The sequence below is a fragment of the Sinohyriopsis cumingii genome, chromosome 9 (assembly GCF_028554795.1).
Source record: "Sinohyriopsis cumingii isolate HCF-2022 chromosome 9, ASM2855479v2, whole genome shotgun sequence".
NCBI classification, from domain to species: domain Eukaryota; kingdom Metazoa; phylum Mollusca; class Bivalvia; order Unionida; family Unionidae; genus Sinohyriopsis; species Sinohyriopsis cumingii.
In genome coordinates this window covers 66,354,431-66,426,519 of record NC_142969.1, presented here as the reverse complement: position 1 = coordinate 66,426,519, position 72,089 = coordinate 66,354,431, and the positions used below count along the sequence as shown (strand labels likewise).

The following is a 72,089-nucleotide window of genomic DNA, read 5'->3' as shown; positions in this document are numbered from 1 at the left end:
ACTTGTATAATTTTGCCAGACCTTGCCTTGCATGTAATACAATGATTCCATTAGTACGTTTTGCCTTTTTCTTACCTCCCCCCAACAATAAAAAAGCGTCTGAAGAGATATTTAACTGATAGCCATAATACATATATGTAAGTATTTTATTTGGTCCATGTTTTTTGCAAGGTAGAATTTATAGAAAAATTCATTAAAAAGATTTATTTTCTTTTTCTCTCTTCCGCGAGCCCTTCTACATTCTGTATCTTAACCGATCTGTTTTTTTTTTCTATTCTGATTGCAGCTACTAAACGACTTTGTCAAACCTAATCTCTCTGATCGTCATCTTCATTGTGACAATGGAGCTTGTGTCCTCTCTTCTGGCTGTGATTGTGCCATTCTCTGTGCTGAGGTTTGCGTTATTCATGATTTAGCTCATCTTTCTTCCATATCGTCTTATTCCATCGTGCGTCGCGCACTTTCCTTACTTTATCCATTTTAAAATTTCATAATGATTTCATAATTTAATAATTTCTTTATTCAAGCCATGACATCAGTGTTTTGATTTTCATGTCAAGGAAGAATAAATAATTAATTGAGTAACATCAGAATGTACTTTATTTGTTTAATTTATCTATTACTAATTTTAGTATAATTTTAGGCAACCTCAATATTTCTTTAAAATTTTGATCTCAAAAGTTTCGAAAGATCAACAGTTAACGTGCCTATACTAGTAAAAAAAAGATCGCAATTAATTCGTTCTTTTCAAATTTTAGGCTAACGTTGTTAGTCTACATAGATTTATTGTTCATCGTTTTTATTTTAAACATTGATCGTAAAAAGGGCAAGATGAGAGAAAATATTTGTCTGTTGATATTAAAAGGAACGTGCCAATAGAACTGACATGATTTTAAACATTTTGTACTAAAGTATCAAAGTCGAAACACATGAAGTTACACATATTATTCAAGTATCAAAGTATCAACGAATGACGTTAGGTATAGCATTGAACTATTAAAGTCTAAATGCATGTAGTTACACTTAGTATTGAAGTGTCAGAGTTGAAACAGGTGTAGCTACGCTTAGAATTGAAGATTCAAGGTAAAAACGCATGTAGTTACACTTAGTAGTGAAGTGTCAAAGTCCAAACACATGAAGTCACACACAGTATCGAGGTCTCAAAATGTAATGATGCTACTTTCTTTTTTAACTTTTCAATTTTTCCAAATTGTATTGCATCTTCAGCCTTGATTTCAAAGCATTCAATTCGTGATCTTGATCTAATAATATGATCCACATCAGTATGGTTATATATTATTTGTATAGAATATTTTGTTTCCATTTTATAACCACCGCTCCGGTGGCCTAGTGGTTACAGCGTCCGCCTCGGATGCCGGAGGTTGTGGGTTCGATCCCTGGCCGAGTCATACCAAAGACTTACAAAAATGGTCCTAACAGCTGCCTCGCTTGGCGTTCAGCATTAAGAGGTTAGTGTTAGGACTGGTCGGCCTGGTGTCAGGATACTGTGACTGTGTGGGGGGACATCGTGCTACATTTCTGCAGCATGATGCACCAATGCTAGAAACTGCCACACTGCAGACATCGTAGCGATATGACTGAAAAATTGTTAAAGCTACGTTAAAAATCCAAATCAAACACCCACCCCCCCAATTTTATAACATGTATATAGCTAGCTGCCTTGAATTATTAATGTTTAATATCAGATTTATTATAACTTATCATTGTCTATTATTAGCGTCTAGTGTGCCCAATCTGAAGTGTATCGACTTCAGTGTCATGGTCAGACGTTTGTCTTTACAACAATAATGGTAATATGAAATCAAACATTTCAACCTCACTTAGTACATAAGTAAGTATGTGCAGGTTTTTACCCGAGATTCTCATATGACGTCATGCAGGGGAGGTAACTGAAAAACCTTACTAACTAAAATGGACTACAGCAGTCAAGCACTGTCTATATTCGCAACATAGTCACCTTCCACTTTGCTTCTGTTCATCTTCAACGTTGGCCATATACTGAATTGTTTAGGCACATAAACCCTCTGAAACGTTTTTAGATATTGCATGTATGGTAAGCAGTAATTAGCCTACAATTAAACATACGGGTTATATACGACATAGCTCATGCACATCACTGTAAGGACTCGAAGGATTTCAAGAAGTTTATACTTGCTTAGAATCAGCGATACTAGAGTTCAATCCTTTAAAAACAGGAACATGATGATGAAACGTGGACTTGTAAAAAATTGTGTTAACGTATGGTGATTATTTGTTATTAATGTTTGGTTTTCTCTTTAGCAACGCGACTAATGCTAACGCAACTGAGTTATATGTTATCATGAATACGAAGGCGAGATAATTTTGGTAAATTTAATATCCGGAAAATTGATCATGTCTGGAAATAGAACAAAAATCAACTGTATCTCGCTTTGCTTTCTGTGTTCTCAGTTAAGTAATAAATAATTCTTCCAGACTACATTGAAATGTAGTAAAGCATCTCTTTCTAAGATGGGGTTTATAATAAAAAGATCTTTTGATGTACATATAGGCAAATAATAACCTGTCCTGTTTGGTCTAACTTTGGGCCACGACTCAGTTAAACAGGTATAAAGCAAGTTGACACTTCATGAATACATTAGGAAAGTATGAACAAGGGACTAACTTCAGGACCTTTGATAGTGTTTGCCCTTGTCTGGAAATCGCTTGGTCTTCCAGAAATTCCAACAATGTATTTTGTCAAAAGTCTTAATCTTTAGACCATTATCTTGCTATAGTTGGTTCCTCCGCTAAGACAAACCCAGCTTGCGCTCGATTATATGGCGAATCTGATGAACATTTTCAACATAATCGTATTCTGTTGTTTAGAGTTATGCCGAACATCTAGTGCTTGCTCATATCTTAGTGTTTATATGGATCAAATAAGCCATAATAAAATATTGATTTTGCTAGCAGTTAGGACTGGAGAAGGCAGCTTTGGAGTCAATGTTTGAGGTTGAACCGTCTGCGTACATTTAATGCATTAGAATCAGACATGAGGCTTTAGTCAATTTATTTATGTCAAAAGGCTCAAATAAGATGCCACCTCGGGAATAAAAATGAATTTTGTGTATTAAACTGAAACATACTAAATTTTCTCTAAATAAATGACTCCAATATAATGTTTAGTGGGTGTATTGCTCATCGGCTATTACACAGATTAAAATGTATAGCCTTAGGTTGCTGTTTAAGGGAAATTCAGATTGAAACCTTTACTCATAGCTTGTTGTTTAAAAGGAAAACCAGATTAAAACCTTTACTCGTAGTTTGCTGTTTAAATGGAAAAACAGATTAAAACGTTTACTCGTAGTTTGCTGTTTAAATGGAAATACAGATTAAAACGTTTAGTTATTGCCTGCTGCTTAAAAGGAAACACAGATTAACCTTTACCCGTAGCTTGCTGTTTAAAGGAAAATAGATTTAAATCGTAACCCAAGGTTTGCTGTTTTAATGGAAATATAGATTGAAACCTTTACTCATAGCTTGCTGTTTAAAAGCAAATACAGACTAAAATGTTTAACCATAGCTTGCTGTTTAATAAAAGCAAATACAGGCTAAAATGTTTAACCATAGCTTGCTGTTTAATAAAAGCAAATACAGGCTAAAATGTTTAACCATGGCTTGCTGTTTAATAAAAGCAAATACAGGCTAAAATGTTTAACCATGGCTTGCTGTTTAATAAAAGCAAATACAGGCTAAAATGTTTAACCATTGCTTGCTGTTTAATAAAAGCAAATACAGGCTAAAATGTTTAACCATAGCTTGCTGTTTCAAAGCAAATACAGACTAAAATGTTTACTCATAGCTTGCTGTTTGAAAGCAAATACAGACTAAAATGTTTACCAATAGCTTGCTGTTTCAAAGCAAATGCAAATTAAATTGTTTACCGATAGGTTGCTGTTTAAAAGCAAACACAGGCTTAAATGTTTACCCATAGATTGCTGTTCAAAAGCAAATACAGAATAAAATGTTTACCCATAGATTGCTGTTCAAAAGCAAATACAGAATAAAACGTTTACCCATAGATTGCTGTTTAAAAGCAAATACAGAATAAAATGTTTACCCATAGATTGCTGTTCAAAAGCAAATACAGACTAGATGTTTACCCATAGCTTGCTGTTTAAAAGCAAATACAGACTAAAATGTTTCACCATAGCTTGCTGTTTAATAAAAGCAAATGCAGGCTAAAATGTTTACTCATAGCTTGCTGTTTAAACAAAGCAAATATAGGTTAAAATGTTTACTCATAGCTTTCTGTTTGAAAGCAAATACGGACTAAAATGTTTACCAATAACTTGCTGTTTAAAAGCAAATACAAGCTAAATTGTTTACCCATAGGTTGCTGTTTAAAAGCAAATACAAACTAAATTGTTTAACCACAGCTTGCTGTTTAATAAAAGCAAATACACGCTAAAATGTTTACTCATAGCTTGCTGTTTAAAAGCAAATGCAGACTAAAATATTTACCAATAGCTTGCTGCTTGAAAGCAAATACAGACTAAAATGTTTACCAATAACTTGCTGTTTAAAAGCAAATACAAACTAAATTGTTTACCCATAGGTTGCTGTTTAAAAGCAAACACAGGCTTAAATGTTTACCCATAGATTGCTGTTCAAAAGGAAATACAGACTAGATGTTTACCCATAGCTTGCTGTTTAAAAGCAAATACAGACTAAAATGTTTTACCCATAGCTTGCTCTTAAAATAAGTAACAGAAAAGAGAGAAAGACAACAAACTTTGCAAAATGTAACAAATAATTTATTTCCCTAGAATACAAAGTGAAAATGAGAAAAAATTAAATCCCAAAACAATCCAAGAATTACAGACACAAGTCCTAGTAATATAAAGTCCCTAAATAAACTTGGTAGAAGTCCTGAAGAAATCCAAACACTTAAGGCGATAACGTGTTTGTTATAGCTTGTAGAGTGTTGATATGTCAACAATCTTTTGTTGAATAACAGTAATATATTTCCAGGTTTTAATTCAGTATGAATTCCAGCGAATGTCTTTATCTAAGAATTTTATCAGATCACATTTGCATTTCAAGAGAAAAAAATCACTTGAACTCAGTAGGTTGAAGAAAATAAAGTTCAGCCCAACGGGTCACAACATAATACAACTTGAAAGTGCTTGGTATTTATATATATATATATTTATATATTTGACCTCCGGCCACATTTAGTATTTTCAACAAAAAAGAATGAATACCTAATGGACAATAACTTTCTAGAATGATCTTGATGTTTACAAAACAATAACCTTGATTATATATAATTCACTTAGCAATTTCCGAACCTTTGACCCAAATAAGCATATTTGCTTCTTCTCTTAATAATAATCCTGATATTAAGCCCATGCACAGAGAGGATAAGTTAGCTATGCATTAGTTGTTTACACTAAATAAAACTAAAAAAGTCAATCAGGTCAAGCAAAAATGAACTCAACTTTGGACAAGGTCAAATTCAGAATACTGGACATTACATTACAATAGCGGCCGAGTGGTCTAAAGCGCTCTCCGTTACGGATCACTGCCATCTCACCTCTGTCTACGTGGGTTCGAGTCTTGGATTCGGCCAATGTTGGTATGTGAGAAAGCTTGCCAGTAGCTTCTCGTGTGTCGGTGGTTCTTTTTGGGGTTTTCCCGGGTTCTTCCTCCACCATTAATACTGGCCGCCATGTATAGCCTATCGTGTACTGAAAATGGCGTTAAACCTCACAACAACAACAACAACAACAATATTACAATAGCATGCAATGAAATTTAAAAAAAATTAAAACTAATAAACAAACAATGAAATTAAATATACATAATATGTCTCATACAGAAGTAGGTTTAAAAGTAAACATAATATAAAACATATATATATATATATATATATATATATATATATATATATATATATATATATATATATATATATATATATATATATATATATATAATGTGGATTACTTTGCAGAGAGCTTACTTGAATGTCATTTTCTTGTGAGTGGGGTAAGCGATTGTAGACCGCTTCTTTGGTGGAAAGTTACACGGATCAAAGCTCATTCTGGACAACGCCTTATGTTCTACCTACTTTGCAGTGGATATAGGTAACGAATGGTTCACCTGAGGGACCTCGACTTCGTTACCGATGACGAGTGTCCAGTCCACGTATCGTCAGGAAAGTTAATAGGCAGATTATGCATCATAGATTGGATTCTTGCAGTAGTGCCATCTATCTGCAGGTTTGCCAGGAGGGCTTGTATCTCATCTCCGTTCAAAAGCTTGACATTCATGGACCATGATAATGTTTATAGAGGAAGGAAAGTTTATGATTTTAATACTATGTCACAGTTTTATAATAAACAACCCAACAACCTTACATTCCCTGATGACAAGATCAGCATATTTTCTGGGGTTTTTCATTGCTCTTTAAATTTGTTCAGTAGATTCATACACCAGTTTTATTTCTTTTTGTTATATTAATTTTATAGCGTTTTACAAATTGGAAGAAGTTAATATAGTGTTATTTTATATTATTCCTTTCTACTGCCAATTCTTAATTATCTGATTTGGGGATTATCTGGATAATAGACGCCTTATTCCTTTTCTCAGACGAATCAGTGTGTTGTTCTCTTGTGATGATGAATCAAATTGTCTTCCGTCATGTAAGGTAATTATGTGACACATATTAAGACACATTTTTCCCACCTTTTTACCCAAATTCACAATTATTTTCCACACCTCTCAAACTCACCAGAAATGCCACCATTCAAAATCTCAAAATATAACTCATCATCCATTTATTTGAACCTGAACCCTTTTGAAAACAGTATAAATTTTATATGTTTGTATTGCCATCTTAAACAAAAAACAAATGTACATTATCGTCTCTACTTATCTCCAACTTATTCAATTTTAGCTAGTTTCTAAGTAGATCAGTATAGAAACAATTTACAATTACAATAGTGACTTCCGTGTCCTTTTATAACATTGCGAATACAGCATATTGGGTAATCTTTCATAGTAATCATCTTTTTGTAGCACCGAAAACGTGCAATTCTTCGACTGTATTCATTCACATTTTGTATACATGAATTAAAAAAAAAAGGTTTTTGTTGCAGTTTCGTTAAATAGTATCAAAATGATTTTTTTAGATTCATTCGTGGTGAATCAAGTATGACGTTTGCTAAGGTATTATTAACTGCCAAATCACCAACAATTCGTACTTTTGTGACACAGACGTGAAAGCGGGTAATTCCAATCTTGTACTTGCTGATAGTGAGATGGGTCATTGAATCTGAAATAATCGTATTGTACTGGAAATAAATAGTTTCCAAGCCTTAATCCTTGTTGCCACCTTCCACAACTCCCGTAGGGATCTGCATTAGCTCATCTGGTTGAGAATCAGACTTGTAATCCAAGGATCGCATGTATGATACCTCACAGGTTAGCTCGAATCGGCTGCCGCTGTATCCTTGGGAAAGGCACTCAATTGCCATTCCACGAGACGATATAGGGAATACTGTGATAAAAGTGAGTTTAAAACCAACAAAAGAAATATGTAACTTCTAAAGCAACTGCTAACGTAACACTAAGTCTCAAATCCCTAGGAATAACAAAGGGACAATATCATCAGTGTTCTATTAGTATTGAAAATTAAGTGGTATTTCTTTTACAAAAATCTGTACACTGTATACCTTCCAGAATAGTGTTTTATTTGTCACACTCACCCACGATTAGTTTCTCAAATATCATTTGTTTTACGTTTTCTATTCTGTTTGTTATTACAAATACTAGTAACCAAAATTTATTGTGTCTTGAAAAAGGATGTAGTCATTAATCTTGTAAAGATCTTTACAGCCGTAAAAGTCAGTTTTATTTTTCATCATCATTCTTACGTTCCTAATTTTGTATAATGCAATCTGTATACTGCATTAAGGAGTTTAACATTCTCTGGTGTTTTCTTTTGCTCTTCAGGAGTTACGTATTATTGCTGAACTCTGCAGTTATTCTATAAGTTTATCATCCTTGTGTCTCTGTTAGATCCACTATGACCAAACATTTGAAACATATACTGACTTTCTTCCGATACTTGTCCATCGGATGCTATTCAGTAGAGTTTAATGGAGTATGATAACATTAATACGTGGTAGATATTGCTTTAATTGTAATATTAGGAGTAAACCTTCTAGCAAATCATTGATTTATTGTGCTTCATAGCTACTACTACCAGAATCCAATATTGTTTGCGAATGTAAATTTTCCCTTTCTCTTTTGCATTTAATTTAATACCATCTGTATACTGCTGACTTGCTAAATGAAATGTAATGACACTCTATATCTAGGTAATTGTTTCTTTTAGCCAGCTTTCATTTGTATCTACAAATTTCCTCTTTTAATAAAGCCGAATGTACATTTTTCCTTTCTCTTTTGCATATAATTTAATGCAATCTGGATACTGCATTTAATTTAATACCATCTGGATTCTGCATTTAATTAAATACCATCTGGATACTGCATTTAATTAAATACCATCTGGATACTGCATTTAATTTAATACCATCTGGATACTGCATTTAATTTAATACCATCTGGATACTGCATTTAATTAAATACCATCTGGATACTGCATTTAATTTAATACCATCTGGATACTCCAGACTAGCTAAATAAAATGTAATGAACTCTATATCTAGGCAATTGTTTTTTTTTATATACCCATCTCTTATTTGTATTTACAGGTTTCCTCTTGCAATAAAGCCATCATACTATTAAATGCAAACAAACAATTATTCTCATTTTTGTGTTTAAATCAGTTTTACGTGCATTTGGTATGTTGTAAAATTTTGTCCCGAATCCTTTAAACACTGTCTCGATAATTTCTTATTTTGTCCGATTGTCTAATACAAACCTGACACACCCCGATGTTCTTAATAAGATATCGACATCTTCTTGTGCAGCACACGTTGTATGCTCTGTTCCATCTGTGGCTGATATCAATTGCTCTATTCCATCTATAGCTGATATTGATTGCTAAATTCCATCTGTAACTGATGCTGATTGCTAAATTCCATCTGTCGCTGATATCGATTGTTCTATTCCATCTGTGGCTGATACCGATTGTTCTATTCCATCTGTACTAATACTGATTGCTCTGTTCCATCTGTAGCTGATGCTGATTGCTAAATTACATCTGTAGCTGATATCGATTGTTCTATTCCATCTGAACTAATACTGATTGCTCTATTCCATCTGCAGATTCGTCTCAGAAATTTAAATCAGTAATATGCAAATTATTAATTTGTTCCCAGACTGCGTATCATTTTATTTGTGTTGTATTTTATCCCGTGAATTACTTAGTTTTTAAACCATTCTTCTTCCTCAGCTGTGACAAAATATTAGCAGATATCTTGTCATTAAAATCTATAATACTAGTGATAAAATCATTCATTTGCTTTTTAATCCCAATATAGTTTTTAATTTCATTATTTGAGTCTTTATGAAATTTTTCACGTTCAGAATGCAAATTATTACAGTCGTCCAGGGATTTTGTTTATTTTTTCAATGATTTCTCCTAAACGTCTATCGCTGAATTTGTCAGCTATTCAGTTCGTTACATATATTGTTTTCAACCTGCTCTTTGTCTTTCGGCTTGTTACGTTTGCATTCTATTTGATAAACTAACAGCTGTTTTGTATTATAAATCTGGTTTGGTTCTGCCACTGAAGAACTGTTGTATTTACCTTTACTATCATCATATTCAATGCTGCTATTTCGCTTGCTACTTGTCCCATCGACCTTTTGATATTTTTCAAATGGTAAGGCTATTAACTATTATCCATTTCAATACAGCACATTTATTGCAAAGGGTCTGTTAGCTGCATCAATTTGTTTACATTATTTACTAAATTAATAATAATAACGGACTTACCTGTTGTTACATCTTTCTCTTCCTCTAATCGAAAGGTTAAAACGTTATAAAGACTTAGAGCTGTCCTCACATTGTAATTGTAAAAAAGTAAAACATCGAATAAATCCTGAACTATTCAACATTTCTTCGCATGTCCTGTTGCTTTCCGTCACGGATCACTGCCATCTCACCTCTGTCTGCGTAGGTTCGAGTCTCGGGCTTGGCCTATGTGGATACGTGAGAAAGCTTGCCGGTAGCTTCTCGTGGGTCGGTGATTCTTTCTGAGGTTTTCCCGGATTCTTCCTCCACCATTAATACTGGCCGCCATGTATAGCCTATCTTGTGCTGAAAAATGGCGTTAAACCCTATAACAACAACAACTATACTATACTATACTATACTCTACTGTACTATACTGTACTATAATATACTATACTATACTATGCTATGCCATGCCATGCCATACCATACCATACCATACTACACTAAGCTATGTTATGCTATGCTATACTGTGCTATAATATGCTATTTTATGATATATTATATTATATTATGACATGCTATGCCATTCTATGCCATACTATACTATACTATACCATACTATACTATACTATACTATACTATACTATACTATACTATACTATACTATACTAAAACTAAAATAACTTAAGTATTTGTATAGTTACTTGTAGATAATTTCATTCTATCACACAAATTTTAATATTTTTTTCGGCATGAGCTCTTGTAATAAAGTAACCACAGCAGTCAGAGATACTGGCTGATTATTAACAACCATCCCATATCTCCTCCTCCCGCAGACTATGTTGTATTACCGTAATGTCATATCAATGATAAACAGAATCGCATACAAGTTTGGCGTTATTGCATCAATAAACTCATACAAGTGCTGAAATCTCGAAAGTATTTTTTTTAGAATGAACCCCAAGTCATGAAGTTTCATTATCAAACTTGTTCAAGACATTGTTGAAATATACACGATGCCATGTTGATTTAAGATCCATTTTGTTTGTTAAGCAGTAGAGTCGTAATGTATTATATATAGAAACTTACGTACTGGTCATGTGTTATATTACTGTGATGTTGTTACTAACCAAGCATTGTTTATAACCTTATTTTCTCACATTACAAGCTTACTGAATTACACAAATAAAAATACTGACATTTGATCATCAATCCAAAGACATGGAGTAATATTAATCAACTTCATCAAAACATTGCTAAATTTTAAATTAAATCAATTTTGGATTCAGATCGATTCCTACTTGTTAACGTTATTATGCTCAAAAGCCATTAAAGTAAACAAAGCTTTCCAGGCACATCCAAGTGTGGCGTAAATGCACACATATACAATGTTTTCAATCGAGATATACTGTGTGTTTGAAGAAATAATTATTTTCACAAGCGATATGTGTTGAAAAATATCTCAGTATTTACTTCCGATCTTGAATTTTGTATTAAACACATACAAACTGCTTTCTATATAAAATCTCTGGCCAATTTCGATTTTAATTTGTTAAATTAGTTTGTGTTATCGTGTTCACATGTGTTAATCGACGCTGCACCACCAATATAGAAACAAGAGAACAGGTCGTCATATGTATAAACTATGACGACTTTAAGACAAATATATATATATATATATATATATATATATATATATATATATATATATATATATATATATATATATATATATATATATATATATATATATAAAATGTACTAATCAAAGCTACTAAAATTGATGCAACATCGGGTAAAGCGATAATGGTACAAGAACAGAATATAACAATATAAAAGAAAGAGAATATGCAGTGAAACCCAAACGCGCATGAATACGGAATAAACAACTATGTACAAAAAGCAAATATCAGTTGGATACATAATTCTATTCAGCGTCTAGAAATTTAACGACAATTAAAGGAGGCTGAATTAACTGTCATCATCTTTCACATTGCAGAAGCGGCAGAACATTTGAATACTCAATATATTCCAGCAATTTCCTAATGGTCTCTCTAACAATGCAATGATACAGAATAAAATTAATTTTCTTTTATGAGTTTTGGAAAGTAAACATTAAATTAATAAAATTTCAATGACAATTCTCCACACTTTTGACTGTATACCATTTCTTCCTTTTATTGTACAGTTACTAATATCTTTAATAAGTTACAAATCAAAGCATCAAGGAAGCATTTCAGCTGCGACTGTCAGAAAAGAGCTACGATCCCCAGGACCCTGGCTCAATTGTTCTGTCAGCGTCCCAACGATTCTTTCTGACGAAAATTTAATTTCAATCTTTAATTCGTTCTCAAAGTGTCAGTGATCTAAACGATCAGAAATTATGAACAATTATGTTGTTTCAATGGCTTATTCAGCTTGATGGGTGTTTGAAGTTTTCATCAAATTTCACATTAGGGTCGAATACAATAACCTGTGAGATTATTAACAATGAGTTCTTTCTTTTCTAAAAGTATGGCACTATTCTTTTGAAAATTGCTACTTAAAATGTAAAAGCACTTCAAATGTGGAGCACATGATAAGTTTATTCCAAAATAATCATTATTCCTTCCTGTGTTTGTTTTCATTTTCCAAAGAAAGTGTTTCCGTTATGTAGATGAGGAAAAAGTCATATTTAATAGCCCATTAACTATATTGTGATATTTGTTATAATAACCTGGCTGGTGTACTTTTCGTTTTGGTTTTATTTTTTCGAGGGTAGTTTCAAAATGTGATACTAACAATATGTGGACACATTTAAGATTATGTGGCAGTACATTATCTTGCTATAATTTATTCGCGTGACGAAAATTACCTCATAGAAAATGATTAGTAATGACTGCAAAATGAATGAAATTAAACACTAAAACGAAAATCAATTTTGGGTAGTTCAAAACTAGTTAGTAATGTTCTGTGGAACTGACAATACAAATGTATGAAGTTCCAATTGAATTCCAGTAGTAGGCCAAATACATTCTGATATTGAATATGCTGTCACGGAATTGTATAAATCATTTTATTTATTAAATACATGTACTCGGAGTTCGTTTTATGTGTACAACGATACCCGAGGGTGATTTATTTATATTATACAAAGATTTCGAAATAGTGATTTCGGTTCATCCTATGCCGTACGTGGGAAGTACTTCGATAGGAAGAACCGAATACTTCCAGTGCACCGAAGATGTATTGCGGCATCGTCTGTGTATAAATACCTCACCATTGGTCAAAATCTTTTCATTACGGAACGTCTTGTCAGTGACCGGTCTGATTCACTCTGTTGTTCAATTGAACAAGAGTAATGTCAAGAAGAAGCAAGGGAGGAAACTTCGTTTATAGCCCCAACCACGAGGCGAGAGTGAATCTACTGGTACTTCATAGAAAGTTTAACCCATAAAACAAATCTACAACAACATGGCAACAAAATAGGAACGGATATGGCTGTGGATTAAATCAAGGATAATGGAACTCTTGACTTGGAATTTCTAAAGAAATAAAACCGATAAAACATACCATAAATCAAATCATACCACGTAATGGCAACGGATCAGGAACAGATACGGACTTCGATTTCAGGATTATGGATAAAATACATATAGAACTTCAAATAAGGTACTTCTTATGAAATATTACCCATAAAACGCGACTCTTCACGGAGCCTAACCAAGAACACGATTAGTAAACCCATGGAATATACCAGAACGGAGGTGGAAATGTACATAAGTGATAGAAACAGGACATAAATTATGCTAAAAGAAGCGAAGAAAAAAGGTATCTGAAACAGGAAATACAGTACCAAATGACTCAAGTGCTGAAACAACAGTATAACCCACAAAAACGAACATGCACACTTTAACAGCGAAAGAGAAAAGTAACCAAAGGAAAACATTTCATGCATACAGAATTACTGCAATATGCATTTTGCCTTTTCTCTCATTCTTTTTCTCTATCTTCTAAACTTTTAATAATCTAACTGCAGACATGCAATCACCAAACAAACACACATGCTATTATACACATTATTTTTTTTAATCCTATTTGTGGGTTTCTTATCTTTGACTTTCGGACATTAGGTAACAGGTATCTTTCGTTTTATCTCGAAAGGAGTAGCCTTGAACGTGTCTAGACGTTTTGTTGTAAATGCGTTGTACAATGACTGTGCTTAAATCTCAGACTAGAGGAGTGATATGTCAACATTTTCCATTTAACAGCTTTACATTGAATGATGGTACTTTTTTATAGAGAGGGATATATTTATACAGGAAAAGAGATGTAACCCATGTCACATTAGATATGAATTGTTATGAATCGATCATACTGTTCCAATGCGCCGATCGAGTGCCATCGTTGCCTCAGTTGGTGTTTGTTCTGACAGCTTAACGATGTCAAATATCCGTTTTTTTCCATTTGGCTATTTGCTATTTTGGGAGGAAACACGAAAATACCACTGTAGACAAAAGACATTAGCAGCATAATGAACCGATTTTTAAAGTACCGCATCGAACGGAACGAAATACTGGGCTTTTACGATGTCGTCGAATACAGCATCGTACAAAACACGTTTTGTTGCTGAGAGTCATTCCTTTCAAGGTGGATTTTGCCATAAATTCTTATGATAAAGGAGGACTCACGTATCACGCTCACCTAGAAGGTTTGTACGTCTTCATTATCTTTCTGCCAGTAAATCATACACCGACAGTAATATTGCTATTAAATGAGATATTGGACAAAATATTACTTTCTCTAAAAGAAACGTGAGCGTGAAACATTTTCGGAAACGATTATCAAGTGATTTGTAACTCATGCATCATGTGTATTGACATGGTTTGAGAGTTATTTTGTAACATGCGATCACTAGAGGATTACATACCTCAAAAGATGAGAATTAAGGCAAGGAAAACAATTTCTCCAAAATATGACAATCCACCAACAATGTCGCAAATTCGCAATATTGAAGGCAGGAAACATGTGTTGATATAAACAGGAAATAAAATTCTTGTTTGCTGCGGAACTCATTTCATGCTCCTGTTGAATACATTTATTAATGCCCCATCAAGACGATTGCCGAACGAAGAGTCGAAAATTCTTCAGAAGGATTATGTTGAAGGATATGGTTTGTAAAGATTTTGCTTTTCTTCATACCAAGACAGAAACTATGGACATTTCCACCCGAAACAAGAAAATAGACTCATTTCTCTTCAGTTTATTATGACCATGAACACGTAAAGGTGGTCTTGCATCCGAATTTGATAATACTCTGTAAACAAAATACTTGCCATAAAGAACACAAGCTACATCAGTTGCTGATGACATTGCACTCGGGCCAAAATTCGCTCATTTACTGAGCTTGAGGCGGTACTGAACAAGGACCTGGAGGATATGACAGACTTTTTCAAGAAATGGCGTTTACAACCAAGCGCTACAAAGACTATTTTCAGCGTAATCCACCTTAATAATGCAAATGTGAACCGCGAGACTTTTCATCCTTCTCAATAGGCAGCATATAAAACATCACCCAAACCCAAGTAGCTTGGTGAGACTTTGAAAGGATCACTAACATTCTACAACTTTCTACAACCGCCCGAATAAAACTGAAGCAAAGCGTAGCACTCGAAACAACCTACTACGCAAACTGGCTGACTGAACCTGGTGTGCTAGTTCTCAGACACTCAAAACATCAGTACTGGCCCTCTGTTATTCAACAGTCGAGTATTGCGCTCCTGTCTGGGGTCGATCATCCCTCACCAAGTTAATTGATGTCCTGCTCAACACAACAATGCGCATCATCTCTGGAACATTACGTCCTACTCCTTTACCATGGCTGCCGGTACTCAGCAACATTTCTCCTCTACATCTGCGTCGCCAGGAAGCAACCACAAAGTGTTGGCTAAGGTCTATCCCATTGAGAAATTTCCACTGTACATGGACATCACCTCACATTCAGTAGTCCGCTTGACTTGAATAACCTCAATCTGGTTAGGTTCTTTGCTGGTGGATATGACAGCTATTTCGGCAATGATATTGAGTGGTCTTCAACATATGTTGTAAATCATTCCCTCGTAGCTGAGCCATTTGTCTGCCCTGAACCACTTTCGGACAAGACAAAGTCATTGTTCATTCAACCGTGTCCGATGGAGCCAGGCCACTGACTCTTTTTGTTGCTGTGGAGGTCTACAGACGATGTCAAACATTGTGAACAACTGTCCACTGACAAAGTTCACTGCTGGACCGCAGGTTCTGCACCTTGCTGTTGATGCAGTTAAATAGATGCACACGATATATAGAGCACAATAGTGTCCGGCTTTGCTAATCACCTTGAGGAGATATAATAGAAAATTGTTATGGTTGTCAAATCGACCATCCAAGTCACATGCATTACAGCCAATGTTTGATGATTAGTCAAGACGATATGTTGGAAGAATATTTGGAAGAAGCACAGACACGCATCTCAGAAGAGACTATCTAAAACGAGTTGCGGAAGGACATATACGAGACCATTGACTTCCATAGAAAACATTGAGCCTCTCCCTCTCTTGTAAATGAATACGGAAACTTCCAGTTCATCGACTTACTGACAGAACGTTTTAAATAAAAGAAGGACAAATACCTGGGAACTTCATTATCACTTAGACGACAGTTGATACACAACTCCCTGGAAGAAGTTGCGTGTGCTAAAGATGAAATTCCTAGTCAAAAACCTAAACATATTTGAGCTAATGTCATTAACACCATCGACGGTCATCTCAAAAGAAACAGTTGAGTAGCCGTCCTTTTCCCAAGTACCACAGTGTGGAATGTTTTGATTTCCATGGATAACACCTCTCAAAGAAGATATCATGTACTTAAGGAGATGAAATTCTGTATGCACACAACTTAATCAAAAAGATCGCATTCCAAACTATGCTAATATTTTTGTGTGTATTTTGTTTGGGTTCCAGTTAGAAGAAATAATGATTTAGCTTGAAAGTGATTTCTCTAGAAACGATGAAAAAGAAGAAATGTTACTTTCTGATCGTTATGGCTCTCTGTTTCCTTTAGCAGAGAAACACAGTTTCCATCGATGGAAACATGACACTGTTCTATGTTACTGGTTATCTACTCTTACTCTTCAGAGTGTTAAACCTTGTAAGTACGTTGCTGCTTAGTATTTATTTATATTTATCTGTTGCAAAAGAAGAGGGATGGAATGATCGTAATGCACCCTTTCATTTTTTTATGTTATATTTGAGTTAGCGAGAATTATTGAAAAAAACTGATGATGAAAATTTGTGTTCGGTATTTTTTAAACCCATAATTTGTTTGCCATACTCTCTCTTTCCATCTTAGAATTTGTTAAAAGGATGCCTTTTCCACGTCATACTCAATGTGAGTGATATTTCCTTCACGTTAGCGCTTAAATTATATAATGCGATGCATTCGTCGGTCTTGTCATACTTCATGTACCCTGTACAGAGTTAGGACTAAAGAACAACGACAAACCCATTACTCCCACGTGGCAAAGTTAACAGAGTGGAGCACCAACTAGGTAGGGTAGAAGAAATGGAGTGCTGTCTATATCGATAAGTGCTTGCAGAGGGAGTTGATCGCAGTCAGATAAAAAAGTAATTGAGAAATAATAGAGAAAATCGTAGGAAGAGGAACAGAATTGAAACATGGGAGATGGAGGCACAATATAGTGTGTGAAAGCAGTGAGCGGAATACGCTATAATAATTTATGTCTTGTAGAAAGGTTATGAAAATCAATTTTATATAATAATAATAATGAGGACTTTGTATAGCGCCTAATTTTTAGAAGCTCTAAGCGCTTTACAACATTAGACAACACCTATAAGATAAAAAATATATAATGATATGATTACAAAAAACAAACACTATGAAATTAGAAAGCATTAAAAAACATGCTGAGAATATTTAGGTAGGAAACATTATTAGGACTTTAAGTTTGTTCTTGCAGTCGAAATAAGTGAGTTTTGAGAGCCCTCTTGAATGTGATCACTGTGTCTTTGTGTCTAAGTTCAGTGGGCGATTCATTCCACGTTGCTGGGCCCTGGTATGCAAAATAACGCTGTCCATATGACTTTGTTTTCATACTTGGATTAATGAGTATACGACTGTCAGAAGAGGAGCGTAAGTATCTTGCTGGTGTGTACACATGGGTGAGGTCGGATAGGTATGTTGGACTAGAGTCCGACAGTGAAAGGTAGCACAGAGAGCAAATTTTGTGCTTGATTCTGGATCGCATGGATAGCCAGTGTAGGGTACAGAGCAGCGGAAAGGTGTGCTCTGATCGTGGACCTCTAAGTTTGATTAGAGCATCTGTGTTTTGAACGTTTTGAAGTTTCTGGAGCAGATATTGAGATGAACCAGACAGAATTGAGTTTAAATAGTCCAGTCTTGAAAGTACTAATGAACACACAAGTGTTTTAGTGGCATCAACTGAAAGATATTTGCGAATTGAGCTGATGCGTCTCAGCTCAAGATATGCAGCCTTGCATATGTTCATGATATGTTGGTGCAATGTGAAAGTACTCTCCAGAGTTACACCTAAGTTTCGTACTGATTGTGTGAATTTAATGTTGGTGTTGCTGATATTTATTGTTTGAGGTAAAGGATGTGAATGAGAAAGTCTTTGTGTTGTGATCAGAATGGCCTCAGTTTTATCATCATTCATCTGCAGCTTGTTACATGTCATCCATGATTTCACATCAGAAATGCACCTCTCTACACCTTGGAAGGGTGGCTAGATTTGTATATTTGGGTGTCATTAGCGTACAATTAGTGAGACACTATGTATATATTACCTTTTTATTTTGTTCTTATTGTGCTGAAGCATATATAAAATTGTTTCCAGTGATCATATTTTTCAATTTTTTTCAACCTATTACGGAGTTAAATAAATAATTCAACATTATACAATTTTTCCTTTAATTCTCTTCATGTTTGATCAGAAAACAATTTTATGATCATGTCCTTCTATGGTCCTCCATTCGTCTAATTTAGAGTTGACTTGAAAGTAACTTCTGTAACTGGTTATGAAAACTTTATTTCACTTTTGTAAATAAATGGAACGTAGAGCACACTTATGAAGTTCGTAAAAGCATTTCAATAATATATTTCCAGAGAAAGTAACTTCTGAAGGAAAATAGGAAAACCTTGAACCGCTGCATTTGAAAGAAAATTTCCACAAAGAGCTAATACAATTTTGGAGAAAAAACTGAAAAAATAATAAATGATATGTCAACTTAGAGGCGTGACTTACAATGTTCTAACTAGGACAATAAATTCATTGCTAAACAGAGTTGTTCACAAAAGATTTTGTGCAATTGATTAAAAATAGAAGCGAGACCTTGAAGGAATCAGTGATGGGAACTCTTAACATATCCTTCAAAGTGTTAAACTAAGTAAATCAATTTACAATTGATAATATTGTCATGAATATATTTAATACAAATGTATATTAATAAATGGGAATAAAAACGAACCATATGGCTGACACTATTTCACACAGAGCATTAAATTCAGCTCTTACAGTAGGCTCCAATATGATTTTGCAAAGAACATTTTAGTTTAAAATAGTTTCCCATCATTATCATCGGTATGGAAGAAACACGAATATTGGCTATTCCATATGATTTGAGTCAGTTCGAAATTGGCTATCCAATAGCACAATAGATACTACCGGATAAGAAAAGTTACTAATCAAGAGTAGTAAATTAACTATTGATCTTTCTTAAATGAGGAGGAGAATTGAGTTTATGAGTGATTTAATTAACGATATTACATTGTTGATGTGTAAGAAAATATATAATAAAATCATACAATCTTTATAACTATAACTATGATGGTATAGCAAGAGATTCGGTGGATGGATATTATGGTTAATTGTTTAGGGGTTACGCCACAGTGTTCGATATGAGAGTGCAACTTTACCATGGTTTATCGGAAAAGCTTCAACGACAAGCTGAGATACAATCAAGTTTGAAAATCCGGTAAAATTATAATCTCTGCTATAACTAAATTCAATAATATTGATGAACAAACATTACGTTACCATGAAATTTCTAATGATGAATATAACATTATAGTGAACAAGATAAATAGTTTGAGACGTTAAACCATTACACGACTCTAGATGCCAAAGGAAATATGTGCGTGTTAGTGATCTAAAAAATTAGTTTCAACGCTATGATAGATTTAGAAGAGATCCCCAATATTAACCGATGCACCAAGTATACTCTTTGTGTAAAGACGTATTGACAACCGAATACGAAACATTTTGAAGGATAATAACTTGAAATAAATTCAAGAAGAAACAAAAAAATAATCATAATTATTGACTATAGTAAAAGAAGGCAAAAAGCTTTTATGAGAAAATGTATTGATGAATTAGATTCAAATGGTAATGACATCATAAATTAACTTAAGCACAAAATGGAAGAAAATACTAATTAATTATTCATAATGAAATAAAGTTGGAGTATGCGCATTTGGTTATAGCGCCCCGTTTAAAGGAATTCTTTGATCTGTGTGATTACTTGCGTGATTATTGGAGTTCGGCGCAATGGAAATATCCTTAGCCCGAAATAATTAGCCAATTGCTAGGAGCAAACGTCACGGAGTGAAGTGTTAGTGAGTTTCCATGATGCCATGTTTCACTAGTAGTGAATTCAGGCCAAAACCGAATGAATGTCCCTGTCGTAAGATAGTCCATATTAAAATCTAGTGGTGTATATTGGTGGTGTGACTGCATTGGCAGTATTTACGGTAGGAAACCAGTAAATTACACAAAGTAATAAATAAAAAGGGACTCGGCAGACACCCTTTATGTCGCCATGGGGGCAAATGTAGTGCAGTTATATTAGTGAAATGTGCCTGGAAAGCACACATTGACTGGTCTAAGGTGGCGAAGTTAAAATAGTTCCCAGTGTTAGGGGATACTCGTATATTTTCTAAGGCGTGAACGGCTGGCGGTACGGAAACCTGATGAAGATAAACCATGCAGATGTGCGGTTGATATATATTTGGCAGATTGTTTTATCTGTGGTGTTGCATAAATTAGAGTAAACTTTAGGAATAGAATGGACACATCGGGCTTTCTAATTTACAATCGAAGTTGTATGGAAGCCTTTGGAAAGTTGGGGTAAACTTATGACTTCTAGCGAGAACCGCGCCAGGGTTTGACAAGCGCTCGATCAAGTAAAGACCACCGTCTTGAAACAATACTAAAACGGTTAGATAAATTTGATAATGAACTACATCGAAGAACGTTTTTGTACCCTTGCGATAGACCAAAATGTAGTACTTTGGTTGATACAAGATTGGAAAGTAATAATAGGAAACCAATAAAAGGTTTATAATATGTATTCTCTGTTTCACAATATCACGTAAATAGCTAATAATCATGGGCTTAACTATGCTTCAAGACATTTTGTTATTTACACGTTACATAAGATGCGAATACAAGGCTTTATGCAATAACATAAATAAATCATTATTATATTTTATAATTTTTACAAGGGAAACATTGATAATGAGTGTCATTCATTTAAAACAACATTAGTGATAAATAATTAAACGTTTCTTTTTCTACGAAACAATAATAAAAATGTATTATAAGATTGAACCGGCGTTTATCACATGATATAATATAACAGAATAAAGAATAAAAATCATATAACCTAGAACTACAAATGTTTCACCAGTAGCACGCAGCTTTTCGTTTTGATTTTTGAAGACATCAGAAAAATTACTATTATTAAATTGCGGAAGTAGTGATTACTGTAGCATTCACAGAATGAAATCTTCTGTTTATGATATTTGATCTTTATGGACCGTAAACAGACAAAATGAAATATACCATATATCTGCTTGGGAATTGCACAAAATAAAATTTAAATTTAATAAATGCACGTGATAATATTACATGAAAAATTGAGACTGCAGAGTTTGGTTAGACTGTATTTAGTTTGGATAATGTTTTGACGTATATGCTTCTACTAATCCAGATGAGAGTGCCACATTGGAAAGACCCATCAAACGTAAACTTAGTGACTTTGATCAACCTTCTGATCAACTACAGGTGTAATAGGTGCTAGTTTTATATTGTTGTAACTGTGATCGAAGTTTATATACGTATCTGGCTGGTTACTTTGATGTTAGTTATAACTATCTGTGAGCGAAATTTCCATCAGCTGGTAACTTAGATGTCATATGCGACAGCAATCAGATGTACCTTTCGAATTGTATTATTTGTTAAACCGTGAGTTATTAACATATTTGATGTTTTTAAATTGTTCTTTACCTTATTCTTCCATTTTCTTATTCATCTTCATTCTAATTTTATAATAGGCTCATCTTACCACCAAGTTACATTTCCATATAAACTGTTGCATACCTTTCATATTAAAGTCTAAACTATTACTTGCAACTCACAGTCATCCATCCTTTTATGTTATAAACGTTTATTACGGAAGAGATATTTTCTGTATCTTATATCAAATCATAATTATTTCAATTGTTGGTACCACATAATTGAATTGTTAAATAACATCTCTCTCTCTCTCTCTCTCTCTCTCTCTCTCTCTCTCTCTCTATATATATATATGAATGAAATTATGTAAAAGTATTCTAACCTATTAAGCAAAATTAAAACTTAATGCTCTCAGAAGAGAAATAGTGCCATCTTTTTTGGAAATAGGGCTTAAAGAAATCAATCGTTTTTAAAAATATTTTGAAAGTATGATTTGATTTCATTCGAATCATATTGGACCGTCTGAAATTTTGTCATCTCCGCGTTTGGTGGTGACACAAAAAGTAGATTTAGGCATTCCTGCTATTGATTTATAATTAATTCTTTATTCTTTATCTGCTTGTATTAAGGTGAAAGTACACAGTGAGTAACGAGCCGTTGATGCTAATCCTAAAGTGAAGTATGCAACATATTGCACGTTGCTGTGCTCAGTCCAGTCTCTAAAAAGTGTTGGATAACTTCTGACGAGAACTCCACGGTAAGTTCATCTTTCAAGATATTTTAGACTAATTTATGATTTATTCATATTTGGACACAGTGGAAAGTTCAATGCTAAGAAACAAAGGTAGAGACAATATAGGAAAATTAATTGTGATCTGAGTTCATATGTTCGCCAGTCGCTGTTTTCCTTTGCTTTTATCTAAACTCTTGTTAAACTTCTCGCCGCGTTTCCGAACAGAATGTTGACCATTGCATTATTTATTATATGTTACTAGTGTGGTGATAGTAGTATTATTAATAGTACTACTACTACTACTACTATGGATGCTACCACAATTACTTATACTTAATTTCGATTTCTCTGGTTTTGTCTAAAATATTTTATAAGCGGTATTTTTCAAGTGACTTTCAATACCTGCTTCAGATATTTGCCTGGTGAGGTAGGGAATAGGACCAATATATGTAAAAGATAAGGTGCCTTTAATGTAGCTAAGCAGATTCCAATTGATTAGTTTCGTTTATTTTTACTAGGTCTTTTTCCATTTTTTCTTTGATTAACTATGATTCGACCTTTGATAGTTGCACACAAATACTGTCGTCTAGTAAGAAGGAGGATGATTCCCAGTAATATTAAACTAACATCAATACTCTTTTATTATTTTTAAACCACTCTTCGATACCTTTTTCTTTTTACATTCTTCCCCAATCTTAAAATATAAAATATATGCGTTCTATGCGTGATTGAATTTAATATGTGTATTTATGTGTTTTTGAATAAAATATGTGCGTTTTATGCGTGATTGAATCTAATATGCGTATTAATGTGTTTTTGAATAAAATATGTGCGTTTTATGTGTGATTGAATCTAATATGTGTATTTATGTGTTTTTGAATAAAAGAGGTGCGTTTTATATGTGATTGAATCTAATATGTGTATTTATGTGTTTATGCATACCTTACGATTACATGGGAATGTTAAAAACTGTTGTAATTGTTGTTTCTACTAATATGTTGCATTTAAGATTTAATCTTCTATTATTGAGTACCACCTGTAAGATCCTGTGATTGAATCAGAACCAAATATATGTTTTTCTGAAAACAAAGTTATTATTATTATTATTATTATTATTCGAGCCTTAGAATTAATTAGATGGATTATTTTTAATTAACATGGTCGTAGACCCTATGTAAGGCAGAAATCTTTATTTTGGTTCGATACATCATTCTTTGTATGTGTTTCCTTGTTGCTTGCGTTTTACTTTCTCTACTATTAACTTGATGATTTTTATTCTGTTGTACTGCTATTTTTTATTGTTTGTTTGTTATGATGATTGTTTTGTTCGTTTGCTTAAAGTTGTATAGCTAGTTAAAACCATGTAACCTCACGAAATTCCACTTTTTCCTTCCTTGCAATAGGGGAGCGTGCTTGCTATTTGTATAAATGCCATGTTTGCAATAATGAAGATGTCATTTCTATCAAAAGCTCGATTTAAACTATTTTGGCAGTGACATCTGTGGGTCTCTATTGATAGCATCTGACCTCTGCCATGCGTCCATATCCTTCACGTAGTTCCAGATAACTCCCATTCGGAAACCCGAAAATACACCGAAGATTTCGATCACTGACACAAAACGTCATAACGTATTGCCCGGTGCGTATATAAAACATACACAAAACATACGCATAAGCACTATTCTTAAAGCACCAGGGCCCTGATGATGATTTTCATTGTACTATCATCATTCTGTTTTGTTGACCGAGAAAAAACAAACAAAACAACAACTCTGTGATAAAAGACTTTCAAGCCATATACCTTCCCTTGAGTAATTTTCCCATTACCTTTTGTACTTAATACTCATAAACCGTATATTGCTACTAACGACTTTACCACACGATAAAGTAATTACGAATTTGCAGGATTATTTTAATATGCAAATAACGTTTCAAATTTAAATTGAGTGATATCAGTAAAACTGGTATTATGCCCTAGGTTGAGGGTGTGCATATCATGTTTACATCAGTATCATTGCTAATAACCCTTGTTTTTTGTAGACATTTGCTCTCTTGGATGTTTGTTTACAAGTCAACATAGTTATCCGATCAAAACTAACTTTTCTAAGTCCTATTTGTAGAAATATATTTTGTTTTTGGCTAAAAATGAAATTATTGTTGAGCTCTAATGTATCAATGAAAGATTCAAATTTAAGCCTGCGTCGTCCAATATTCGTTTCGTTCTATGCGTATACAAACTGCAAAAACTAATTTAAAAGGATGGATCATACCAGCGTCACAATATATTAGTTTCGCCTTGGACCAGTATCAAAGTAATCGACTCGATATAGTTTATAAAAATACAACAGGATAATGTGAAGGTAAAACAAAGTCACTACTGTTGCTATCGCATTGTATAGACTCGTTCTCCAGACGTTCGCAAAGTAGCAAATGCAAAATGTGTGATTTATCCTAGATAATTTTACAGAGTTGAAAAAAAGATCTTACTAATCTTTAAGTGGAACAGAAGTCCAGCAGTGATTCGTTCACTGCTAGCTGTAACACACCAAATTTTAGTCGCATTAATTTTGCTGGAGAATTCTATATACATGTTATTGACGTGTCGCAACGAGCATATTTCGTAACCATTGCGATATTGGTAGAGAGAGAAAAACAAAGAGAGAGATATATATGTTAAACTAGTGGACATCTTTGACATAACATTTCCAATTATTATCCCAGAAAGTCCCCATATGCTAGTCCTATGGAAATCTTTATCATAGCAATTGACCCCAGTGTATCAGTCATGTTTTATTCCAATGAAAAATGAAAACACGATACAAACAAACAATTTTACATAGGATTTTTCCCATTCCGACCCCTGAGTGTCACACTATATTACACTGACATTTAACCATTTAAACTCATATAGAAAACGGTTGAGACAGTCGAGGTTATGGTAATACAATGTCTAAACTGAGTAATTAAGATAGCTTGCTCAATGGTACAAAAGTGACCAGGTCAAAACATAAAGTCCACTCCTACCTCCTAGATTTAAAGAGACATAGCAGTCTTCGATCCAAGTTTGATATAGAATAAATTTTGTCTTCATAAATAAAACTGATAAGATGAATTTAAGACCAAACTACTTACAACAAATGCTTTTTAAACTGTACCTTAACTAGGTCACTGGCTCAATGCCCTGTTTACCAAAAGCTAAAATCACATACGGCATGTTTTAGGATGTAAATGTGTTATACTTAATGTTTTTGTTGATTATTTTGAAAGAATGCTTAGCGGAAATTAGAGAATATTTGCTAGTGTGTATGCACTATGATACATAAGAAGTTCATGCGATAAAAGTCAACATTCATTTGATAAAAATTGTAGTACATTTCGTTATTCTGCAATGGCAAGAAAACAATCATGCACTCATAGAAATGTGAGAACTTCATATTATGAATTGTTTCGATATCCATTTATTTCTGGTAGACATTTTGCTTTCCCTATGAGACTGTGAACGAACTGATGCAAATCAACGCAAGACAGTCTTGTAATGCGTATGTGTTTGTGTGCGTGTGTTCGTGTGTTATTCTACTTTTGTGGATTTCAGTACGGAGAACATTGGAACTAATTGCAATTGCTTACGGAGACATCGAGGCAGCCGATTCGATGTGACCTGAGTGGGTAATAAATTACAAGATTGGAGTAAACATACGACGCTCTACAAATGAGCAACCGCAGGACACTCTGTAACTTCTCTCTTAGGCGACAGTTACAAAGACATGTTTTGACACGAACCTTAAAACTTTGAAATTTAAGACAAAATGTATTTTAGAAATTAGAAACACCACAATACATAAACAAAAACTATATTTATTTGTTCTTATATTCAGCATAATTGTACGTATGTACAAAGTGTGATTGTAAAAAACGAAATCTTTTGCCATTCGGTACGTTATTTTATGATGGGATATAAGTTTTGAATGTTTGTCTCTTATAACATTTTTGTGCCACTTGATATAATTATAACAGAATTTCGGTCTTTAACGTCAGGAAAAAGAAATCAATGGTGTTGCCCACAGATTCCTGAAAGCACATAAACAAATAACATGAGAAAAAGATGGCAACACCATGAAGATTATATATTTCTGAATTGGTATAATATGTAACGTTCATTCGTCTTCCTCTCTCCCGAAACGAAAAGGGGTGTGGGGCTCCTTTTGAACCTTGTCCGTGCTGCGTCCGAAACGAAGGAGAGTGCCTCGTTTTTCCTCCATCAAATCTGAGTCGTCCAGGCGCTTACCAAAACGGAAGGGCATTCTAGCTTCTATAGGGAAATAGCTATCATCATAACTCTTTTTGCCAAATCGCATAATAGAGCCACGCTTTCCAAACCTGAATAAGGTACCAGAGCGTTTTCCAAAACGGAAGGGGGATCTCCTTTTTCCAAACCGGAAGAGAGAGCTTCTTTTCTGAAATTCATTGTCATCATCGTCTGGTTCATCATAACCGTTGAGAATGTACGGGGCGTCTTGTCTCTCGGCTGGGAGATCATAGTTACTGAGGGGGACATTGATAGGCTCGTATAGTCCTCCAGCATCTGTAAAAACAACGTTATCCAGAGTTGACCATGAGTGCAAATATCACTTCATGCTGATCAAATTTAACATAACAAAGTCACAATCTTTCTCTTTATATAATCACTGAATAGGATTACGGAAATGACTAGGTCACATACTGTGAATGACGACCATACCATCTGTACTCTGTTTATTGCGTTGAAGTCATATGGGGATGAGCAGATCAACAAACATGCATCTCGTTCACGAAGTAGTTCGTCGCAATACAACTGCGTCTATCTTTTAAACTATATCAGTACTATACGGTTTGCAAAATTTTGAAATATTTTTGGTTGTGCAATTAATTTTCTTAAAAAGTCATGCCACAAGACCATTTATCCATAATTTTAAGATACAGGAAACACAGGGCTAGTATTCCGTTTCCGGTAGGTGATAGTTTGGTTTATAAGATACATAGCCTTAATATCTTAAATTACCATTTAATTTGTCAAACTTAATTTTGTAAAATCTTTGGAATAAATGTCAACAATTAACAACAATAAATATTTAGTTGCAAAACAAAATTGGGTTCAATATAGAGTTTTCTCATTGTTAAAGCATAAACTACTAAAAAAGAACTCAGTCACATACTGTAATGAAGCAGATATCGGTTTTGATTGGTTAATGACAGTCAACTATACATTTCATTTGGATTAAGTTTCTCTCAGTACTTTTACAATATCTTTGACAAGACAGAAGTCGATGAGACGCCAGCACTATTATTCAATATGTACAGGTAAAATTTATAAACTTGTTAATATTTCGCATGCTTCATTCATTGTACTTAAAGATTAAATTCCCAATGGATTCAAAATACACTTAATAGAATGCAACACATTCAGATACTTGCTTTTGTTCCATACAATTACCCAATATTCTCCAAAAGAAGATTCCAGACAAAAATGTAAAATGAACAAGATAGTACATATATATCGCAGCTTCAGAAATATAAATGAGCTGGAAACTTACTATGGTGATTTGTTTCTAGCAAGGAAGTACGCTCTTGTAATTTATGTTTGATTCTGTACGTTTAATAAATATTTGTGGTTCTAGTCTGACGACAAAATATTTCTGCGAAGTATACTAAAAGGGCTGTGTGTAAAGCTAGAACAGCAAAAATATGAAAACGTAAAGTGTCAAAACGTTTTTCAATGTTCAGTTGTTGAGTAGTTGTGACTTCAAACGTTTGTTATCAAGAATTCTTTATTATATACATATTTAAGCTCATATAGCGAAGTATCTTATTTTGTTACTGTTGACATGCACCAAAAGAAAATATGAATTTGAAAATAATTCATAGAAAATGCGCTACATGACCGAATTTTCTGAGGGTGGTGGTGGTCCATGTTTCTAGACGCCCGGGTTAAAAAATAAACACACACACACACACACACACACACACACACAACGTGCAGTCAAGTGTCTCTTGAAATTGAGCATCGTTTTATTCTTGCGCACGTTTACTGTGTATTATGAAATAAATGATTATCTATCAATTTATTTCCCCACAATTTGCGAAGAAACATATAAAATGCAAATGTAATTTAAATAGTGTTAGCTGTTTAATAAGGCATTGCTTAATACATTGTTTAATGGATTATACTAACCTTGTGTCGTTACTTGTTAGTTTTGTTATTTCCGTTTTCGACAATGTTGTGCTCTACTTGAATCTAATTCATCTTCGAGAATGTCCACTTCAGACAATTATTTTAGCAATGCATCATATAAAGCGCTTCGTCCATGATTAGACAATCAAGCTCGCTGTGAGATCACCATATGTTTTAAGGTGTGTACGAGACCTTGATGAAATGGATTCAGCGGGCTCCATCATAGTCTGAACTAGGAACAAATCACTATCAAATCTCACTAATTTACTTACTCATGTGCATCTCAGTGCATATGATCGCATTCAATATTTTCCCCAAATGTATTATTTTCATAAAAAGTCAGTGCATATGCTTATGATTGCTTTACTGGACACATCCACTGGATCTCCACCTAATGCTTCATTAGCTGTTTCAAATTGATTCTACCTTTCTTTGTTCTTTGAATGTGTTACACCTGTAAAAATATGGTGTTCCGCTTGATTAACAAACTGTTTTTCAGTTTTCTCGGGTCCTTAAAATTAGATTGTATACAAAATTCCATCAACATTTTGTAAGGAGTATCTGGAAGCATCCTTGCTTGTCTGCATGCTCCGCATTATTTCCTCTCTTTTGTAGAAAATTCTGTGACGTTTAGAATTAATGACAGTTAATACTTTTGGGATTTTGTTTCTCGTTTTTAATCTATCATAATTTTTGTTGAAACGATATATATATATATATATATATATATATATATATATATATATATATATATATATATATATATATATATATGTACCTTTATTGTAGTCAAGGTGGTACATTAGCCAGATTCATTTTTGTTGTAGTAAAGTGCAAAAATTAGCCGTGCTGAGTAGTTGCTGTAGTAAAATCTATATGGTAGCCAAATTCAGTAGATGATGTTTCAAAATGATTACAATAGCAACTTTCAGTAGCTCCCGTAGTCAATTTGATACATTAGCCACATTCAATAGCTCCGTAGTAAAGTCGATACATTAGCCACTTTCAATAGTTTCTGTAGTTTCATTGATACATTATCAACGTTAGTTGCTGTAGTAACGGTGACACATTAACGAATATTAATAGTTTCAATTATGTAGAAAGTATTGTTTATTTTATGGAGTATTTTGACAAATGGTATTTTCAGCATTTAAATAAACTCTCTTTTTATTTGCTTGGACAATTTTTATTCTGTTTCTTACGATTAGTTTCTTTACATAGGGATCGATGGGAACAAAGATACATACAGATTTTCATAATTGCCACCAGAACATATATATACACCATTTTATTCCCAAGGTATCCGTTCCTTTCAATTTTTATTGAATTTTTTTTTTTGTGATCATGTATACGTTTTACTTTTATTTGTTAAATCGTCGATATTGTTTCCTAAGCTGTTTTTTCATTCTGCGACATTGGCATTTGTATGTCATTGATTTTGTAAAGTCATTGAAATTCCGTTTGCTTTCTCTTTATTTACTGCTGTGATCTGATTTACTGTTGTGCTCTGCTTCGATGGTTTAAACGTTCTTGTTTTTGCTTGTTATTGGCCCATATTCGCTATGTATGATGTTGGACCCAATGTCGACTTTGTTCACGAATCCTTTTAAGGTCACTAAAAATTACGATACTGTCGATGATTTCAGGTAAATAGCCAATATCCCACACACCGTTTCATCAACTGCTTAATTATCCTGCTTCAATATACACAGGCTCAACTTATAAATGAAATTATTTTTGAAATTATTGACATGGGAAAACTATTATCAATAAGATTTTAAGTTATATATTAAATATTTTTCTATATTTTCAGGATAGAGTTCAGATGTAAAATTTTAGGAAGGTTTGAATGTTCAGGAAGTCTATCTGGATCAGTATGAACTATAAGCATGTTTTTATTTAAGTCATTCTATATTTCAGCCATTAGGTTATGGAATATTTTTATTAAATGTGAATCTTTTTCCAACGAAATACCTTAAACTATCTTCCTAATTTGCACTGTCTAGCAATTTCATTAGATGTTCTAACCCTTATTTCACATTCAACGTTCTTTTCATTTAAATATATTTCGTATAAAACCTATGCTTCTTTTCGTTTCGAAAAACAATCAGCAAATATATATTCATAACATTTTATATAAGTAAATGTTACCTTTGTAGATAATAGATCTTCAAGATGTATGTTTGATTCAGTTCCCATTGTGACATTGTTAACATTTGTTAACTATTATTTAATTTTGGATTTTGAACTCATTTTTAGTGCCTGAAAATGCGACTATCTAAAAACAACTATCAGTCTAAACTGCCAGTTTGTCTATTTTGTGTAGAAAAGGTATATTTTTTCTATTAAAACGATTGTATAATGTAATCAATGATATATTTGTCTTGGAACAATATAGTCTATATTGGTATTCTTTCTCATTAATTCGTTTGCAGTGGCATAAGGTTTCGTGTTTAATTTATATGTATAGATCAATTTATTTAGCATTTCAAAAATAGCGAAATAAGGAGAAACTATTGAAACTTGAGACAGGATACGTAATACGTCAATACACAAAACAAAACCCTATTTAATATTTCGACTTTTTTTTTAGTAAATCAGTTAAACTATATGTTCCTACTGCGACACTACTTATCATTAAGTAAGTGTAGATTGTATGTATAAAAGACTTCGTAGTTTCTGGCACATAAGTTATTCAACTTGTGTTAATAAAAATTAAATTAACCATCAAAATCATTGTAAATTATTAGATTGATTTTTTCATTCGGGAGGGTGATGAAGGGGTAGCCAAGATTATGTGTATTGCTAACCCAAGAACGGGACATGATCAAGTGTTTTCGCAAATATAAAAACTATTTACTCGATTCCTATGAATGTGTATATGCTTAATGCTTGATTCATCAGGCATTTTGGTCTGCCAATTTCCTATGAAGGTCTATATGTTTAATGCTTGATTCATCAGGCATTTTGGTCTGCCCATTTCTTATGAAGGTCTATATGTTTAATGCTTGATTCATCAGGCATTTTGGTCTGCCCATTTCCTTCAATAATTTGATTACATTTTAATTAATGTAATTTACTTTAAAATCAGATATTTCTTATGTTTTATCCAGTAGGTTTGGATCTGTTTTTGAGAGTAAAGAAATATAAATTCATAACCAGAAATAATATTTCTATGAAAGATTTGTCTATTTATGTTTTAATAGTGGCATGTTTACTATCATCTATTTATTTGTTTGTCTGTCTGTCTGCCTTTCAGTATAAGTGTACATACTGGACATTAATATATATATAGATTTAAAGCGATCCACTACGTTGCTCCTTTAATTGTTCAATACTTTCCGGATCTGGTAGATAGTTTGCTTTAGTCAACAAATTATCGTTTTTGTTTTATTACTCACCCGCTTTGGTTTCTTCCATTGAGATGCACTCAGTTTGAAGGATTATGATCAGCAAAGCCAGGACATAGATGACAGATACGCGCAACTCCATAACTAATCTGAAAATAGGAAATGAAAATATGTTTAACAAGGAAAATTTCACCTGCGTGAAAGCAGTGTCTGAACCCTAGAGAGATGACGTAAGAGAAAGAAATTCTTTATGAAAAGCGCGAGGAAGGCCAACATATAATGCAGGATCCCTTTTTAAAATATATTTTCAGTAAATGCTGTTGGTTCGTTGTATTCAAACAGTATCAATTTCTTCTGGGTTTTGTAGTTGCTACAAAGCATGAAATAAATATCCAGTGTAAAGTGTATACTGTTCTAACTACCATTGTTAGAGGTATCAACAGTAATAACCTACGAAATACCAAGTGCAAATACTTCCAAGTTAGTTCCACCGAATGATGTAACACAATAATTCATATTCGTACACCCATATCATTATTTTGTCCAAGTCGATGTACTTGAAAAGTTTCTCAAAAGTCAATTGTCATGAAATCATCAGAAGGGAAAAGTAAACTCGTACTCGATATCAAAGGTTTGACTATACAAAGACTTTTTAAAATACTCCAAGTTTGCGTATGAAATGACAGTTTACAAAACTCCATTTTGAGTATGCAATGTCTGTTTACAAAACTCCACTTTGAGCACGGAATGACTGTTTACCAAACTCATTTTTGAGAATTAGTCTTTGTTGGCACTAATTTGTAAGTGATATTTTATGGTTAAAATGCTAAGAAAGACTACATTAGATACGAACAAGTGTTTGCTAGCTAGACTGTCCTTTTTATTGTAGAATGTTTTCAACGCCTGTCCCCTGGTGTGGGAATGCAACAATTAGGAATAAAATGCTCGCATTGACGGTCCTGGTTAATACTATTTCCTTTTAAACTAACCTAGTCGCGAATGGATACAAAATACACAATGAATAAAACCTTTCCAGCAAGAACAAACTACTTTATAATTATATTCATATTTAAAATGGCTCTGAATATTCTACTGAAAATTCGTTCAGAGTAACATCATTTTTTAATTTAATTATTAGTAGACAGGCTATTTATAATTATTTAGCTTGTGTGATAACATTACATCCTCCATTTCGCTTATACTCTAGAAACAATGCATCGTATGTTCGAATGTTTATGTACACATTTCGAATTAGGATTGGTATCTCAGTAATAGAAGACCGTAATCACTGAGAATTGTATAGAATTTAACTCAACAAGCCGTGCATTGCACTTAACTGCAATAGGTCTGATATCTGTTTCACATGGAGAAGTATGGCCAATGTCATGACTGCCTTGTCGATAACTTATATTGTATTATGCAAACTTTTAACATAAGCAATAGTGCCTTTTTTACATATATATGCTTCTTATCATAGTTGTGAAAGGTACAAAGAACTTTATATCTTTCAGACAATTTTGAAGAACATAAAACAAATTATTAAACATTTGTGATGCAGTGAAAAAATTTAGTTGATCTGACCGCAAAACAGCAAATCATGCTCATTTGAAAATCGCTCATGATCGTCATATGATATGTAACGTGAAATTGGGTTAATATAAAACAATGGAAGGAAACTGGTTAGGAATTTCATTGGCAAATAAGAGATCATGAAACTAAACGTTCAGGATTTTGAGAAGAAAACAAACTTATAACTACATACCGACCGTTATGTATGTTTACAGAGAACAGGTCTGTAGGATACAGGGAAACATGTTTTTCAGCTTATGGCTCGACAATTATGAATTAAGGAAGAGATATTTTCAGATAATGTAGTACAAAACAAATCTAATTAATTTTATTATCAGAAGTGATTATATTCTTTAATTGTTCTGCAGTGTCCCTTTGGCTTAGCGTTGCCTGTCCGGAGTTGACACATGCTCATAAGAGACATATATTTAGAATCAAGACCTGCGTATGACGTTAAATGTATTACAAAAATTAAATGCGATTCATTTTATTCTTTGTGCACGTATTATTTTTTTTTTACTGCACTTGAGACAAGAAAAATTTGTTTATACTTGTATTTCCGAACAAATGCAAACAATATTTACACATTTACTCAAATAAATCTAATGAAAACTATCGTACTTCTTTTGTTAATAAAAATGCAAGTTATAAAATAATTTCAACCATCTTTATTGCGTTTAAAATCTAGAACAAATCAAGATATATGAAAAGACTTAAACAGAATTATCTATATAAATCTTAGATTTTATTTAAACATAAATGTCAATGTTTTCATAATTAGCATCAAAATATAATATGCATCTTCAATTTTAAAAATAATTTCTTTCTTAACAACTAGCAAAACATTTGTAAACTATATAGTCTCGTGTTATAAGTATGGAATGTTTTAAGTTAGATTAGTTCGAAAAGTTTCATATCCCTCAATAGAACATTTATCATTTCAAGGATATTCATTTATTAAATTTTTAAATCGTAAGAACTTTATCGTAAAAAGAAATGATCAAAATCTTCCCTAAACCATCTGTCACTCTCGCGCTATATAAAGAGTGGATAAACAACTCGAATACAGTTATTTTGTTCATAGAACAAGACACAAATAACTGAAAATCAGTATAGCAAATTGACCATATGTAGAGATAAATGGATGGCCTTTAATTGACAAGGAAGTTTATAAAAAGCTTAGACAAACCACGAATCAATGCATGATCAGTTATGTATTTAAATAATTGTCAAATTTCGTTATCCTATCAGCAACTTTAATTGATAAATGTATACTAATTGATTATGCAAATAGGAAACATACAGGTTTAAAAGGGTGACTGGAGATCTTGGCCCATAACATAATCGGCCCATAACGTAGTCGGTCCAGAACAAAGTCAGCCCATACAAATTTAATGAAAAATTCTCCCTTAACATACTCGGCCCATTATGGAGTAGGCTTACAACAATATCGGCCTCACATTTGACCTCGAATGGCCTTGAATTGAACAAGTTTGTATTTTGTTATTCATCTTGAATGGCCTCATAAAACAATGTTATCGAACAAGAAATAATTGATATAAACACGTTATTTTCTAATGAAATTTTTTATCATTAATGTTTTCGCAAACTTTACAGTTTTGATTAACTTTTGAAAACTTTACAGTTTTGATTAACACTGAGCATAACAATCACGTTTTTAAAATGGGCGTTGTTAGAAAAATCGAAATTAAAAATGAATCGGCATTTACATATAAATACCATGCATCCATTGTGAGGAGCGAGTGTTCAAGAGTAGTAACTCCAAAGCAGCATGCACTTGCATGTGATTCCGGTAACTCATGGCAATAGAGTTTGCAAGAGTGTGTGTTACAATTATTTTCGGTACCACTATTTAGTTCACAATGACAGAGTTACAATATCGTTTTCTCAAAGGTGTGGGATTTTCAGTTATGGGAATTAAAATGGTTATGCAGTGAATAAGCTAATTAATCTGGGGTTATTATTGTTCTCTCGATATTTCTAGTGCAAAATAAATGACCGTTGAAAGACACGTAAAAAGATATTAAAAAAGAACGATGTAAAAGGAAAACAGGATATTACAGCCACATTACTATACTATACAGATGAACCGATAGGACGAGTATGTAATGAGCTGAGCATGTTATAAGTCGAGAATGCTAATGGGCCGTTTCTGCTGTACGGCGAATAGTTCCGGAGTCAGATACAAGATGAAGTGACATCCAGTTAGATTATCAGTTGCTATTGTTGGTGCTGTTGTTTTGGGGGTTAATCTGATTTCTCAGCGGAAGATATGTTTATACATGGCTACCAGTAAAACTGTTGGACGAAGAACCCGTGAAAGCTCCGGTAAGAACTACCGACACACGCGAAACTAATGGCAACTTTTCTTACATACCGACATTGCACTCTGTTGCTATCATTCAAGTTTAAATAACAAGTGCCTGTTAGATTACAATATCAGTCCTCATCTCTTCCAAGTTTTGTAAATTATAATTGAAGTTATCAAAAGAAGGGAGATCTAGTAGTTCGACTTCACTGTTCAATTAAATCCACGAGGGAGAATAAAATGCAAAATCATACATGAAAATAAGTTTGAATCAACGGCTGAACTGGCAGCTTCACACCGAAATAACGATCTACGTAGAATTGAATAAGTTAGACGACTTTGGTCAAATCATAAAGAAGCTTATAAACAACATTGCCATAAGGGCCTCAGTTAGCAAAATAGCACCAACTTACGAACAAGCAAAGATCAACAACAGTTCCGAGCAAGCGAATTCATTCAACGACATTCTGGATTATATCATTGTGATAAATTACGACCTTTGGTAAATTAGCACAGTCAAGATTAGTTTATATCATTCGGAATATTCTACACATTTTTACTTGTGATATGAAATTTAGGATCATTTTGAATTTATTTAACAAGACTGTATCTTCGTTTTAATGTTTACATTTTGTAATTAGAGAAATACATTGCTTGTTGAGTTTACTAATGGTGTTGGTTTATCTTCTTTCAGTTACTTAGTTTGAGTCATACAATCTGATGATCAAAAGGCTAACATAAATCTTTCCGTTTAGACGGTCGCAGTTAAACAAATTACGCACTTTAGATTGGCTGTTAACTTTTATGTTATTTACCACGTGATTAATATTTTCAAAGTGAATACAAATGTTTAAAGAAAGAACTTAATCCAGCTATTTAAATGCTGAGTCAACAAACCTTATTCTATCAATCTTTCATTCAAGAGATGAAATGATATAGCTCATAATTTGTTTAACTCTGCTTTCTTTACTGGATAACATGGATCGAACATACGATCGATGTCTGTAAAGGCACTCTGATAAATCATTCTTTTTGTGAAACTCGGACAGGCTATTAGTGCAAAGAATTATTAGCTAACGTGTATTTTGCATAATAATAATAATAATAATAATAATTATTATTATTATTATTATTATTATTATTATTGTTATTATTTAATACCACGACTACTAATATTACTACTACTAAAAATAAGAACAATACATTTTATTATTATTATTATTATTATCATTATTATTAATGTTGTTATTAACTCTCAGAAGCAAAGGGTTATGTATAGAAATATCTTGGCCAGGACAGAAAAGAATAGTTCCGACGCTCATTAAGTCATCGAACAATGTATAGACACATCGTCCAATTCTATTCAAACATCGCAAGTAGTAACAGAAAGGTCGAATGAGACAACAGTCAAGAATATTTGTGACCAATCCAGACATAGACATAGACTGGTCATAGACAGCGATATGTAGGGTTTACTAATCGATATTCAGAAAACAAATATTTCAAAGAATAAAGTACACTGAAATTTTTAATCAATAAACTGAATGAGAATCAGTAAATGACTGCATAGTTTTCAGGCGTTTGCGTCCGGATAAGATTTCATTCTATTTGTTATATATACCGAATAATTGTCGAGTGATTTCAACTTCAAGCATCCAGCATCAATACTTTTTTGATATTACCAATGACGGTCATGATCTATTTGACCTTATTAATGTTTTTGTTCTTGTCCATTCATTTGTTGGTAAAACCTTCAATATTGACCAGGAAAGGCAGGGACTAATGGGATGACTACATGTGTACCAATTTGTATAAAAGCAATTAACACACTATTATGTATAGTTAATTTCAATGTTTGTCAGAGTTTTACAATTTTATTATATGCTATGGATAATTGTATTTTGGACTTGACTTTATCCAGAATCAAGTGCTCATGACTAGAGACCGTTTCGGTAAACACATAGTACCTATCTATTCTTTCTATAGGTGTGTCGGTTGAATACGATAGTCACAATCAATAGAAGTAAACATATTATTTGGGTCTGGACCATGGTTATTGTAATTCTCCAATCAAGATAAATTGTCTACCTGATGGATATCGTATTATATTGTACAATTTCCCTAACAGATTGTTCTGGATTATTTAGGAGTTATTTAGCATTACTGTAATTTCTTTTTAAACTATCATTTTCTATTATAGAAACTTAAATTATGGGATGACGTTTACAAAATGTGTTGGTTTTCACATTTTTCTAGTACTTAATTTAAGGCCATATTTCGTAATACACAGAAAAAAGTTAAACTTGTTTAATCCATTTTTTACCTATTGTTATGTAAGATTCCAGTATTTAACTTTTTTGGGAAGATTCACGACACTTATATCTCTGTACATTTTCCCCGTTTCGATTTTTTCGTCCTTTTTAAATTCACCTTTAATCTTAGAATTTTGTATTGTTTATATACTTTCTCGTTTGAAATTTGATATCTACTTACATCTGATGTAATCTAAAATAACTACAACAACATTTTGATATTTTATTTCATCTTAGTTTGCGACTGCTTTTCTTATAGTGTCAGTCTTGTCCAAGTTAATAATGCATTATACTACATAATCATCATTTTTAAATGTTGTAGGCATGATTTCTCTTGAGAACTAATAATGACTGCTGAAGAAAGCGCAATAAAAGCTAGGGCCTGGTAATAACTACTCCTTTTGCTAGTAAAAATACAACTCATCCAACGGTCACTAAATTAGTAAAGATTTATTTCTTCTAGCAGGTCTATAGTATTCGATCACTTTGACAAATTCATTATAAGTTCATTAATATTTCACAGTGTAAAATTAACACCGTTGTCGGCTGATAGCTTGGGATATAAATTTTGCTTTAAAGATGCTTCTCGCAGGATACGCTTTAGACCAGCTGTGAAATATATTTGAAACTTCATCACGCATACAATTTTTTCCAACCGTTCGGATTTAAATTAATTTGAATTTCTTGTTTCCCGTGTTCAAGTCTATGAGGGTATGTTGACTTTCTGAATCGACCTTTCAGATTATTTGCTAATAGTGTCTTATTTTCATTTTGTATTTCTCATCTTCCATTTAAGTTACAAACATTGGAAAGCTATATAAGTATAACTATAAATTACTTCTTAAAATGTGCAAGATTGTTAAGAAGTTTCAGATGTCTTATTTTATAATCATTAGAGAAATCATTATCTGCTAAAGGACTTCCAGTCCGTGCATCTCACGTTCGTTGGTCATATTGGTCTTCTTTGCAATCAGGATTCCGATTGCTTATAAAAATCCTTTTCGATGCCACGTTTCTCTTGACAAATATGCATATGTGTTGTTTATGTTTATTATTACAGATGCCAGTGTCTATGTCTGTTAACATTATTTTATAATATAATTAGCCATCTAAATGGAGATGAGAACATATGAGAAGTATGCAACTGATAACAAAAATGGGCATCCTAATCAAAACGTTTGCTACACACTCCAATAGAAAGCCTGTATTAATGCTGCGATTGGGCGATAATACCTATATTGTAGCTTAATGTTATGATTGCATTCAAACACTTTCTCATGTCACTCGATAAAAACGTTAAGAAGATGCTAATAATACAGTTGTAAACAGTTTGGGAAGCACTTTGGTGTGGAAGAGATGATATGTTCAAGTTGAATGACTGTGCAATTTCCATGTCGTTTAGAACTTTACGCTTACCAGGGTCTGGTCAAACAAACAAGACACAGGCGTGGCACTTAATAAAAACTAAGGAAGTTAGGATCAAGAACGGCTAATACGGACACATTACAGGAACTGTTCAGTTTTGAGGTTATGGACTAAAAATTAAATACCACTTAACTTACAGATACTGGCAGATCATTTTTCATTGTATCTTTTCATTTTTCCTGAAGAGTTTAGATTTACAATTAAATTGTAGAGATCACCTTGAGTGATCAAAGGTACAGACCATGATTATGAACTGGATATATTTTATAACTATGTTGTACATTAATTCCGATAATTGGAAAATTATGTTGATTGAAACATCCAGAAATGGACATATTTGTTAGTGTGAGATTAAAGCAAAGAATAGGTGCAAACGGAGTTTAGGTACGGTGTGAAAACTCAGAGATAATGACCCTAAAATGGATTTTATTTCTGCAATAGAAAATATGATGATTTACTATGAAGGGATTACTCAACTTATTTAAATCACAGGGGTATAACATTAAAATTAAGCAACAGTTGGCAGAAGCAATGAAGTATCTCAAAACACACACATGCACACACACATACAAACACACACAAACAGTTGGAACTTAGTAATTTGAGTGTTGATCAGTTTTAAACAGATCAACATTGTGCCTAGTTATTTGAAAAAATCAGATAAATTGCACCCAACCAACCGTAAATTGGCATGGCACACATATGCAAATAAACAAAATAATGTAGCAACTGATGCCTGTAGCATGTATATTGATTTTTTGTCTGATATTCAATGCAGCATATCTCATCTTTAATAAACAGACCATTTGCAAGATAATGAACGGGTTTCGGATGTGACGCTAGAGGTGTGTCACATATAACTGGTAATAAGAATGGTGAAATGAAGCAAGAATGTATAAATCGTGAATTTCAAATAATTAGAAAACCTTCAGGGAGAATAAAGGCAAGCATTGTACGTTAAGAATAAAAGCTATGATTGGCTTAATTGATTTTATTGTATTGTTCTGTTCTTCATTCTAAAAGACACCATAGATGTTTCAGGAGTGTTCCGCAAATGAAATGTGTAAGCTGTTTTCTTTTTAGTACATATTGCTATATTCGTTTTATTGTTATTAAATGTTGCATCTGTTTACCTTTTTAAGGTCATTATTTGCATTTGGTCACAACTATATATTTCCCTTATCATTAAGAGGTTCGTTGAATTTTGGAGTAGGAATTGTATATGTTCCGTCCATTCTTGCAACAAAATGTTTAATCTCAAATGAAAGGGATCATCAGATTCTTTCAGCTTCATTAGGATATATATTTTTTTCTCATTTTAAAAAATAAATCTTTAGCCTTTAAACACGTCATTCTTTTTCATATATAGAAATCAATTCATTGTTTCTATCTTCTTTGTCTTCTAGTTTGCACAGACTAAATTGACATGAAATAGAGTGTTCGTATAATCAAGAAAATAACAATTAGCAAAAGAATATGTTCATACTAAGAGATTCTAATATTTTTGCCTATTTGACACTAAGACGTTCTATTGATAATAACAAGGTAATCCATAATTTCTTTTAGCGTATACTTTTTAAGTCGTATCAGTGAGTCTAATGCAATTATTATTAGATCTTTCATTATCCGATCCTTCAATAATGTAGCAACATATTTACTAATTGTCTTGCTTCTCTCTGAGAGAAATACTTCCACGTGCAGCAATTTGAAAGCTATAATAAATCTTTGCATTATAAACCCATAACTGTGTAAAAAGTGGAACATTTATTTATGTTTGCGATCGTTTCCTTTCTACTTCGATTTCTTGACCAATCAGTTATAAACTTCTTTCCTTCGTAATATATTATTTTTAGAGGCCGTTTTATTTCAGAATTTTACGAAAGGGTTATGTACCTCATCTCAAATTATTGTGTCTACTTTCTTAACCCACGAGCACTTGGAGTCATATATCACAAACTTATTCGTTTCTATTAAGTTTTTAAAATTATTTGTTTTCTTCTCATGCTTACGTGTCAATTATATAAGGCTGTCACTGGTGAACCATTTGTAAAGAACTCTATTTCAACTTATTTTTTTGCAATATGTAGTTATATTTTTTAATTAACCATTCTTTCGATTCAGTGAATATGTAGATTACAATTAATCATTCTGTTGATTTTGTGCAGTGCTCTTTCATATGATCTCGTTCAGTGTAATTGATTGGTATTTGTGTAAGCAATTGGACTTTCATGATGATCGAAAACATATCTACAGGTGTTCTCCATTAATATATTTAAAATTTGTGGCACTTTAAATGGACTCTATTACAATCAAACATACGTATTTGAAGAACCAGCATGTGTGTTTCTCACTTTTGAGTTAGGTCCAGCATTATTGGTTATAAAAGTAATGTATGTTTATATTCACCTTTCGATGGTGTAAAAATACGGTCCAGCATAATTTACTCAAAAAACGTACTAGAAAATAAAACCACTAATCTGCCAGTCTCTAACATTCAGAACAAATTTTCTTCTATTTTTAATTTGTGAAAGAAAGCAAGAGAAATGCATACAATATTTAATGAGCATGACATATAGTTAGGCTGCTATTTTCCTATCATGATTAATTTACGAGATATTCAATGTTTACTATATGCATTCATACCATCTGATAAGTTATATTTTACCATCATTTTAATTTCTTGAAATTATGTAATCTGGTTATTTTATCTTCATAATTTCAATATTAACGTACGAAATTCATTCATAAATATTAAGTGCATGTCCACAGAAATGCATAACCATCGTAAGGATTACTTATTTTCAGATACTTATCAAAGCTAGTATGTCATTAATTAATCAAACTTTATCATGCTAATGAAATACTAAATGCTATAAAACCATGGTATGCAATTTAAACGTACTTTAAACGCAAGCATACACCTTCGATCTCTGATCAAAGCTTCCTGAATTCCCGTATTTAAATTATTTCCAAAAGCTCACAGTACTTATCACGTTGAGCTTGCATAATACAGGTATAGCACTTGCTTGGTTGCTTTGCTCAGGTAGCTTTGGATGTAACATTTACTGGTTCGATTTGCTCAGGTAGTTTTATGTGTACCATTTGCTTGCACGCCTTGCTCGAGTAGTATAGGTGCAAGCATCTGCTGGTTCGCTTTGCTCGGTTAGTTTAGGTACAAGCATTTGCTGGTTCGCTTTGCTCGGGTAGTTTAGGTACAAGCATTTGCTGGTTCGCTTTGCTCGGGTAGTTTAGGTTCAACCATTTGCTGGTTCGCTTTGCTCGGGTAGTTTAGGTACAACCATTTCCTGGTTCGCTTTGCTCGAGTAGTTTAGGTTCAAGCATTTGTTGGTTCGCTTTGCTCGAGTAGTTTAGGTCCAAACATTTGCTGGTTCGCTTTGCTCGAGTAGTTTAGGTTCAAGCATTTGCTGGTTCACTTTACTCGGGTAGTTTAGGTTCAAGCATTTCCTGGTTCGCTTTGCTCGGGTAGTTTAGGTCCAAACATTTGCTGGTTCGCTTTGCTCGAGTACTTTAGGTCCAAGCATTTGCTGGTTCGCTTTGCTCGAGTACTTTAGGTCCAAGCATTTGCTGGTTCGCTTTGCTCGGGTAGTTTAGGTTCAAGTATTTGTTAGTTCACTTTACTCGGGTAGTTTAGGGCCAATCATTTGCTGGTTCGCTTTGCTCGGGTAGTTTAGGTCCAAACATTTGCTGGTTCGCCTTGCTCGGGTAGTTTTGGGTGTAACATTTGCTTGTTCGCTTAATGCAAAGAGTGGTTCGGTTTACTCAGGTAGTTGTTGGTGTAGTTAGTTCTCAGTAGCTGGGGTTCTAAGTTAGAAGCTAACCATACGAAGCATATAAATATCATCTAATCATCTCCTATAATTTAAAAGCATTGATACTGAGTGATGGCTACGGAATTCTTGTAAAAGATACTTTTTGAATGAATTAACATAATAATGTCATTGATAGCTGAGATATAGTTGGAAACGGCTTGTCAAAGTTATTTTCACGAATGAATTGGCGCAGTAATGGCATTTATGCCGAGAGATGACAGGGAGAGTCTTGTAAAAGATATTTTGATGAATGAATTAGTGCAATAATGAAATCGATATTTTGGTGAATGAATTTCCTTAGGCGCTGGATATATTTTGTAAATTGTTTTTAGGTGTAGTCTGTAAAAAATAATTTTGGTCGGGGTCATCTATATCCTATGACACGTTCATGTTAATCTCGTGAAATCTTTTATCATCTCTCTGAAAACTGTATAATTCACTACAAATAAACTTCGCGCCATTTTGTATGTTTCATAAAATTAATCAAATAATCCTTGAGTTTCCGACATTTATTTTTGTGCATAAGTATTGTTCCATCCTTACACCATTGGGCTACATTCCAACACCTTTGAAATGGTAATGTACATTTTTCTTTTATATTTAAATGTTGCATTATCACATGAGTGATTCGTGAAAAATAAATACTGCTATTCAATGTGGTCAATTCATTGGAAATCTCATATTCATGTCTAATGGACCCTAGTGCTAGGTTTTAATTTCATTCTCAGTAGTTAACTTGCCAAATATTAAATCAAATTCATTCGTCACTAGAGGTTTATTGATATGGGCCGTTTTGCGTAGAATTAAATTCCCCGTAAAGGCATTGACTGCCTAAGTTTGTTTGGTCATATTTTGTGGCGGGTATGGCCGCTGTCGCATGAAAACAGCTACTTGGAGCCGAAGGTGAGAGTTGTGAATCAGGAGAGGACCAATGTGGATGAACTACCCCTGTGAAAGCACATGTTTCAACCATCAGAGGTACTACCTGTCCCTGAGACCACAAACATCCCGAAGGAATAAATATCGTCCTTCAACAGCAGCGAGAGGCCTATATAGAATGGCAGAACGACATTGACTCAGTCTAGAAACGTGATCGCTTCAAACGCCTGAAGAGTAAAACCCAGAGAGAACTCCGCTATATTGAAAATAGCTTAAGGGACAGCAAAATAGATGAAGTTCAGCATTACGCAGACACTAGCAACTTAAAAGGGGTTTTCAGGTCCCTGAAAGATGTATATGGACCTGCAGTACCCCGCTAATCTCTTATGACGGGACCACTCTGCTCAAGGACAAAGAGAGTATCACCGAAAAGTGGAAGGAACACTTCTCCAACCTACTGAATACCCTCCACCGTAGACTCTGCAGCGTTACACGCAATTATCCCGAAGCCAACTATCTCAGACCTGGAATCGCCCCCTACCACAGACGAAGTCGAGCAAGCCATCAACATGATCAGCTCTGGCAAGGCACCAGGCGCGGATGGAATCCCTGCTGAACATTTTAAAGCATCTGACCCTATGGCCCATGAGGCATTGCACAGTATCCTGATCAGCATTTGAGAGGAGGAGTCATGAAAAAGGAGTTCAAAGATTATGTAAGGAGTTCTATCTAGTGGATACATAAAAATTGGTCACCCAAAGAAAAGAGTCAAAGACTCCACCAAGGACAGCATGAGATACTGCTCCATATCTCTGATATACCTCGAGTTCTGCGCCAAGGAGACATCTGGCTTTTGTGCAGCTGTTCGTAATGGGTGCAGAACCTTCGAGGATGTCAGCAGAACGAAAGTCACCGACGCCAGGGAACGCAGTCAGGCCTCAATATCAAGAATCAACCCAAGCCTCCAGTGTACAGAATACTCCAGTACATGCACATCTAGCATCGGACGCATCAGCCACACGAAGATCCATCAGCGAAGAGCAGCACATGATTGACTTCATCGAGCCCTGATGGTCAACCAACCGTACAGTATTTCATGGCGGGAAAACAGCTGATGAAGTCCTAAAATCTAAATAGTTTTTCCACTGAATCGACTAAATCTCTAAATGTGCAATGTTTCGTTCTTAAAAAACTAAAGAGATGAAAACAGCGAATCGTACAAAGACGAATTTATTATATGGGGCGGTGATATACCTAGAAAAAATAAAATAAATAATCCTCGGTTCAGAAAAAATCAGCATATATTAAACTATTTTGTTTTCTCTACAAATTACTTCCTTTGTCTCAAACATTCTTAATTCATTTTAAAATATCTATATAATAATTTCCTTTTGACTAAGAAGAGAATAGTACTGAATTGCTGTTTTGTCTTGTTAGCGGATGACGCAATTCCTAATTCTTGTATTGCCTTATACACAGGAAGGTTTGTTTTTACATTTAAATTAGATTACTTTAAAATAGTCTAAATATGACAAAACGTTTAATAATAATAATACTAATGTTAATAATAATAATAATAATAATAATAAAAGAAATATAGTGCATCCGAAACACTGAAAAAGTGACCGGACAATTCCTATTACGCATCCCCTCAAAACAACCTCAATTCATTCATCTAAACAATCCAGCGTATTGCAGCTTGCAGCAATAAAAGTCCATTTTCCATCTCACACCTGAATAAAAGATCCAAACAGAGGTAATAAAATACCATGCTATTATCTCCCAAATATCTGATCGGTATATTACATAATGTTACATAATTGATTTTATTGCTACTCTATTTCGGGCAGTGAATATTCGTTGTTTTCTCTCATAGATGTATGTGATAAAATGGAGCTGAACTTATGTTGGCATATTAATCAGATTTCTCATCGTTGCAATGAACATAATAAATGCATGTTTCCGGTGACAAAGATACAGGTACTCTCTTTTTGTTCATAGAAAGCCGATTTAAAAACAAATATAGCTCGTCGTTGTGCCATTTTGTTATATTTTCTTGATAGTTGTAAGACAAAGTGCAGTGTTTCCCTTTACCCTTATTTGTGCTTCAGAGACCCCCAGATTTTTCAGTTCACCCCCAGTTTTGATATCAAAGTTTGTTTTTTACTCAGTCTGACCCCCATTTTTGACACCAATGGGAATTGTGACCCCAATCTTGCACCCCTAGGGGATACACTGACACACGTGCATTCTTTCATGTAAATTGAATTTTCATTACGTATTTTTTATTAATAGGCATCAACATGATGTTCACAGAGCCTGGGGCCTAAATATAATCCCTTTTGTTCTGAAAACAAAAGACATTAATTCGAATGACAAATGGGAGTAGCGCATAGTTTAATCGAATTTCTTGCTATCTTGTCACAATTAGCATACGCATTTCGCCAGTCTCACGCTAGTTACAGATTAATAGGTATACGAAGGAGAAGCACTTAAGCAGATCGATACTTAGTCCGTCGACTTTATCCGGCCGTCCTGTTGTCGCGCTTTATCAGGATTATCAACCTAAGCGCAAAATTCCGGTACTAAAACGGTAGACGTTACATTTCTTGATGCCATGACGATGCAAGTGAAAGGAACTCAAAGGCCCTGAACTGAAACTGAACAGCTCTCTGTATGTCTCTCTGTCTGTCTGTCTCTCTCTCTGATACAAACACAAATGGCAGACGTATCGTATGACTGATACCCACACAAAAACTAATACAAGGGAAATAGTTACTTACCTATCAAACGGAGAATGGACTGGGTTATGACTCCAGCACACCCCTAAACGTAACATTTAATATTTTTCTCCCCATACGGAGAGACAGATTTGGAATAATTACACGCACAATTAGATTTCGGCAGTTCAGTTATCGTGACAATATTGTCATTCCATTTGTGTAAACTGTGCTCGACAGTGGTGAGTCGTGGGCATACTGTGACCCCTTCCCCAGCTTCGATGTTGACAATTTCTGTTACAGTACATTTTAACGACGTTCAATAGCGTGATGATAGATGTCAGTCATAGTAAAACTCGCTATATTCGAAGGGTGTAGCTTTAAGTGGAAAACCCTTTTGACGTTGCATACAATATTTCGACATTCTACTCCTACGTTTACCCACTTAGGAACATTTGATAGATACTTATTCGGAACAGGATACGGAGAAAAAACAGCAGTGTAATGAAAAATATGTTGATTACAAACATTGTAAAATGGCAGATATACAAATTTCAGACCGCACTTTTATATAAAACCTTTAAATAACAATATGACATGACTGGTAGACTGACTGCGGCACATTGATTATTGTGAGCTCGTTTAAAACGACACGACTGCTAGACTAACTGTGGCATTTTGATTAACGTGAGCTCGTTTAAAATAACATTACTGCTAGACTGACTGTGGCATTTTGATTACCGTGAACTCGTTTAAAATGACATGACTGCTAGACTGCCTGTGACACATTGATTACCGTGAGCAAGTTTAAAATAACACGACTGCTAGACTGACTGTGGCATTTTGATTACCGTGAGCTCGTTTAAAATGACATTACTGCTAGACTGACTGTGGCATTTTGATTACCGTGAGCTCATTTAAAATGACATGACTGCTAGACTGACTGTGGCATTTTGATTACCGTGAGCTTATTTAAAATTACATGACTGCTAGACTGACTGTGGCATTTTGATAACCGTGAGCTCATTTAAAATTACATGACTGCTAGACTGACTGTGGTACATTGCTTACCGTGAGCTCATTTAAAACATGTTTGACTTTGTAACAAGATTTACAATAGACGTCTTATAATTTAATTGACTACTAAACATATAAGTGGTACTCAGATTACCGCGAGCTCATATTAACGACACGTTTGACATTTGTGAATGGTTTTACCAATAATATCATGTAAATTAAATGAAGTAACTGAAATCACTCTCGCTATCAATCTGCGCCAATCAAAATGGGAGAGCGGGATAAAATAGTCGTAGGCGAATTATTGTTACATCAATTTAAACATTTCTTCTTTTTCTGCTCTGGTATATGGATATCAATTTAAATCTAAAACAGCGGTTAGATCAATACGTTAAATTACTGAAAACTATCGTAGATAGCTGTCCGTGAATATAAATCAATTTGAAAAACTTCCAAATGGCAGAAATGTTTCGTATCCAGCGCATCTACAAAACTAGGCCTACGCTTATGTCGCGAAAGGCGGTCCCCTAAGACAAATTTGCCTATAACTGTCGAACATACTCGACCGACAAGACAGCTTCTAATTCCCCCCCCCCATTCTTCCTGAACTTTCAGATGACAAAACATGTTATAGGTTCTTCAGTTATGAGTGGGTTCAGCCTTATTAGTGTAGCATTACAGAGCTTTTGTGAAGGATACATTTGACCAGAATTATTGGATGACCAGACGAGATATCGAAATTAAATTTTCGTTAGGGACCGACCAATTAATTTCCGCGATGTGGGTTGGTGGAGGATCTAATGGTGAATGAGAAGAGGGGGTTAATGGGTTTGGGATGTAACAAACCGGCTTTAAATAACACGAGGCAAATATTTATGCTCTGATTTAAAGTAGAAAAAGCATCAACATCCATTTAAAAGATTCAGTGACACTAAGACCAAAGTCACAATATGAAGAAAGCTGTTGACCAAATAAGATTTAACACTGAGTTTCCATGATAAAACATCAATCTTTTCCATTTAATGCCGAAAAAAACCTACCTGGAAACCAATCAGATATATATATATATTGCCAATACTGCAACCACTAAATTGAAACTGGTGTTTGTTTTAAGCAGGATTACCAAAGGTGCATGATGAATGGTGAAATTACTGGAGACGGAGAAAATGAACCCAGGTAGCCAACAGATAGTTGTCACTTCTTGTCTTCCGCAGTAAATGTTGAATTTCTTCCTGATATTCGAATTGATTGAATACGCCAAATAGAGCGAACAATTAAAACACTCTTTATACAACAACAAAAAACAATTTATTCTTTGTGGACATATACATTCACTAAATAAAAAAATATTTCCCCTAACCTGTCCTAATGGATATAATACACTGCAATGCATCTTGTCACAAATATCAAACATGTCATTGAAAATGCTCACAGTAATCGAAGTATCACGGCCAGCCTAGCAGTCATTTGATGGATTTTACAAACTAGTTAATTCCATTTAGTGTGTCATATACCACAATTTCGAAATAATACAGTTGATCCTACCATCCAGGAGACTACATATATGGCGAAAACACGACCAGCGAATTGTACCTTTTTGAAAATATAGTCTAGAAATAAGAAACCAATAACATCAACATTTAAAATGTACTAAACCACTTGTTTTGATGTACTACCATTTTGTATCCTATTACTTTCAGTTAATAATTGAAAATTCGTGGTAATGATCACAATCCCTTACTTTTTCATTCGTGGAATAATCTCTAATTAAAGACATTCATGGAATAATCTGTAATTAAAGACATTCATGGAATAATCTCTAATTAAAGACATTCGTGGAATAATCTCTAATTAAAGACATTCATGGAATAATCTCTAATTAAAGACATTCGTGGAATAATCTCTAATTAAAGACATTCATGGAATAATCTCTAATTAAAGACATTCATGGAATAACCTCTAATTAAAGACATTCATGGAATAACCTCTAATTAAAGACATTCGTGGAATAATCTCTAATTAAAGACAACTACTTTAATTGCCAGAGACCGTGGAGTTATTGTTGTTCAAAATTGCTATGCTTTCGTGGTTTCATTTTATATGCATGATTAAGCAAAGAGTGAAAATTGAAAATTATGATAATTATAGTATGGGTGACTTGTTTTTGATGAGAAAAATCCTCTCAAATAGGTGAATATTAACAAAATCTACCCTAGCGTACCATTCACTTCTTAAGAAAAAAATATACTTTATTTTTTCCAGTACTTATTTCTTTTCAGGCATTCAGCGACCATCAGACTTTGAACTTTGTATTATTCCTCCGCAAGTAGTGTCTGGTTCCGACACTTTTAAAATATTTATAAAAATTCTGGCCCACAAAGTAGATTATCAGTGTAAAATCGTGTAAATTATCTCAGTCAATTCTCTGAAAGAGCGATAGATAGCAAGTGTTCATGCCCTATACTAATTCACAATTATTATTTAGAATTTAAATATGGTACTCAGGGTTTCCTCACATATGACAATCGACATATGTTTAGACATGTTGAAAACAGGTTAGTGTAGCAACATGTATTCTTAAACTAAAGGCTTCAAAGGTACATGTGCGACTTTGCTTTGACTGGCTGAGCGTAAATACGACGATATAGAACCAATATTGATAAAACCTGGTTGCTTGTTTCTGCAAAACATTCTTAAAACTTCATAACCAAACAAAACGTCATGGATTGTGTTAGAATATGGCCATCTTACCAATTTAACCATTTAATAGATTGTTTTGAAACTTAAACAAACCTTTACCAAGAAGTAATCGGTTACATGAGCTGATTTTGCTTTGTCAAAGACAGGAAGTACGATACAAACAAGATGGGGTTCGGCACGTCTTTTTCCTCTTAGTGTCTTAGTACGATACAAAAGTTGCCTGTTTGTGATGAAAGAAAAAGGAGCTTCAGGAAAGTACGTTGCAGAGATCAGTCAGAATACATTTTGGCTTGACGTGGTCTTGATGGCAGAGACCAGGGTTTGGACGAATTACTTTGAGACGGACTCGTTAAAAGAATGTGAACCCCAAAGAAACCAGTTCGAATTCTAAAAAGTGAAAAGTGAACCAAATGGAAAATCAGTCTCAAATGGAGACCCAAATAGGAATGAACAAACAAAAACGAAACAGACCTAGATGGAATTTAACTAATTCGAGCGGGTTCTAAATTGAAATCTTGTTCACCAACATGGCCACAGCATTGACATGATCCAATGCCAAAGGATAAGTAAAAATACTATGGCTTCGGGGTAGGCATTTTTGTAAAGATAATCTAAATTTTAGACCCCTCCACCGCCACTATCCGCACCGTCTTTATACATTCATGAAAAAGTAGTGAAGTACCGATGCAGGAATGAAAAACATACTTTGCATGACTCGTTTAGAGTACAAAAAGTACAATAAAATAAGTTTCACATATTGAGGGTTAATAAAATGATACTTTTGGTCTGATCATAGATAATAACTCATTTCCACTAAAACGAGGGGTATTTGAAAAGTTTGGAATACTTTGTTATAACATTTGTTTTCTTTGAACCTGTCAATAAACATACTACCAAAATGTCCAACAGCTGCACGTTCAACACGCAGTTCGCATGTAGTTGTATGAATGAAACATAACATAGGTGAACGAAAGCGGCGTAGAATATTGATGAATAATTTAGTCATGAAGTAAGAAGACACTTTACACTTCTTAGGGCACTCTGTCACTGATATCAAAGCTGACATGGATAAAGTCTGAATATGTAATTCGCTTCATTATCCTTCGAGGTGGCCTCGTGGTTTTAATGATTTTCGTGAATCTATGGAAGAGTTTTGTCTGCTATTGGTAATGAGGAAGTGGCAGAAATCAAGTGATGAAGATGCTCAATACACAGTGGAAGATATTTATTTTTCACGAGTAATAATTGTTCAGCTCGTTTTAATATATTGAAGAATCATTTGAAGCTAAGAAAGGTTTTGTAACAAGGGTCACGCATTTGTTGACTTCAGATAAAAAATCTTGGGTTGAAATCATCAAACAGCTACACGCTAAATATAAAAGGTGACCAGAGAAATGAGAATGAGATTTTTGAACTAGATATAACATAGATTTTGTAAGATCCTGACTCAAGAGGAATTACTAAATCTGGCGAAAACGAGCAGAGACGGCGTTGCTCTGGATGCAGTCTAATTGCCAAGAGATTTATGTATGCATTATGTTTCAGTGCATGACGGCCAGTTCTAGTACCACTCAACATTTTGTATACCTCAGTAGCATTACCAAATGTTGTAGAACGCTATCGTTCCCTCCCTCCACACACCGATACCAGATATCCTCCATACCAAAGCACTGGCGCATACATCCGCCATCATGATAGACTTCTGAAGGAGGATAGCGTCCAAATATTTCCGTCATCATCCGCACAGCTCTGACTTAGAACCATGTAAATCTGAATTGAGTACCGTTATCAAAGATTCTATGTTTTACAAGCGATATGGAAAAAAAGCCATTTTGTTGGAAGTTTAGTTTTCCACTGGATAAGCAGTATACCAAAATGTGAATGTCACCCACTAACTGGGTAATAAGTCTGCGAAAGTGTGTATAGAAACACGGGGAGTACTTTGTGGTGATACATTGAAGTATTGTGCACTAAAAATGACCTTTGTTGTTCAGTGCACAAATATTCAGAACGTTTTAAATATGTATGCATTCGATCAAGGAGCCACCGGGCGGCAGAGTGGTCTAAAGACATACAGTTTACTCATCAATGCCATCTAGCCTCTGTCCAATGTGTTTTCAAGTGTTATGCTGAGCCAATTTGTACATGTTAGAACGTTTTCCAGTAGCTTTCCGTACGTCGGTGGTCCTTCGTGGGGTTTCCTTTTTACTTCCTCCACCAGAAATCCTGCCCACCTTGTATAGTCTATTATGTGCTGAAAACGGCATTAAACTCAGAAAAGCACAAACTACATCAAGTTAACACTTATGTAAGTGAAACTTGCAGAGAGTATCTAGCAGTGATAAGATGTCAGTATATTCCAATAGTTTGTTCACAAGCCAGTGCAATCTTAGCAGGATTATGGTATGTTTTTTCTTTTTAATTCAGTGGATAACTTTGCACCGTTGTATTCATTTTTATATTAATGTTTTAGTTGAGGCCTTAATAATTTTGTATTTTATTTTATTTCCATGTTTAGGAATTCTCTGGGGTTTTGAAGCTCTCGATGAACCAAGCTTTGACATTTGTGTTATTTATCGTGATTTTGATAGTCTGTCAAGCAGATTGATAATAAAGAATAACTCAGAATCACTCATTTGTACGACAGCTTTGAGGAGTGTTCTTGGGAATAGTTGAGTGCTGTTGTTAGAAATGTGTCCATAATATGTGAAGCTTGACCAGTTGGCACGGTGCATATTGATCGAATACAACATACTAAAATATTGCCTGCGGTTACAGCAGCTTAGGATTAAAGACTTTAGACCAATATTTGACTTTTTAATCCATTTTATAAATTATTTTTTATATCCTCTGAGCGATTTAGGTATATTTGTGTGGTATAAAATACACAAATGCACTAGTTATCATGAGATATTGCCAGCTCAGGAGTGTGGATGATTTTGTATTAAACTGAAACACATCCAAAACACAGCAGTCACATTCGTACCTCACACTGTCCCTTAGCTACATTTTTTGTGAGATAATGCATGAGATGAAAATTAGGGGGCATTGTTTCAGTGAATCCCTTTTGAGTGAATGAGAGAAATGAATGAATAAATGTTTGAAAGAAATAACAAATGTTAAATAGTAAATCAACTTGCAAATATTTAGACATAATCTAAGCATAATGATTCTAACATACTTACTCTACAACGTTGTGATCATGGTGTTAAGTGTACTTGAAAACGCCTTTAAACAAAAGGAGGAAAATAAGATTGTATTTTTTCACTCACAATGAACGGATGAATGAAAGAATGCATGAACAATAAATGAATGCATGAAACAAAGACAATTCGGAGAATTGTCTCACGAACGAGAATAAAGGCGAGGATAAACACATGAAAATTACAAGAATGTGTAATTATAATCTCAGATATAAACTTTAATTTAAAATTTAACTGATATATTCATAAACTGATCCTTTGGTACGGATATGACTATTTTAACCCTACTGAAACTAGCGGAAAAGGCATCGACATAATAGTCAAGTGGAAAGGTAGGAGAGATAAACAGTCTAGTGGAAAGGGCATAGAGACAGTCTAGTGGAAAAGAGCATAGAGACAGTCTAGTGGAAGCGGCATAGAGACAAATAATCTAGTGGAAAGGGCATAGAGATAAAAGATTAAGTGGAAAAAACGTAGTTACAAACAATTTACTGGAAAGGGTATATAGATAAACAATTTTTCTATACTTATATATATTAAGAACATTCATGGATATTATACGATTAATTTATCTATATTTGAAAAATATTCATTAAGGTCTTCAGATGTATGCCTGTCATCATAAATGATAATATCTGATGCATAGATAATGCCAGTCACTCGTACGATCACTATTGGAAGTACTCATTTCTCTCTTGGTGGGGAGTAGCCTTGTTTCAGCATGTAGTCCGCTTGTAACATTGAGTCCTGACTAGGACAACACTACGATCATTTTGTCTTCGATCAGTTATGGTTTGAAAAGAAAATCTAACACAATATTGTGTATTGGCAATGTATATGATAATATGCGTATTTGCTACATGAAAACTCGGTTGTAAATGAAGAAACTGTTTTAAGCCACTTTATTGCATTTATGTCATGTTTTATTCTTTTAAGAGCACATTATTCTCCACTGCATTCAATTTCTTTTCATATGTTTGATAAAGAAGTTCGTCTCTTCTTTTTTGGTACATGTAGCTGAATATCAATAACTGATGATTATCTAATATAAAACAAGAACAGAACAGAGCAATAAAGAGGTGAATATAGTGTCCATTTACAATATTGTGGCGAATTGAAGAAAAAAAAATTAAGCTTGAGGGTAGTGGTTCAAAGACAGCTAGCAGCAGATTTATTCGAAGATGAACATAGCTGTATTTCAAAACTCGTTCTGGAAGAAATGTCCGATATAGTTTTAATGTCATCATACAATTTTCTAAGGCTAACATGGCTAGAATAAATGTACCAGAAATGCTTGTAATAATCTCATTCAATCGTTTCTGGTCACGTTTTCATATCTGGCAAACATTTGTTTGACTATTTCAACACAGGTCTAGTTTTTTATCTGCCCTCAACAAATGTGTGACCCATCTTGTACAAACTTTTCTGAGCTTCAGAAATTCATCAGTATAAGATAAGCAGCGAACTAATTAATCACCATGTTAAAATAAATATCTTCCACTGGGTATCGAGCATCTTCGTCAATGGTTCGATTCACGACAGCCCCTTCCGTTGACCGATCGTGTATAACTGCTCGCCAAAACCGGGCTCTTTTTTTTCAAGGCTTCGCGACCACGAAACAACCTCAGAATCGTAGGATATGACAGCGAATTACATCCGCAAACGTTATGCAAGCTGGTCTTGCTATTAGTCTGATAATACCCTAAGAACGCCCTGATTTTACAGTATGAACTTTGCTTAGTTGCAGAATTGCTCACACTCACAATCAGTTGCTATGCTATGTAGCAGGCATATATCTGCACGTGTCCTACGTGCAATCACTGTATAGAGCGTTGATTTCTCTAAAGAACAGTGGTTTATTTAGCGACTTGAACAAAAAAAAAAAAATGACAAAAAATATTCAGAACGTTTGAAATAACTCTGGTAAACTTTCATAGTCATGCTACTACTATATAGTGCTGTGGATCACAAGTTTATCATAACATCGGCAGAAGTGTTTTTATCTTTCTTTCCAAAGATGACGATAATGTGTGCATACATATAACTTTATATTCCTTTTCGCCATCGACTTTGACCCGCTTTAATCAATTACAACTAAAGCTTCAGAAGTAAAAGTCCCCAAAGTTGGCTCTTGTTGCAATTTTGTTTTCAAACTTATATATGCCGTGTTTTGACTGTTGTTCTGATTAATTCAAAAGGAGTCCTTTTATGCATTTTGTAAAAAAAAGTTTAGAACCTGTTGATTGTTAGTTTTGCTACGTATAAAAACATTTATACACCAATAAACCACAGAGCATATCATAATTTGATGAAATACATTTGTTTAAAATTTATCTTGGGATAGACATTATTCATTAGGATCATGAGCTCACCTTATTAATGTTGTCTTTAAAGACATTGATCTATACGAAGCGGTTGATTCGTATGCAATAGCCATGTACTTACAGACGCACGAACAATATGATGGTAGAGTATTTACATGAAACAAGGATTTTACCTGACCAAAATTGTCATGTTCCTTTATTGGACAGGAATTAGTATCATCTTATATACACGCGTTGATGTTCCCGTTGTCATATACTAAAGGAGAGGAAAAAGAACACTATATCTGCATTCTCGAACAACTAACTAATTCGATATTTCTAGATTCAGTCCTAACTGGCAAGCATTAAAAACACAAGACATATTTCCCAGATTAGGCAGAATTGTAAAGAATTGGAAACAAACCCGTTTAGGTCAAATTGGCAATCGTTGCATGCATTAACAATATTTCCTGATTTAGGCCAGTTTAGGAAATACAACTTCCTAAACAAAACATTGCTTTACAGTATATTACTAATTTCAAAGAATTCAATTTATTGCTTTTTGAGAGGCTATCATTCTTGTTTTCTATTTTTAGTAACGACTGCCATGTTTCATAAAGATTGAAATAAGTTCTGCACAGTTTAGTACATTTTAATGCCAGATGTTCTCTGTCAAGATTGATTGAAGTTTTAAATCGCCCCGGTGGCCTAAATGGTTGGAGTATCCACCTCGGATGAGAGACGTTGTGGGTTCGAACCCCAACTGAATCATACCAAGGACTCATCAGAATTATTTTAGCTACAGCCTCTCTGGGCGCTCAGCATTGAAAGGTTTAGCATAAGGACTGGTCAGACTGGTGTCAGGATGATGTGTCAGGGTTGAACATGATGCTACATGTCTTCAGTATGATGACATCATTAGAAACTGACACCCTTCAGACATCGTAGTTATGTGACTAACATTGTTCAAGCTTCGTAAATGTTGTTTTAAAAATGACGTTTAAAGAAGAATTTCTTCAAATTATTTTATAACATTAATTTTAATACTGCTTTTTTCATTAGTTAAAAAGACCATATGTGATGGTGGGTGCATATTATTTTGTACCATAGTAATAGTTTATGATGCCAGACTTTTCTCAGTTCAACTTGGTTAGATTATGATATGGGTCTTTTTAAAATAGGAATTTATATAAACGATTTCCATTTTAAGAAATTTAATCTGTAGAGATTATAGAGGCTTTGACATTTTATTCTCGTTGTTATATTTGGTCAAAATTTGTCCAGCTTAGTTTGGAAAGACGTCGTTTTATTGTCGTTGATTAGTAATGGCCGCTGATTGTACGCCAGATCGTCATCATTTGTACTGAACTCAAATTCATTCAAGTCAAACAACTGTCAAATTTAATTGACACTTGCTGAGTTGAATTTAAAAGAAGTATTTAAGTGTGTCATACTTGTATTAACGGCGACCATGGTTGATACCCGGATGTTCTATTTAAATTTTGCATTAATTACTTAATCCGTAAAAGGTCACAAATATTAAATTTCGACGATGACGGAGACATGGCGATTACCATTCTCTCGTTTCGCCATACGACCACATTATTTCAACTTAGCAGATTAAATTCTCCGCAACCGACTTTGTAAGTGCAGTCGCTCTCCTAAAGCTGTTATCAAAGCAATTCATTTTGTTTTCTTTAACAATAATCCTCCAATGCCTAAAAGTGTGTCGTCTGCGTTGTATGGACAATTTGTTCGATTAAATTTGATGCAAGCGTTAATGGTTGGCAACTGTATTACTTTCAGCATGAGAGCATTCGAGATACGAGCGGAAGAATTTGATGGAAAATAAACACCCCAAGGTAATTCTGAGGCAGATGTATTAAAATAACGTGTTCCACGTTGCTTGATTACAGTGTATGTGTGCGCAATATAAATATTGTTTAAATCGCAATGTGCTAGGTATAATGCATTTTTGGATAGATGACAGCCGTAGTTAGAGATATTAAAAGGTACCAATGCTAATGTTTCATGTATAATTAAAGTTTTATTTAGCCATAGTTTAAAAAGCAAGACAATGCTAAGATTTAATCGAACTATTAGTTTCCATCACAAGAAACAATTTTGTGAACTGAAAATTTGCAAGTACGTGTGCTGTGAGCGATAGGTTGTTTCAGTTTGTTAATATATATATATATATATATATATATATATATATATATATATATATATATATATATATATATATATATATTCGTGTGTAGCAGACACACTCGCATGACGACCTAGTAATTAATTCTCATGCATCGACATAGTCATTCCGATTCCTATGAAAGATATCAAGGCATATAGAATTAATTATAGAGAATTATAAATATGCACCAGACAGAACGGAAAGTTCTATCCCTGGATTCTATACAAGAAAGATTGATAATGATAATTACTTAACGTACGGTCCTGTGCTATAGGTAACTAGATTCAACGTAGGAACATAACACAAATTACAATGGGTGTTGTTCTTGAATGGGTGTTGTTATTAATTACAGTGAGAGCAATCACTGATTACACTGAGAGTAATTATTGACAGAGTAAAATTATTTATTACAATGAACATTTTAATTGTCTAGAATTTGTGTGAGTCATAATTCTTATCTTGGCATTTTATTGTTTTATCTAGCACATTGGTCTGCTGTTTTCTATAGAAATCGCTGTTAAGGTAAGAGAAGTAACATCCACGAATATAAACTTTAAAGCGCTAGATTTATCAAGGATGATGACTCGATTTGTCACCAAGACAAGCACGTGACTTACAATTGTTTTTCTCATATACTGGAATGTGTTAGGTATGTTAAAGCACTCTTTGGAATGTCTGTTAAGTATCAAGATATAGCTTTGTAGCTTGAAACGTTTTGTTCTCGAAGGAGATGTAATATACCACTAAGTGGACTTTTTCTGCAACTGCCTGACTATCCAGCAAAACGTTAGCCGAATCTGTCAAAAACGTCAGGCCCAATCTGTCAACGACAGTTTTGATCCAGACTACAACCGGTCACGGGGGACTGTGTAAAATGTGTCTTACATTTATTGATATAGACATGAGACTCTACGAGGGCAACAGTGGAAAGATAACATATACCATTGACAGACTGGTGAAATGAGAAAGATAACATACACCATTGACAGATGGGTGAAATGAGAAACATAACATGCACCATTGACAGATGGGTGAAATGAGAAACATAACATACACCATTGACAGATGGGTGAAATGAGAAAGATAACATACACCATTGACAGATGGGTGAAATGAGTCGACTGAAATGTAATTAAGGAATTACAAGAAGCAAATAAAACACTAATGCATCTTTGAATAATAACGTGAAAAAAGATAAAAACAACTACAACTACAACGCCTTTTCATGGTGAATAATTTATATACACTAAAATCGTGATTAAAGGAAAGGGTGCATGAATATGCTCTTCACTTGTTTCATCAATTGTACTATTATGCTTTTTGAAAATATACTTTCACCGTTTGATTAACATACTGTGTTTGTCATGCATATGTCTTACTCGTCCCAACTCAGCTTTTCATTTACTACTTCATTCCTTCCCGATATACACACGCATCACCCATAATGCAACAAAACTGTATGTTTGAAAATTCCAACTGATAAGAGCGCCCGTTAACATAAGTGTTGGCACTGTGTCAATATTTTGTTGGTATATGACATCACCCTCTTCCCTATTTCTTTCTTTACCATAATGAAAAATATCCATTACTTAGTTTTGATGGGGAAAAGATCCTTAGGCAAAGAAAGTAATATATTATGATGGACTGTTTCTTAACATTGTGACGATTTCCATTTCCGGTCGGACTGTTTCTTAACATTGTGACGATTTTCCATTTCCGGTCAGACTGTTTCTTAACATTGTGACGATTTTCCATTTCCGGTCGGGTAGAAACATTTATATTCTGCTCTCACAGAGAATAATCGCTTTTAGAGTGAATGAACATGAATTTGCAACCTATGATTTGGATGCAATCAAATGCATAATTTAAGCGCTCCGAAATTAAGGAATTTGAAGAAATTCTTGTTATCGTTATTATTAATATGTTCATGCACGTAGTTTAACCAGTGCAAATCCACCACAGACGTTTTCTGGACTAGTGTCACAGTACAAAATTCTTCCACAGGACATACATCATTCGTTAAGTCTTATGTGACCCAACAGTCTGACCATCATCAGTAAATACACCGTTCTTTATGTCTTTACTGCACCAGTGTTCTCACAGTCCATAGGAGGAACATTGCTACCTAAGTCTTCAGTGCACCAGTTGCCTCACATACCCTATGCCATTAATCGTCCCTTATGTTCTAAGTTAAACAGGACCGAATGCACGGCCAGTCCAGGGCTCGAACCTGGGACACCCCTGTTTCTGGACGGGCGCTCTACCACTTGAGCTGTTTGAAATGACGTTCCCAGTCCTACGCGTCACACTTTCTCCGTTCCTTTCTGAGACACATCCCTGTGTCCCAGTGTCCAACGTCTACTTAACTGCAACCTCGCGAGTCGTTTGAGGTGCATATTAAAATCTTGCTCGTAGGAACAAAAAAAAAAATGCACTTCCAGACAGGGGCTCAAACCCTGGACCTTCCTAATTCTAGACGGGCTCTCTACCACTTGAGCTAACGGAATCAATGCGCTCCGTCCTACCAGTCATGTGTGCCATATTAGTCTTACAGATCCAAAGTTTGTGATATGCTTCAAATCGGAAGAGTTAAACAGATATTATGTTCGTTACCGCTTTAATGATTAATTATGACATAAAGTTAGCGTATTATGCTATTCAAGACTCTTTTGAGAGGTTTGCATTTTACCAAAGGTAGAATTACACTTTAGCCACATATATCTAGAAATGCGACGATCTATTTAATCAACGACATTTCCACCTCGGAATTATGTATTGGACTTTACTGGATAGCAACAACATAAATCATTGTAAAAATTCTGATTGGATGCTGATCATTCTGTATATTAAATTATCTTGTTTCTACATATTTTCTAATTCCATGCAATGTATGAATGGATTAACAGAATCCTGTATATTTATATGTGTAGGATTGGAAAATTCCACTAGTAGGTTAGACTTATGTTGGGTCAGACACGACACTTAGCGGAGTGTTTAGTTTAAGCTTTTGATACAGATAGTGAACTGATTCTATCATGCTCTAAAACACATTTGTTTCTTCATATTTCTGAACGGAAACCAAAGGTATAAGCCAATATGATGTATTGATGTTACTTTCAAACACCAAAGCAGCCATTAAAATGTTTCTTCCTTTAAGATTCTAAAAATGCAATGTAAACTTTAAGTGACGTTAAAACACATTATAGCTTTCAACTGGAGAGGTTGTACGTATATATAGATCAATGAGTGAAAATATGCCAGTCTATGGGACACTTACATCAACCACTGCTTGCTTTGATACGTAACTATGTTGCTATTAATTATTATCTTGATTACAATGAAACAGTGTTCAAGTGATGACGGAAAATGGCGAGTGATTGCTTCTTTGTGTGCACTATTATCGCAGAATACAGACAAATAGTGTACAAGTCAGTACCAATGTCAAGTGTAATGCTGAATAAAGATATCATGCACCGGTGTTTTACACTGGTAAGTACGATCATATAGGAATGTAAGGTTGAATAGTCTGGATGTAAGGATTTGCAAAATTGTGAAAAAAGCCTTAGCTTTTTAGGTGTCTGAAAATACAGATCTGTATCGTCCCTTACTTCATTACTTTATCATAGTAGTTTGAAGGTAGGATGAATATCAAGTTACAATGACCTTATGTCGTGGTTACACGTGTAGAAACCTTATGTCGTTGTTACACGTGTAGAAACCTTATGTCGTGGTTACACGTGTAGAAACCTTATGTCGTGGTTACACGTGTAGAAACCTTATGTCGTGGTTACAAGGCCGAATAAAAGGAGAAAATACCTTAGACTATAACGGCCGAATACAACAATACAGGAACGTACCTTAAACTCTAGAGAAAGCTCCGAATAAAAGGAGAAACTACCTTATACTTTAAGGGACGAATAAAAGGAGAAATGCTGTAGACTCTATGGGCCGAATAAAAGGAGAAAATACCTTATACTCTAACGGACGACTAAAACGGAGACATGCTGTAGACTAATCGCCAAATAAAAGGAGAAAATACCCATTATTCAAAGAGCTAAATAAAAGGAGAAAATACCCATTATTCAAAGAGCTAAATAAAAGGAGAAAATACCCATTATTCAAAGAGATAAATAAAAGGAGAAATTGCACTAATTACTACCATTTAATAAATTAATTTTTGTGTGCAAAACTTAGGTAAAACTGTTTTAATTTATGAAAGTGGAATTAATCGTGGTGTTATTAACTATTAACACATGATGTAACGAAATAACTTTCAAGGGACACCTTTCCGTTCTTCTCATACTAAATGCAAGTCAATCATTGCGTTTCCAAAAATTGTGAAGTAAACGCTCTTAAATAATTTGTTTTAAATGAACAAGAAGGTAGAATCAAAACATACTCGAATGCCATTTTCTTGCATAGAAAGCGCAGATTCAGAATACAAATAGTTTGCGTACGTAACTGTATTTTCTCTTTTTTCATTAAACATATTGATTACAGCTTTCTAATAAAATAATTCAACTGAACAAATTTAACAGAACCAAATTTTATGAAACCTTATCTGTAGGTACTATATCTTATGTTTGTAATGAACTGTATTACATTACCTAAAATTGTTTTGTATTGAAGATCTGTTTTCAAAGACAATCATTACAGACTAAAAAATATAACATTCTACCTCATAGAATCGTCAGACCGATATCTTTATCATATGTACATCATAGACATAATGAATGTATCGCATCTACTAATTTTGTTCTTTACAATGAATAAACAAGTAAACATTAAAATGTAATAAATATTTAAATGTAAGAAATTAATCCCTGCAAATTTAGATAAATCATTCTTACCTTTCTCAACGTTTCAAGCAATCGTTCGACAAGACCAAATGAAAACTGAAGGATTTGTGAAAATCCCAGCGATCAGAAATACTGGGTTACCTCCTACGCTATTGAAAGTTTCCGTTTATCGATTATGAGCACGATGTGGTCGGAATGCGACGCTCGGGAGGGTCTGTGGTTAGAGGCTTTTCTAGCTGTCATTTATTTTAAATACAAGAACATGGCCAATGATCATTCTTGTTACATCAGAAACCAATCGACGTAAAGGGTAGGCGGTACTTTGTCAGCTACATCCATCACAACCTGATATTACCTTGTTCACGTCACTCCCACTGTTTAATCTCGTTTTATAAATTTGTATTAACTCTATGTATCACTTTGCATACAACGCAACGATAATATTGATACAAAAAGTGGACACATAAAGATTTATGCCACGAATGCAGTGACTTACATTTTGGTTTACTGCTGCATACGGAAATGAGAATGGATTTTTTTAAAACAAAAACGTAAATTGTTGTCTAAAACGCAATTCATTGCCAAGTCAATCACATAATTTGGTTTTCTTGGCACAGAGTGTTCAAAATAGAAATCGCGTAGAGGCAATACCATCTACCTACTTTCAGTCATATTTGCAAATAATGTGAATAACGTCATTTTAAAAACACGTTCAGTACTTACCACGTGAACACATTATTTATAACTGAGTAAACTTTGTATAAGCAATGCGCACCATTTTTCTTTTCTAACTGAAGGTAATATAACTTTCGTACCCTTGATCAGAAACGCCTTTCTTAAAATTAGGTTTTCATTTTTCTGTTTGGTTAATATTTTGGCATTGGTGAATAGGTCTGCAGAATCAATACAAATTCAAACAATAGCTATTTCTATGTTAAAAGCCTGTAATAATCAACATCCGTTCTGATGCAATGTTTAAGTTCCAACCATAACGTGTCAATATTATTTTGCATTACCATTTGGGATGAATGCATGTTGATGTTTCGTTCAGTTTCTGAAATTTAATTGAATCTTGCATCCAAATCTCATAAAATTATTTTGTAGAACTTTTAACGTCCTGTTTCACACTTTGTATTCGCAAGTTTACTGTGCGTTACGTGTATTTTCTCGGGTAGCAACGCACAAAAACGAGGCTAGTAACTAACTGGCGTAGAATAACACACCATGGGTCGCGCTACATGCTGCCTGTGTTATGATAAGTTTTTGATGACTGCCATTTGTGGTTTTAGTTCCACTGGGAGTCTATAATGCGTTTAAACACTAGGATCACTGCATTTAGTACAGGAATAGATTGATGTTTTGCATACATCTTTTTGTTTTAACCTCTAAATGTAGGACATATCGGTCAATGACATTATCTGAGTAACGATACGTCTCCACGTTATCCAGTGCACAGATGTATGTGTTGCCACCTGTGTAGATCGAACACGAAAATATCGCGCTATCTTCAAATCTGACGAAATATGTTTTCGACGGAACAAGGAATCCAATTCAGCGTCATACTATACACATACATAACTCGTTCAGCTATCCATAAACCTCAGCAAAAGAAAACTTATTATATAAAAAATTAACTGAAAACATACCAGTTTATTAGTTGGTATATGGTCAATATTTTTACCTTTGAGTTCAATCACCTTCACAGATGAATCATGGCTAATAACAAAATCAAAAATTAAAAACAAAACTAGAATGTTGTAGAAATTTGTTAGTTCTCTGGGTAAAGATAAACATCATGCATAATTTGTGATAATTAAGGAGAAGGGAGAAATAAATCACGTTTAACTGAAAACGTCGAACAAAAGAGGTACATCAGGTTAAACATCAAATAGATTTGTATCAAACAATCGTCCATGCTAGTAGATGGTTAATGGGGGGGGGGAGGTCTTGGAAAATGATTACTCCGTTACTTGTCGATGTGTCAAAACAGTTATGTAAAAGGGAAAAAAGAGAATGTCACTAAACACAGAAATTCAAAGCTTTGTCCACACTCGGGACTGAAATTATAAATTTTACACGAAGTTGTCTTGTTCTGAACAGCTACCTCAGTTTGAAAATCATACATTAGCTTAATACATGTTTGAGACGAAAAGTTACCAATGAGTTTGCCTTGGTTTTAAATTCATACATTAACTTCATGCACGCTTGAGATGAAAAGTTACCAATGAGTTTGCCTTGGTTTTAAATTCATACATTAACTTCATGCACGCTTGAGATGAAAAGTTACCAACGAGTTTGCCTTGGTTTTAAATTCATACATTAACTTCATGCACGCTTGAGATGAAAAGTTACCAATGAGTTTGCCTTGGTTTTAAATTCATACATTAACTTCATGCACGCTTGAGATGAAAAGTTACCAACGAGTTTGCCTTGGTTTTAAATTCATACATTAACTTCATGCACGCTTGAGATGAAAAGTTACCAATGAGTTTGCCTTGGTTTTAAATTCATACATTAACTTCATGCACGCTTGAGATGAAAAGTTACCAATGAGTTTGCCTTGGTTTTAAATTCATACATTAACTTCATGCACGCTTGAGATGAAAAGTTACCAACGAGTTTGCCTTGGTTTTAAATTCATACATTAACTTCATGCACGCTTGAGATGAAAAGTTACCAATGAGTTTGCCTTGGTTTTAAATTCATACATTAACTTCATGCACGCTTGAGATGAAAAGTTACCAACGAGTTTGCCTTGGTTTTAAATTCATACATTAACTTCATGCACGCTTGAGATGAAAAGTTACCAATGAGTTTGCCTTGGTTTTAAATTCATACATTAACTTCATGCACGCTTGAGATGAAAAGTTACCAACGAGTTTGCCTTGGTTTTAAATTCATACATTAACTTCATGCACGCTTGAGATGAAAAGTTACCACTGAGTTTGCCTTGGTTTTAAATTCATACATTAACTTCATGCACGCTTGAGATGAAAAGTTACCAATGAGTTTGCCTTGGTTTTAAATTCATACATTAACTTCATGCACGCTTGAGATGAAAAGTTACCAATGAGTTTGCCTTGGTTTTAAATTCATACATTAACTTCATGCACGCTTGAGATGAAAAGTTACCAATGAGTTTGCCTTGGTTTTAAATTCATACATTAACTTCATGCACGCTTGAGATGAAAAGTTACCAACGAGTTTGCCTTGGTTTTAAATTCATACATTAACTTCATGCACGCTTGAGATGAAAAGTTACCAATGAGTTTGCCTTGGTTTTAAATTCATACATTAACTTCATGCACGCTTGAGATGAAAAGTTACCAACGAGTTTGAGACAGATCTCCTTAAACAGATAGACAATTTAGCGTTTGGGAAACAATGAAAATCTCCGTAATTGAATGACATTAAAAATGTATGTGCTCAGTTGAAAATAAAACTTTGAAAGTGTCGAAAAGGTAAACACATAGTTGATGATTCGGTGCTTGCGTTGTCAGAATCTAAACGATCATACTAACTAAACCTATATATGGTGCTGTTTGCTGGGCTAGAGCTGCCCAGAATGGTTGATGTTGGATTATGCGGCATGAAATTGAAATGCACATTCCGTATTAGAATGAGACTTTCATGATTGACAAAGGTTCTCTGTGCATTTATGTTGAGACAGAAAGTCTAAGTGAATTCATTTTGTGACAGAATTTCTTTTTCCATTCATTAAGACACAAAAATTATCTGTCCATTCATATTTGAGACAGAAATTATCTATACATATATATTAAGACAGAAATTCGCGGTGCATTCATGTTAAGACTGAAATTCTCTGTGCATTCAAGTAGAGGCAGAACTTCTCGGTGCATGCATTAAACAAACGTTTTCTGTGCATTTATGTTGAGACAGACATTCTCTGTCCATTCTTACTGAGACAGAAACGCTTTATGCATTTTTTGGAGACAATAAATGTTTGTGCATTCGTGATGTGACAAATATTCAGTGTATTCATGAGAAATCAATTTTCTCTCCATTCATAAGGAGACAGAAATTTTATGTGTATATGTGCTAAGACAGACATTCTTAGTACATTCATGATGAGACAGAAATTCTTAGTACATTCATGATGAGACAGAAATTCTTAGTACATTCATGATGAGACAGAAATTATCTGTGCATGCATGTTTAGTCAGAACATTTGTATAGCGACATGAGTGATGACAGCATGTTAACGACACAAAACGACTATCCCTAGGACAGAGAGAAAGTAAATGAAAAAGTTGATGGTATTTTCAAGGATGAGATAAATGGCACACCAATCAGTGAGTTTTGTGAGTTAGGAAAAAACAGAACTTACAAAAATGAAATGAAAATGTGTAAGCGAATACAAATTTGTATTAAAAAAGAACTTACAGTTTAAGATATAAAAAGACTGCTGATTGGATCACAATGAATATTTCCATGGAATGAAGTTGCACAGTTAATACAATCAATAGAAATACAGCATTCTAAGATATATCAATGTATGATGTCAACGGGTTCATAGTTTTAAAACTATCTACAATATCTGATTACGTATAATCTGCAATTAAGTGATTTTCTTCAAACACCATCTATTGCCGAGACATAAAACGTTTCGGGATTTTGAGAGATATATAAACATCATTCAAGCCAATAAAGAGGCAACACGACAGATGCTAGTTAAATGTATATTGGCTGTCCCCCTCCCCCCTTCTCTCTCTCTCTTTCTCTCTCTCACTCTCTCTCTCTCTTGTGATGTTGTCCTAGAAAATTACAATTATTCGTATATAGTTGCTTCTCATCGACTGATTCAGATACAATCATATCCTTCTGTAACGATAAGATGAAAATATATTCCAGTCGTATCATGTACTTAGTGACTTAACACTATTTCTCTCAAACGTTTATTCATGTGGTCAAGCGTTTTAGGCCCCGTTTCCATTGCAGTCTTCGCGTTGTCCGTGCTATTGTTCTGGTATTCGGGATGGCTAACTGGTTCCTGTTTAGATCCCCTGATATAAAATAGCTTGAACGGATAGCAAATGCCATGAACTATTATCTATAACCAGTGGTAGATCGAATAGTATAAGATGCTTGAGTCATGGCTCAAGCAAAGTGGGTATGTGGTTGTTTCTATGGTCTTTCCAGTTTGTTCCTCCGCCAAATATACTGGTCACTATATATAGTTTATCATGTGCTAAAAATGCGCTAAACGCAGGAACACAAACACAATAACGATTTCTTATTAATAAAATTAAAGAGTAATGTGTATCTGGAGATCTTCTTTCTCTGAACATGGCCCTGTTTATCCTTGGACCTTTTTATCAAGTAATACGAAGATGCAGTACTCTCTATTAGCAAACTACTTCTTTTACAACGTTAAAACCGTGCTTGAAATATTGTTGTAGGACTGTGCGTACGGCTATAAAAGTGTAGACTTCGAACGTTTTATGTGATGTAGCCTGTACCTCTCGTGCCTTATCAAATATAAAATTCACAATGTATATCCGCACACACCAAATGTGCGTCGTTGCTAGGGTACAATTCACAGCTTTTAACTGTTTGTATCTTGCAAAACAAAATATATGGGACAAATGCAAAAAAGAATAGCTTTAATAACGATTTTGATAACCAGCGCGGAAAGTTCAAACACGAATAATGAATGTAGATAGAAATTCGTAGACTAACCGATAAGTAGGGGGAAGCGGGGGTGGCAGAAAGCGAGTTGAGTGGACAACAGTTAAATCTCATCCAGGTGACTAATCAGTAGTAGTACGTTTGCCTACAAATTTCTACCGAATGGACGTTCTCGAGCAAACACTAAGTATATGGCAATGGTTTCCGTTTAAATGGTATATCAGTTTCGAAATTTGATGTTATCGATATGTTGTAGTTAGCAGTATTCCTACCAATACGATGAGAATATATATCTTTCTTTAGAAATATCAAGCTCTGACTAAGTAACTTAACCTATCTTAACATAGTGGAGATTTTGTGAGGTTTTGAATACAGCATCATTAATTTATTCGTCTCATATAACTTACATCGTGTGAAAGCATGCTGAACTAGATTAGTTTAGAGACCAGAGTTAAAAATAAATTGTATAAAACATGGCTATATTTCGTTTCAGAATTAACCGTCTTATATCTGTAGCAGAGGCTGTCATACAAGCTATATTAAATCCGGCAAGATACGAAAATAAAGACCCGCTTAACATATACCCATTTAAACAGAGACCAAATTACATGTCACAAAATTACAACAAAGCCGGACAAGGTTTAAAACATGTCAAGTGATCAGAAGTCTTTTTAAATAAAAGATTTTAATTTCTATCAAGTGTAGATGTACTATGTTTACAGGATTTTGTATGTGACCAAAAACAACAGAACATATAAAATATATTTTGGCGACATGGACATCATTAGAAACTTTGCTATTGTTGTCGATAATTTCCATCTTTGAGTTTGTAATGGCACACTGAATTTTCTACAACTACAGTTCAGTGTTGATTGGAAATGAATCGGGAATCGTTGCAGACAAAGATCACCAAGATTAATAACGAGTGGCATGTGATTATATGGCATGAATGAAACACAGATTGTAGGGCAGTCATATCTTGTAGATATCTAAGTAAAGAATCTTATCATAGGCGTTACATATGTATTGAGCAAAGGATGACGTGCTGCGCTGTGTGTCCGTGCCTTTATGACCGATTGAATACAAGTCTTGAAAATTTATATAAAAAGCCAGTGATTTTGTTATTGTTTTAGCAGAGTGTCTCGTTAGTAAGTAAATTTTTATATTTTATAAAAAAAAAAACAACAACAACATTCCTATAGCCTTTGGGGCATGATTTCCATATTCATTTTGTCGACCTGAATGGTTGGAGGTTGCTTTCCAAATTCGTATTGTCGACCCGAAATAACTGAGGTAAATTTCCATACTCATTTTATCGACCGATAAGACTGGTGGTTGATTTCCACACTCATTTTACCAACCCAAGAGAGCTGTTCTTTATTTTTGCTATTAAGATTGTCATGAAAGGTACATATCTAAAAATGGAGAATATTTTGTAAGACTTTCATCGAAACGTACAAAATAATTCAATGTCATAAGAATACATTTTGTGTTCAGATCATTAAATATTATTTGAAAACGTTTAGTTCAGCTGCCATGAGTTATCAATTAAATAATGGTTGAGTGTACACAATCTCTCTCTCTCTCTCTCTCTCTCTCTCACACACACACACACACACACAGACTATCCCTCCATAGTATAAACGACCAATAAAATACTAGTAGTGTTTAAATTTTGTTTCTTCATGATACAAAATCAATCTTCATCTTCAAGCGGTACATTGAAATTTAATTGATCCATACAGAGTCTATTGCATATGTAGCCAATTAAAATAGTTAAAAACGTCTCCAACGCTCTGTGGTAACAGTCCATGACAGTCCGAGTCGACTGTTAGCATCACTCAGTATAGAAATGTCAACCCAGCTCAAACATATGATTATGAACAAAAAATAAAATAAATAAATAAATAAATAAATAAAATATTTTAACAAATTTACATTTAGCAAACACTCACGATTTGGAAATCTATGGTTTCAATAGTTTCATAACTGAAGTTATAAGTCTTGTTTCGACATTAAATTAGAAGTCTCGGATCTTCAGCGTTGTCCAAATTTTGTGTTGAACGTGCTTGAATATAATCCCAACATCTAAGAGAGAATAATGTAAGATCCCAGAGGCATATTGATTAGCATTATTGCCCTTGGAAGTAGATTGGTCTTAAGCCCGAAATGATAACAATTTCTTTTCTAGATACAGGCTGTTAAATAATGAGATTAGCCGTCTCATTGGACTTGTTCTCCACTTTTGTACATTTAGACAGACCAAACCATGTATTAAGACGCGGTATTGTAATACTGTTGGAACAGACGCTGAAGATAGAAATCTCTTGCAAGACCCTCGGGACGCACACCATTCTTTGACGTTTGTCACTACTGTTCTAGGTTTATTTCATCGTCTTGCCTTTATTAAGACTAAAGAAAGCAACCTAGCTTGTCTAATCATGTAATATGATCAGAATCATAACGAGAGCATCGCTTATGCGCCAAAATAGTTGATGAAGCTGAATCCAGTACCCTATATATTGAAGTGTAATTAAAGAATAACTTCAGTCTCCGATATGAGTTTGCTAGAGTACTCAGGGGATAACGTTAACTCTCGTGTCAAACTCTTTCCCCGTTTTCTTGTACACACTTGCGCCTCCATATGTTATTGATGAAGTA

General features: G+C 34.1%; 1 protein-coding gene across 1 annotated transcript; it reads right to left on the bottom strand.

Annotated features, from left to right (window-relative positions):
* Positions 1–26,780: 26,780 nt before the first annotated feature.
* Positions 26,781–63,980, bottom strand: LOC149791942 (uncharacterized). Its single transcript, XM_089969295.1, has 3 exons — positions 63,831–63,980; positions 32,551–32,648; positions 26,781–27,523 (listed from the first exon to the last, which is right to left on the bottom strand). Exons 2-3 carry the CDS (start codon positions 32,639–32,641, stop codon positions 27,096–27,098), a joined length of 519 nt encoding a protein of 172 aa, XP_089825421.1. The 5' UTR covers positions 32,642–32,648; positions 63,831–63,980; the 3' UTR covers positions 26,781–27,095.
* Between the last annotated feature and the right edge of the window lie 8,109 nt (positions 63,981–72,089).

Excerpts from the sequence above, each read along its gene's own strand:
- LOC149791942 (XM_089969295.1), bottom strand. The coding sequence starts at position 32,641 with ATGGAGTTGCGCGTATCTGTCATCTATGTCCTGGCTTTGCTGATCATA. Across the intron at positions 27,524-32,550 it reads AATGGAAGAAACCAAAGCGG|ATGCTGGAGGACTATACGAG; the intron begins GTGAGTAATAAA and ends TTGTTTTTACAG.